General features: G+C 47.6%; 1 protein-coding gene and 2 long non-coding RNA genes across 3 annotated transcripts; 1 reads left to right on the top strand and 2 right to left on the bottom strand.

Moving 5' to 3' along the window:
• Positions 1–37,188: 37,188 nt before the first annotated feature.
• On the bottom strand, positions 37,189–39,251 carry LOC149326253 (uncharacterized). Its single transcript, XM_089564519.1, has 3 exons — positions 39,072–39,251; positions 37,757–37,916; positions 37,189–37,319 (listed from the first exon to the last, which is right to left on the bottom strand). The coding sequence occupies exons 1-3, from the start codon at positions 39,249–39,251 to the stop codon at positions 37,204–37,206; spliced, it is 456 nt and encodes a 151-aa protein (XP_089420645.1). The 3' UTR covers positions 37,189–37,203.
• Positions 39,252–44,862: 5,611 nt separating this feature from the next.
• On the bottom strand, positions 44,863–49,010 carry LOC149326252 (uncharacterized). Its single transcript, XR_016286208.1, has 4 exons — positions 48,828–49,010; positions 48,281–48,381; positions 47,086–47,124; positions 44,863–44,966 (listed from the first exon to the last, which is right to left on the bottom strand). It is a non-coding gene; the product is annotated as an uncharacterized LOC149326252 (long non-coding RNA).
• Positions 49,011–52,538: 3,528 nt separating this feature from the next.
• LOC149326251 (uncharacterized) lies at positions 52,539–54,373 on the top strand. Its single transcript, XR_016286281.1, has 3 exons — positions 52,539–52,896; positions 54,044–54,199; positions 54,262–54,373. It is a non-coding gene; the product is annotated as an uncharacterized LOC149326251 (long non-coding RNA).
• The last annotated feature ends 17,557 nt before the right edge of the window (positions 54,374–71,930 follow it).

Here is a 71,930-nt window from a genome sequence, read left to right as displayed (position 1 = left end):
TACACGACCTCACTGCACGCAGGTGTATATGTTCCGAAGGCCCATAACACTGGCAGCACGTTCGGTGGCAATGGTCTGCACGGCCGGGTCCTCCGAGCGTAGCAGGGTCTCCCAGTCCTCCCAGGTCTTGAGGTTCTCTATGTCCCGCGGGGGAGGGTCCGCCGGGCTGAGGGAAATGATGTGGAGGGAAGAGGCGAATGGTTCTGGGCATAGAGCGCATGCCGGAGTGGGGAAGGAGGGATGATAGTGGGCTAGGTTAAGGGGTGAAGGGAGAGTGTGTGTCTGTAGTCTGCGCCAGAGTGTTGCGTGTTTGTTATCTGGGGACGGGTGGGGCGGGGGTAGAGATGGCGTGAGGCTCTGTATGCTTGGGTCAGCTCACTGAATGAGTGCATGCGCTTCTTCTTGAATCCCCGATCAGAGGCCACCTGATCCCGGTTTAAAGAACCTCGGGCTAAAAGATTGGAGGCCTCGTTTCCGGGATTCCCGAAGTGCGCAGGTACCCATATCAGCTCCACTTGGCGGGGTGGGGGTGCATCGGGCGAGTCTAGTATGTTAAAAGCAGGGACATGAACTCAGCCTTGAACAAAATTTTGTATCGCAGTTTCAAAGTCACTTAAAATATACCGAGCTTCCGTGCGAGTGATAGCAAGTGCAATGGCGGCTTCCTCTGCAGCCTCTGGGGACGTGTCTGGAGGGAGAGGTAGTGTGAGGATGGTGGATGAAGAGGAGTCCACCACAGGTGCTGTCGCTTCATCACCCGTGCAGGCAGCGTCCACCCATACGGCGTACGGCTCGGAGCCGTACGCTCGATGGAATGCCTTCGCTCGGGCTCTGCGGCGCTGCTCATGGTGGGACGGGTGCATATTCCTCGGGAGCGGCCTGATGAGAAGCTCCCAGTGAAGGGGTCGTGGGATGGCGGGAAGGGTTGGGTCGTTGGCCGGTATTCTGATTCCGAGGGAGTCCAGGATATACCGACCTGTGGAAGTTTGTGTGAGCCTGATGTATTGGACCTGTCGGTGGGCCTCCACCAGTTCCCCGATCGTGTTGTGGAGGCCCAGGCCTAGTAATCTGTCAGTGGGTGTGTTGAGGGGAAGATGAAGTGCTACCTTGAATGCCTTGCGAATCAAAGCATCCAAAGCGTTTATGTCATGTTTGGATAGTGGTAAGTATGGGTAGTGTGCAGCACACGGCTGAGGACAAAGGCATGAATGAGGCGACATAGGTCGCGTTCTTTCATGCCTCTATGATGCCCGGAAACCCTGCGGATGAGGTGCGATATTGCGCCTACAACCTGCTTGAGTTTCTTGAGGGTAGTGGTGTTTTTGCCATCGTTCTGGATGTGCAGGCCCAATACACGGAGGGTGCCAACCTCAGGTGCCCGGTCACCATTCAGTTCAATGGCAATGGGGGGGGCGGGAGCAGCAGTGGTTCTTGGGCCGGATGAGGAGCAGTTCGGACTTCTCTGGGGATCAGGACAGTCCGATGGTGCGTGCGTAATTTTGGGCGAGGGTGGCTGCTTCCTGTAAGTTGTATTCTATGTCTCCGTCACTGCCGTGGGTGGTCCACAGGGTGATATCGTCGTCATAAAGAGTGTGCTTCAGGTGGGGAATAGTTGCCAATTTTCGGGCGAGGGGGATGAGGGTAATGTTAAAGAGAAAGGGGGAAAGGACGGACCCTTGAGGGGTGCCGATACTCTGAAGAGTGTGGGAGTGGGAAGACAGAGGGCCGAAGTGTGTCTCAGCTGTGCGGTCAGTGAGGAGTGCCTGAATGTAGGCATACGTGCGCGCACCCACATTCAAGGGGGATAGAGCAGTCATGATCGCCTGATGTTCAATGCGTTCAAAAGCTTTGGAGAGATCCAAAGCTAATACTGCCTTGGTGTGACCTGGAAGAAGCGGGTCGAAAATGTCGTGTGTGAGTTGCAGCGTGGCGTCCTGTACGGATAGATGGGGGCGAAATCCTACCATGCTATGCGGGTAAAGATTGGTGTCCGCCATGTGACTTGTGACTCTCGCTAACACAACATGCTCTAGGAGCTTCCCGAGGAATGAGGTTAGCGAAATCGGGGGAAGGTTTTGAAGTGTAAGTGGTTTGTTGGGTTTAGGTGTGAATATTACCTTCGCGTGGCGCCAGGACTGCGGGAGGTTACCCTCCCTCCAGCTCCAGCACTGGTTGAAGTATTTCGTAATGTGGGTGATAGATTGGCCATCCAGATTACGGAGCATGGAGTTTGTGATTTCGTCTGCACCAGGTGCGGAGTTGGCGCGGAGAGTCAGGAGGGCCGCTCTGACTTCCGTCTCCGTGATGTCGGTGTCGAGTGGTGGATTTGCTTGTCCTGTGTAGTGCGGTGGAGGTATGGGGCCGCCTGGAGATGTGTACACGGTTTGAAGTGTGTCCAGAAGGGTGTCGGGATCGTCAATTTGTTCATGTGTGAGGCTTTTCACGTGGTGCTGTGTTGCTGAATTGCTGCGTGTGGGGTCAATGAGGTGTCGGAGGAGTTGCCATGCGCGTTTGCTGGACAGGTTTCCGGCGATGCCGTCACATCGTTGTGCCAGAAACGCGGCACTGAATGAATAAATAAATAAAACATTTATTGATCCTTCGGGAAAGAACCCCCAGGTCCCCGGTCCGGGCATGCGGGCCTGGGACGCGAGTAGGGATGCTCCGCAGAATAAGACGAGTGAAGTTTGGGGAAAATTGGGGGGTCGCGTTCCGCCCCCGCACAACCGCACTGCGGGTGCAGCGTTCCCGCTCGCCAACGGCGGAGGGGTTCGTGCTCGAGGGACAAAGGGAGGGAGGGAGGACAAACCGTGAACACTCATATTGCCACGTATCATTGTAGTGTCAGTTCGTTCGCGCTCAATGCCGCAGGAAAGAGGTGTATCATTTTTATTCGTGACGCGAGAAGCGACCGAACTAATCTCCATTGATCACAGCCATGAAGAGCTGCATCTACGTTTTCCCAGATTAGTGTACATGATCTTGACCTGTTATCTCGAAGTTTCCTTGGCGGCTTTAAATTGAGCGAAGCCGCGAGCGGCGAGCATTCGTAGTCCCATGACTGAGGAGCAAATTTTTGCTTGCGCCACTGCCGTGCTGTATGCTCTTTTGCGGGCGCAAGTCAGCCCAAATAAAGACCCCAGTAGCACAAGGTGGCGGGCTCATGCGGGTCCGACATGGGCAATGAGCGCTCGTGGCTGCCCGCAGTAAACCCACAGGGGTCCCCCGTGGGTGCAGTGCTGGCACAAAACGCTGGGGCTGCCCACTTCGTGCCGGAATGCGACCCTCCTCGGCTAGGCATAGGCTTAAACAGACTGGGCAGCCCACCTAGGTCCCACCGCAGATACACGCGGGCTAGGATGCGGGCTCTAATATGGTGAAGCGCGGGCAACCCAAAAGGGGCTGCCCGTACACCACCATGAGGGAGCCGCAGTGTTTTTGTGTGGGCAAAGAGCTAGTATTCCCGCCTTCAGCCGACATGGGTCCCGCGTAGGAAATACAGGGGCTAAACTATGGGCTTCACAGTGGCGAAGCGTTTCAGGCATGCAGTTGGGGCTTTCTTAGCAACACCGGCGAAGGTCCCGCGTGGGCAGGGCATGGGCACATTTGCCATTCCGACGTCTTCACCGCTTGTATTATAAATCGGGTATGAAAGAGGTAAGCATGGGCTGCGTGCAGCTCGTGTGCATAAAAGATGGGGCAACATGACGGTGAAGTGCGGGCACACCCAACAGGGGCTGCCCGTGCAGCGCCCTAACGGAACCAATTGGGCTGTAGGCGGGCTAACACGTATTCCCGCCTGTAGCCTAAATTGGTCATGCATGGAAAATATATGGGCTAGGCATGGGCACAATTGCGATTCCAACATCTTCCCCGCCTGTATCGTATATATCTGGTAGAAAAGGCGTAAGCGTGAGCTGCGCAGTAGCAAGACATACAGTGTGTGCGGGCAAACGGCCAGTATTATATCCGCCAGCAGCCTTCGTAAATCCTGCGGAGACTACTCTGGGCTTCACAGTGCAGAAACATCATGCGCCGTTAGCGAGTTGCCGGGCAAAACCTATCGACAGTCACACGTACACTAGTTGTACACGGGAAGAGTTGACATCTTGCGTTTAGTCTGCCTGCATATCCTACATCAGATGTAAAAGGGTTAAGCGTGACCAAATAACAAGACCTTGCACGTTTCACTCTGGCGAAGAGCTGCTCTTTGAACGTCGTAATAAGAAAAGAACCAGCTTCTGAGATTTGTTGGTGCTTCTTTTGCGTTTATCGCATTGTATTTTTTTCTGGTGTGCTGCGGTCGCCGCGGAGAAAGCTGCCAGGATAAGGTTTCTTGCTTGTTTCAACGCACTTCAATTACGCCAGCACTTCAAGCGCTTTCGTCGTCTCCATGCAACATGTGTCGCATGGAATTCATGACTAGTTGAACATAGCTAGCCTCCGGCGACTGCGCCAGAGGCTGCAAAAGGTTTGTTACTGTCGCGTTAATTGCAGCAGCTTTCTTAATGTCCGCTAGCAGCAGTCTGTAGCGACGCATCGATCAAGACACAAAATTCTTTGTTTTTGTGCAGGCATTCTTTGCGTGTCTTCTTCGTCTAGTGATCGCACATTGACAACGCAACTTGGCCAAGCGCCATCGCGAGCTGCCCCACCGTTCACCCTATCAGGAAGAGATACTAATCACAAATCGCCGAGAACATTTCTATCGACGAACAAGAAAAGGTTAGCTCGCGAAAAGGTACAGTGCTAGAGAGAACAAAATAAAAACAAACTCCTGTAGAAACGTCACACGAGTAACCTGTCTGTGCGCACTTTTTTTTCAAGTTTTTTTCTCCTCTCACCACCGCCTTCCCTGCTTTTCCTGGGTCCACTCTCAAAAAAAGAAAAAGCCTGCTCAACCCTGGTTTTTCTGTCTGCCTTCGTTCCTTCCCCGAGGGCTCCTCTGTGTCTGTCGTGTCCCTCCCAGCCCCCTTCCCCGAAATGGCGCGGAGGCACTCACTCTACAGCCCACTACGGAACATTTTAAGCCGCCCTCCCGAACACACTCCCCGCGACGCTCCATGAAGTGGAGAGGGGGCTCCGATTCTGCTTTTTCACTGTGTCCGGTCGCTGCACCCCCCCTTTCCTGCGTTTGTTTGGAACAGGTTTTTCTTTCCTGCGGTTGGGTTGAGTGTCAAGGGATCAAGGTAGCTGCGAAAACACGCTGGCACTCGCTAGTCCTCGTTGAATTTGTGTTATACAGTTTTTTGTGCCTTTCCTCGTGTTGCTTGATCAATCCACGATCGAAGATGACATCGCCTTCCATGCGTACGTCTAGTGCAAGTATGGTGGAACCCTGTCATCTTTGTCTCAGTGTTGAATAACTTCGCTCCGAAATACGTGAATGGTGAACAGTGACAATTACTGACATTTGAGCGGTGGAGGCCACGGCGGAGAAGGCGGATTTTATGACGGCGACATCGTGCTGCTAGGACGTAAGTACGCATTTGAAATCACTCTGTTATCTGAGTACTGCCGCCGTCTCAGTTATATGCTTGGCGTCAACAGAAACTTTCTAGTTGTTCAGTGTCTTTTTTGAACCAGCCAGTTCTGGATTGCACAGCGTAGAGAGACAAAATACCGAAAACTTTTCTCTGTTACATACCGAAATTTCTTGTCCTTCATGGTAAAAAGACTAAAATTAGTTTTGTGGTGTGTATTCTTTCTTTACACAGGCATATGGTGCATACGTGCGAGCGCAATCAGCGACGAGCGTCCTGAGGGGGAGCGGCTCAAGGCCATGAACAAACATCACGCATCGCATCGAAGCTGCGGAATGTGCCGTGAATAAAGGAGGATGACCAAGCAAGCATTGCAATCGTCCGAGCAACCTGTTTACACACCAACAATGTTACGACACACATTTGAAACACAATATTGATTCAAATACGAAAGGCGTGAGGTTCATTCACGATACTGAGCATTGCCAATCGTCAGGGCCAGGCGTCATGAGACGCCTGGCTTGTCCGTGCCTTCTCTTTCGTCCTGTCTTCTTTTGCCGCATTATCTCTATTTAAGTAATGTGACGTACACCTTCAGCTGCGTGAGATTCTCGGTACCTTTTTTTCGTCTTTTTTTCTTTTTCTTATTTCTTAGCGATTACCAATCCACAATCACTTTACCGATAACGATCCTCGATTACAATCCGAATTATTGATTACCCATGATCAATCCTTATCTAGCTTACAGAGCACGGCATACTACGCCACTTTTACACATACACACCATTTGTTCCAGTACACTGAAGCACCATAACACCCCTTTTCATTCCGTCCAATTTCTGACGCGTAATTTGCATATTAATATTTGTCTGGCTCCGCGGTGGCTCAATGGCTACGGCTCTCGGCTGCTGACCCGAAAGACGCGGGTTCGATCCCGGCCGCTTTTTTCGATGAAGGCGAAATTCGATGAAGGCGAAATTCTAGAGGCCCGTGTACTGTGCGATGTCTTTGCACGTTAAAGAACCCCAGGTGGTCGAAATTTCCGAAGCCCTTCACTACATCGTCCCTCATAGCCTGAGTCGCTTTGGGACGTTAAGCCCCACGACACCAATATTTTTTTCACTACTGTCAGACCAGAACACATCCGAAACACAGGTTACTAAGCCATACACCCGACCACGCGTTCAATGGGTGTCGCTCAAACACGCCTGAAGCAATTACCCTTCGTGGAATACGGGAATAAAGAACAAACAAAAACCTTCCTGGCATACGCGTTATTTGCCCACCTGGCGCAGTCGGGCTATTTTCTTTTTCTATTTACAGGAATTTGGGTTTTTTTCCGACGAGCGGAGCCGGGATTTCACCTGAACGAGCTCCTTACACTGTCGCTTAATACCTGCGACTGTCCAATACTAGACCTTTCCCGGAAAGCATCACAGCTCGCGTTTCATGTTCAATGGGAAAAAGATAGCGCGCACCGAAGTGTCTCTAACACGGAGAAGAAATTGGGAGGGGGAGCCATCACCCAAGGAAAACCGGTTGAGAAGCAAAAGTGGACTGTTTTGCCTGCGGATGAGGTCCAGATTGGGCTAATTAGTGTATATTCAGAATGATGGTTCAACAGCGCGAACACACCAAGTCCAAGAAAGAGAGAGGACACACACACCAGCGCTGAATTCAGCGCTGGTGTGTGTCCTGTCTCTTTCTTGGTCTATGTGTGTTTGCTTGTGGGCCGAACTTGGGCTAGCCCACGTGGGCCGGACATGGGCTAGCCCATGTGGGCCGGACTTGGGCTAGCCCACGTTGGCTGGACTTGGGCTTGCCCATGTGGGCCGGACTTTGGCTAGCCCGTGCGGGTCCCCGCTGCACTGCCGCCTAAGCCCCCCTGGAGGTTCCCTCTAAGAAGCCCATTACTGCCCCTATGGGTCCCACACAGGACCGAGGAAAGCCCCCTGCATTGTTTTTATGCATGCAGACCACAGGGGTCCCCTGCTGGTCCTATGTAGCAAGCCCACTGGGCTGCCCCTGTGGGTCCCGCGCGATGCCGAGTTGCAAATCCCGCACATATCCCACATCGGGCCCCCATGGGCTGCCCGTGTGGGGCCCACGAGGGCCCGCAATTCCGAGCCCCGTTTGTGCTACTGGGAGAGCTTCGTTTGCAAGTCCTGCTGCTGTGGTGCTGACCGCTGGACTGCTGTCACTACAACGAGACAATATCCTATTTATTACATTTGAGATTAATATACAGAGCGGGCCCGCTAGCTACATTTGCAATTTTTAATGTCTTGTATAGCCCCTCCTAGATGGGCCAATCCAGTGGCCTGCAGTAATTTGAAAATAAATAAATAACATCAACGAGGCATTCCTCGGAAATAGAAGGCTACGTAAAGAGGGTTTCTGACATACCGGCTGCAGCAGGGTCGCGACTTTGGGGGTATCGGCGGCGAACGTTTGTACGCGCCGACAATGGCCACTGGGTTTTCCCGTGCGTGCTGCATTTTTAGGGGCAAGGCCATCCCAGAGCGTTTGCTGGGGGAGGTAAGGAGAGCGCGCGTTTGCTGCGCTCGCTTCGCTGCCTGGAACCAGAAGTCCAGCGGCAATCCGCGACGGGTCCCCGTGCGCCTGCCGCGGAAAGTGACAAAAGCGTGCGGCTGCAACCGCACACGACGCTGGCCGGATCCCGAAGAGACTATGAATGGCTCTGTGGAGCTCTGCGTGGCCATCGAGGTGGCGCTCCTGACGCTACTTCCGCTTACCCTAAGAGGGACACTTGCCTCCTCGCCCAGCCGGGACTGTCCTGACGCGTACGAGGGTCATCCCAAAATTAAGGTCTCCAGTTCTTTTATAAATTGAAATAAATGTTTATTTTAAGCAATTTACAAATCACTTAAAAGGCAGATCATTCTGCTTTTCCATGTAATCGCCGCAGCGGTCTATGCAATTTTGCAGACGCCGGGGCAGTTTTCGTGTGCCCGTGTCATACCAGCTCGCCGCCATGCCATTGAAGAATCGTTTGACGTGTGACCGGCAGACTGTGTTCGCTTGAATTTTCGCGGCTTGGGCGAAGAGGAGTGCCGCCACTGGCGTGATTCTTGTTTGGTCTCAGGTGTGAAGTCGAATAACCAGGTTTCGTCATCCGTAGCAATTGAATCCAAAAAAGTCTCCTTTTCATCTCCATAAGCCCGAAGAAATTAGCGGGAGGAGTCAACGCGTTGCCGTTGATGGTCGTCTGTGAGCATTCGCGGAACCCATCTTGTGCACGCCTTCCGATATTTCAACTTTGCTGTCAAAATCCTATGAACATTGCTTCTAGAAACGCCAGGAACCAAAATTCAGAGTTCGTCGAGTGGGATTCTTCGATCTTGCCGCATCATTTCTTCGATATCCGCGACTGTCTCTTCAGAAATGGACGGTCTCCCGCTTTTTCTTCCTCGTGAATTTCAGTACGACCAACTGCAAACTCCCTACACCACTTGCGGACGTTTTTAACATCCATGCACGACTCTCCATACATTTCCGTCAGCTGGCGATGATTTTCGATAGGTGGAACGCCTTTTGCGTTCAAAAATCGAATAACTGCGCGAACTTCGCACCTGGCGGTAGCGACCAACGGTAGGTCCATTTCAAATGGCTGCCGAGCTAAGACTGGCAGTGCCTTTCGTGCTGAGTCATGGCTTGTTTGGAAGACGGAGAATGGCTAGCAGTCACGCAAATTGTTTCCCTTCGGCCGCAGTCCTTTAGAGACCTTACTTTTGGGATTACCCTGGTACAATGAAGGTTGTCGCTCGCGTCGAAACGAAGGGGGAGAACAGCCACAAGTTACAATGTCGCTTCTCGGCATTGGCGGGGTCAGTGTCCTCGCTCTGGAGCAAAACTTCCCGGGCTTCTCTACTGTTAGTATTTATGCATGTCCGGGGAATCGGCGCATTCCCAAATTATGCCATTTATGCCACCCTTTTATGCCACCCTTTTACCGCAATTTTTGCATTTCGCGTCGTTTTCCTCCCCGGTCTCTGTCAAGTAGAGCCAGACTGGGCAGATGCAATTTCTAGCTTGTAACTTTCTCCAGATACGCGCCTCACTGTTTGGGTGAGACCGATCTGGGGTTGGAAATGTCCTTCTTTGTGATTTATAATGTTCAGTAAACTCGTTACACATGGCTATGCTATCTTTTAATTCTCTGCATTCGGGTTGCTCTACGGCCGCTCGGTACTCGAGATCTCGAGCGAGCTCGTGCGCAGCCTCGTTCCCAGGAATAGATTCGTGCTCAGGTGTCCATATTATGGATATTATTCTGCTAATCCTGTTCGTTTTCAGGACCCGCTTGACTTCCTGTGAAATTCTACCTTTGGCAAAACTTGGTACGGCTCTTTTGCTGCCGATAATAATTATATGGGCTCGGGTACCGACGCAAGCGAGCGCCATTGCAAGTTCTTCGGCCGTCGTTACGTCTCGGGCGCGCGACGAGGCCTTGATATTGGGTGTGTCTTCTCTAACACTGACGATACTGCCGCTCCATGCTCTGCGCTTGTTGCGTCCACGTAGGCTACAGCCTCGGCTTTCTTTTTTTCATATTTTAGTTGTGGCCTTGGCCCTGTGTTCTTGTGCGTTCTTTGTTTTGTATTGGGTGCATGTTTCTCGGTAATGGTGTGATCAGTAGATTCCTTCTCACGTCTGGCGAGGTCTGCCTGATCGGAGGCCTATCCATCCTAGAATTGTTCTTCCCGTCCTCGTTTCACTCAACGCGGCACTGAAGCAATAGGCCGTCTGCGCTCATTTTGTTATTGCCGTTGGTGCTGGCAACGTTTTAGACTCTTATGATTTTAAGGAAATGAAGTGCGCAAAGGAAGTGCTCCCGAGGTCAGTGGACGCCAGAATCATGCCTATAGGTACGGGGGGTGATGAGAGAGAGATGTGGGCTAGCCGTATGCGTTAGCCCTGAAAACGGTGAGCGAACTTTCGCCAACAACCATTATCTGCCACGTGCCAAGGTGGCAGGGGGGGGGGGGGGGGACTTTAATGTAGATATCAAGACAAACAAACAGGAATCTCTTACCACTCCTCTGGGAGAACATCTCGTTCCTCTCACTCGTAACGCCTCCCACGGCTGTGAAAACCTCGCGAAATATTTGTATAGACCTCTTCCTTGACAACGAGGCATTGGTGCTGCAAGTCAAGCATATATTTATCTATTTCTTCGACCACAAAGCTTCCTTTATGACAATTAATAGCTTCTAGTGTAGTGTTTCTCGAGGAAGGAGTATGTGGGAAAAATAACAAGTAGTCTTCAATTGTACACATGTGTCTTACCCGAATTCTTTGCCTCAATCCATCCAAAAGCTGAAACAGCTGATGTGCTGCGCTCGAATTTCGCTTTAGGAAGTACGTAATAGTCGCCAATTTTTTTTTTACACCAGACCGCAAAGCGGCCATTGGGCGGAGGGCGCCACGCACCACGCCGCAATGCGATCAGCCGTAGGCATAATCCGCCAGCCCCGCAGGCTTTCAAAGTAGCGCATGTTCGGTGTAAGGGATGATGATTTCAGATCTCGCCACCCTGTCGACTTAGTTTCAGTTGTTCTTATGTTTCTTCCTTTAATGCAAGGCGCTCGCTTATACGGGAAGTGGGTGCCCATGGAATCCTGCATGAATCGCGCGCCAAAATACACGCGGCACCACGCAGGTGACTGTAGCTTGGCTATTAGATTACGGCAGCCGGTAATTCGGACAGGTTGTGGAGCGTAACACAACCCACCGCTCTAACCGATCACATGTAGGGAGCAATGCACAGCCAAGTTTCCAGACAAAGTCGCGTGGATGGTCTGGGAGAGGTGTCGACGTTAAGCGCGCCCACTGAGCGCGGCGCTTAGGTGAGCGGCGAGCCGCCGGCACGACAAGCAACAATAGCGAGCCCATAATGTGCACCACACGGTCTGCGACGATGTTGACATGCCTGTAAATGGCCACTGACGAAGGATAGAAAGCGGTAGGTTGCTCTGAATGAGGTCCATGACTAACAGGGGCCACGGGATCCAAGAAGTGTAAAGAAGGGCCTAAAAAGCACTTAGTCAAGGATCGCACCGGAGACGCATTTCATAGCAGGATACGCAAATACCCTTCAAAGCTAACAGCGAAGACGTGACGGACCAATCTGGAAAGGCAAGAACAGCACGCGCCACAAGCTCGGTTCCGCCTGACCAAAAAAAAAAGAAGAAACTGTAGTCTGCACCCACCTTATGACACGGATGGGGGGGCTTAACAATTGAGCAGAGGTATCAAAAGGCATCGATCATGACGGACGGAATCAGATAGCGCCTCTCAAACAGAGGCAGGTCGAATGTTTGCGCCCTTCGTCCACGAGCTGTAATGCGTCCGGCGACCGCAGACCACACACCGTCCCACATTCCAGCACATTTGAGGTCAAACCAAAATGCGCATCTGCACGTACCACTGCAAAGGTATTGCAGATGTATTATCAGTCTGGAGAGAACTCACATAAAAGTAACGACTCTTCGAGTAATTAAGAGCAGTCCCAGACAAGGAGGCGTACTCAGAAAAAAAAAACATTTAAAATTTCAAGCAGGCTGCGTTCATCAGTTAAATACAGAATGATGTCATGTACTATCGCGCTCAATATGAGTTGCAACGCGCGGTCATCCACCGGGGCTCGTTCCGTGGTGTGCCTCCTCCAAACAGTCGCTCGGAATTCTGGGAGAAACTTTTTCCTGAGCGGGGGTGCTGCTGTTTGCTGGAACAGCAGTTTCTCCCAGAATTCCGAGCGACTGTTTGGAGGAGGCACACCACGGAACGAACCCCGGTCGATGACCGCGCGTTGCAACTCATATTGAGCGCGATAGTACGTAAGCAGTGACGGGTACCGCTTCGCTGGCTGGCAAAGCCAGACCACTAATAAGGGAGCGGCGATTGACTGCGAAGAGGAAAGGCTCTAATGCTAAGGCAAACAAAAGGGGGGAGAGCGGACAGCCACGACGAACGCCGCGGCAAACATCAAATGCGGTACTTTCCCGGCCATCGAGGAACAGAGTGTATGAAATATTCCGGTACATGTCTTCAACGAGGAGCACGAAAAAAGATGGGAAACCGAAAGTATCCGGCGTCCCGTAAATATACTCGTGCACTAAAAAGTCGAAGGTCTGATCTTGATCAAGGGAAACAAGACCCTGTGCGCGGCCGTAAAGGAAACGCTAGGATGTCTCTCGTTACAGAAGATATACCATCATCAAATGAACGTTGAAATGAGCATGCCGTTCTCAGCTGTGCAGGCTTCATGCTTTTCTTACGGACAAGCTTACCAAGGCGACTTCTACCCTGATTCCGCAATGCCTGCATGACTGCTGAGGTTTCTATTGAGTCGAATGCTTCCTCGTAATCAAAGAACGCTATATATAGGGGCTATTTATATTATGCACATTTCTCTATCACGTGACTGATAGCGTGAATATGGTCTGTTGTAGAGTATCCTTTACGAAAGGCTGCCTGATCGTTTGGTTGATAGAAGTCTAAGGATGTCCTGACCCTATTAGCGTTTACCTTAGTAAAAATCTTGTACGCAAGAGACAATAGGCTGATCGATCAGCAATTCTTCAAGTCACTGACGTCTCCTTTCTTATGAATCAAGATAACGTTAGCGTTTTCCCAAGCTCTAGGTACGCTCGAAGTCACAAGGCATTGTGTATACAGGTGGCTAGTTTTTCGAGCAGAATCTCTCCTCCATCCTTCAACAAATCTGCTGTTGTCTGATCCTCACCAGCTGCTTTCCCATTCTGCATTGCTCCTAAGGCTTTCTTTACTTCCTCCTTCTTTGACGGCGGGATGTCCCTTTGCTGTGCTCTACTGCCTCTCTCAGTAACATTCTGATTGTGATCGCTACTGTATAGATTTCTGTAAAACTCTTCGGTTACATCAACTATGTTATCCATATTGTTAATGATATTGCTCTCTTTGCTTCTTATCGCATACACCTGGTTTTTACCTATGCCAAAATTTTTTTCACTGCTTTTAGGCTACCTCCGCTCTTTAGAGCATTCTTGATTTTCTCCGTGTTTTCCTGATGTCGGCTATCTTGCGCTTATTTACTAACTTCGACAGCTCTACTAGTTCTATTCTGTCTATGGAGTTAAGCGTTCTCATGCTTTGCCGTTTCTTAATCAAATCTTTAGTCTTCTGAGATAGCTTCCCAGTATCCTGTCGAACCATCCTACCCACTACTTCTACGGCGCACTCCGTAATGATATCTTTGAGACGATCGTTAATTGTTTCAACATTAAGGTCATCGTCTTCGGTTAAAGCGGAAAATCTGTTCTGCAGCAAAATTCTGAGTTCCTATACTTTCCCTCCTAATGCTAACTCGTTAACAGACCTCCGCTTCACTGGTTTTCTCCGTTACCTTATCAAATCTAAGCTAATACGAGACCTTACCATTCTGTGCTCACTACAACGAACCTTTCCGAGGACCTCCATATCCTCTACGATGCCAGGGTGAGCGCACAGTATGAAGTGTATTTCATTTTTGTCTCACCATTGGGGCTCTTCCACGTCCCCTTCTTGATGGCTCGTTTGCGAAAGAAGGTATTCATGAGCAGTAAATTATTTCCATCTTTGAGCTCTACTAATAACTCTCCCCTGTTATTCCTTTAACCTATGCCGTTATTCCTTTAACCTATGCCCCTAGTCACCTACCGCCCAGTCTCCAGCTTGCCTCTTGCCTAGCTTCGGATTGAGGTCGCCCATCAGTACAGTGTACTGTTATTAAGCATGAAATGCTTTTAGGCCCCGTTGTCGGCAGTGTGGTGACGTCACGCCGAGACCGAGAGCCATCATCCGGGAACTGAAATTAACTCATCCGGGCACTGAAATCCACTCATCCGGGCACTGAAATCCACTCATCCGGGCACTGAATTCCAGTCATCCGGGCACTGAATTCCAGTCATCCGGGCTCTGAAACGAGAACATCCGGGCACCTGTACGAGACTTAACGAGATTTAACGAGACTCTCTAAGCCCTCCTACGCGACCGGCATGCAAGCGCCGGTTGGTCTCCAAAGGAGTCACAAAAAATAACTGCTGCCAGTGCCTTCTCAATGTTTATCAAGGTATCAGTCGCTGTGCGTTTGATAATGCACGGAATTATAATTTCCGATTTCTAATAACCCGTGCAAAAAGCACATAAATGCCACGATACACTTCGTTGTCATACGTGATCTCTTAGGGGCTTCGCGCATCGAAGCAAAGCCGCGCCGCAGGTGCACAGGGGCCCGGGGGAGAAGCGCTGCGTTCAAAGGGCAAGACATCGCGCCGAACGGGTGGTGGCGTTCCTCCCTTCCATTACAGTGTGGTTCGGGTGTCCACCGAGATGGCAGAGAATTACTGTGCCATTACCTTTCCTCAAAAAACCTTGCGTTCAAATGGCAAGGCATCGCGCTGAACGGGTGGTGGCGTTCCTCCCTTCCTGTACGGTGCGGTTCGGGTGTCCACCGAGATGACATTAGGCCTGTAAACATTTCATGCTTACTCTACTCTCGGTTACGGGAGAGGCAGACATTTTTTTTTACTTTGGTCAACGCAGATTCCACGTCTTCATAGAAGATTTCAATGATCTGGTCATCATGGCTTGATGTAGGCACTTAAGCCTGCGCCACCTTCAGCTTATACCTCTCAGTAATTACGATAGCTGCCACCCTCTCGTTAATACTATAAAACTCCTCTATGTTGATAGCTATATCCTGGTTGATGAGAAAATCCAAGCCTAGTTTTCGCCTGTGTGCTAATCCACGGTAGCACAGTATGTGCCCACCCTCTAGTACTGTATACACCTCATCTGTCGTCCTAACCTCACTAAGCCCTATGACATCCTGATTAATCCCCGCTGATTCCTCCAACAGCACTGCTAAACTAGCCTCACTGGAGAAGGTTCGTGCGTTAAACGTTGCTGTGTTCAGTTTCCAGTTTCGGCCAGTCCGGAGGCAATGTTTCTTAGTACCCTCCGCTGCGTCACAGGTCTGACTTAACGACCCAAACGACCCAAAGCGACTCGGGATATGACGGACACCTTAGCGAAAGGCTAAGGGTATTTTCGATCACCTGGAGGTCTTTATGGAGAACTGACATCGCACAGTACACAGGCCACTAGAAGTACTTCTCCACTGCCGCGGCCTGAATCCAACCCGCGTCTTTCGTGTCAGCAGCCGAGCGCCTTAACCAGTGAGCCACCACGGCGCCGCGCTACGATATTTTAATGTTTTTTTTTTGCGCACGCTAGAAGCAGCTAGCACTCGGCTTTATCAATTTGTTTGTGACGCGAAATGCAACCAGACTTATTTCGAACGATCGCAGCTACGTGCTGCTACTTCCACATTGCTTGAGATTGTTGTAGCTGTGCATTTATTCTGTAAGCTGTACATTTTAAAATGTCCACTTCGCGTCTTTCTGGTCCTCTGATATTCTTCACAAAGTTATACCCGCGTCATTCAAGCCTCTCCGCAAAGCGACCCGGTCATTGGGTAGAAAGCGACCGCACCTCACCGTTGGCTGCACATCGCAGGCAATGGAAGCCAGTGTGCAGGTTCGGTCCTGCCGTTCACAGAGCACTGTGATGCACTTCACCCGCGGCTGCATATCGAAGTCAATGCCAGCCAATGGTTAGGTCTGGTCGCCAAGCACTCAATGACCAGGTCGCTCTCCACAGACGCTTGAAAGCAGCAAGTATAACTGAGCGACCAATGGCAGAGGATCACGAGGGTCACGGGATCACAGTTTTGAAAGATCATGTAGAAATGTGAGGACTTGCGAAATGGACTGAAATTAAATTGTGGAATGCGCAGTGGCCTGTGGAAAGGAAAATGAGAGGTGTAACTGAGAGACCGGAAGAGAAAAGAGTGGGTCAGCGACTGAACGATATTTGATGATATACTGGCTGAAATTAAGATGAAATGGTCATGGGCACGGGATATTATTCGCGGCGAACATAACAGAGTGTTCGTATAAGTAAAGAAAGTGGGTTTCAAAACGTCGGTGGCCGAAAACCAGGTAGGCGGATGAGAATAGGAAGTTTTCCGGGGGTGGAAAGGTCGCAACTGGAGAAGCACACATTTAACAGAAGGTAAGTCAAAGATACCTTTGTGATGCAGTGGAGGTAGTCAGGCTGAGGACGGTGAAACATAATGATAAATAAAAAAAATTCTTCGTACTAAAAACGTATTGTGTAGAAGTTATCCCCAAGAATATCAGCGTAATCAAAGTTGCCGCAAACTAAAAAAGTGCCTGCGGGAAATCGTGTATTCTTGACAGAAGACAAGTACAGTTGCTCAAAAAAAGTGATAGCCTTGCATTCCTGGGGGCATATGAATGTAACAGAGCTTCTCGAGAACGGTTGGATTGCAGCAAAAAATTTTTCGGTGAAGTGTAATATCCATAATAAAGCAATGCCGCCTCTTGAGAACCCAACTGAGAGGATCTCCTTCCCACCGTACAATTATAACAAGCCTGTGCTCTGCGAATAACTTATTATGAAGAGTTTCTTTCAACGCTTATTTGAGTGTGTTTTATGTGCGACACTTAATTTTAACTGCCATTAAGAGCCATTTTTGTATATTGACGCTTTAAAGATGTACTCGGTATCCGCCGACCTTACAGGGTGCTTTGTTGAGAATCGTGTAACTAAACCATCGAGTAAAACTTTTCGCTTGGCTAATTGGTGCTGCATTCACTTGGGTAAAGAATTAGCGCAACGTAAAGACGGTCACAAGTGAGAAAAACAGGAGAACGCGCTACAGACAACTGATTATTTTATAGGAAGACACAGATTACACAGGCAGGCAGTCACAACGTCAATATGCTGCAGAAAGCGCCGGAAAGGTTTGGAGGACCGTAGAAGCGATAAAAGGAACAAGTTTGGCGTGGAAACGGCATAAAAATGATAAAAGCGAACAAGTCATTTTTATGCCGCCTTAATATTTCACCCAAGAGAAAGAAACTATCAATGCATTGGGGGAACATGTCTAGAAGCGGCCACTGGAAACGCAACGGAATAACGCACGACTCCTCAGACGTTGATGCACGCAGAGGTCGAAATTATACGGCAGTCTTTTTTTACGCTGTTTGTCATAACTAACGTAGAATGTGGCTTTGTAACGTAAAGTCATGGCACATACACATGCGAGATGAAGCTTACAAGGGTAGACGTGCAGGCTAGTTGGTGAACCATGATTATTTAAAACAGCGCAAAATACAGGGACACAGATAGAAAAGACACACACAGCGCTGACTTACAACTCAAGCGCTCAAGTCAGCGCTGTGTGTGTCTTTTCTATCTGTGTCCCTGTCTTTTGCGCTGTTTTAAATAAACATGCGAGATGTTTCCTGAAATTGCTGATGAAATTCATGCTCGACAGGACCGCAGCACCCTTATCGATACTATTAGAAGGTCGCGAGCGAAGAAAACTTTCTCTCAGACGGATGGGGGTACGTGCCGAGCTGCGGAGGTGTTGCTTTCTATGGTCGTGCGCTTTTCTATGCAGAACGCCAGCAACAGCCTGCGCGCAGTGCTATTATCTCCAGGCATAAAGTTCGATACACACGTCGAACACGGTCTTTTCGAAGGCCTTTAAATCAATGGCCTATCGATTCACATAAGGTTTGTCACATAGGCGGCTTATGCAAATATTTCACCGGTAATATGAACATTTAAACTATTAAAGTGAACTAGGTGAAGACTTGTAGGGTCCTCGAGCGGTGGTAGTGCGAACACCCAGAAATCAAACGCGTCTATCTGCACTCTCTAAAAGAATACAGTAGCACTAAATTAATTAATGTACAAATTGACTTATTTTACCGAAATTGAAAAATATGCCGCCCACAAAGATGTTTCACTACATTCCATTGCAGTTCCGTACGCCTTTTTTAGTCTATTCTGCTGTGAACTGCCACATGCTAGCACTGATGAAGAGGAAGCATGTCACAGACGTCCAAGGGGACAACAACGCGCTCTCTTTCTCTGGACTTAGTTGCCCCAACTGGCTTTAGCACCATCACCTCAGCTGTGCACGCGGCTCTTCTGGTGGCCATGGACTCATCGGGCAGCCGGCAGTAACAAGCCGCAGGGGCGGTCGCACGCTCCTCAGTCAGAACCTCACCGAGCAGTGGATCACAGCCCGGGGCGTTCTCACCTGAAGGGCTACGAGTTCTCCTTGCCTGAGTGAGTGATAGCTTAACGTCGCTGACCGCCCTACATCGCCTGACACCCTGGGCTCAGCTGCCGTCTACGAGGAGAGGAACACCGCCAGGTCGCAACACTCTGCACCGGCCTTGCGTTTTAGAAAGTGGACGTCTTAAATCTATCATTTAAGTGCGTAAAAAAACAATCTGATGGCATCCCTTCCCGGTATGGAGCCTCCAATTCCGCGTTCCGAACGTTCTCCATCGACCTCGGCGACCTCAACGCCGAAACTTGGAAGCGAAATTCAGCAGCAAAGCAGCAACGCCGGAAATCCCACAAGCGATCTAGTGTTACCAGAGGCCTCCGAATTATTTTTGCCTCTACTCAGCACCAAGAAAAAACCCCGCGCCAAGCAGAAACCCCAAGGCAAGCGCGAAACACCTTCAGACGGTAACGCTGCAGACTCGCCTATTCCAAGCACTTCATACGAGGCACCGCCACGAAAGCGACTAATAAAGCAGCGATTCCAAGAAAATGAGCTCTTGAGCACAAATTCGTCTGACGAGCAGGACGTCATCGAGAAGAAAAGCCAGAAAATGAAGAAAAAAGGACCTTCGCGTAAAGGTCGCAAGAAGGGTAGGATATTCTCTACTCGGAAGAACAAACCACCAAACGGAAGGCGCTCCCTCACCTGGAACGCTCGCCAAAATCATTTTACCAAGCACAGTGATGTTAAACCGAAGGATGCCAAAAAGCAGACAGTGAATTACCTCGCCAGCCAGAAGGGCACATTAGAGAAAATCAATGGCTGGAAAGTGCTCCATCTGACGACACAGATAGATGAAGTGGTCAACCTGGAGGATACAGTACAGAGCAGGCTGTCGGGGCTACAGAATTGCATTGGGGAAAAGCCTGCTGTAATGCAGATGGAGCCCCTCGACTGCGAAGAGGAACAGATACTAAGCGAGATGAAAGAGCTAAGCAGAAGATGCTCAAGTTTCTTGAACACAAGCCGCGAATAGCGGAGATCATCGAAAGGTACAAGAATAAACGACCGCTCAGGAATCAAAAGTTCCAGCTGAGGAAATAAACAATTCAGGAAAAGCTATCAGAGGAAGGAACACGCTACCTGAGCCAAATACTTTCCGGAATCACTCTTTGTCTGCAATGAAGTAATAAAACTGAAGTAATAATATAACATATGTTGGGCTCAGAGAGCGTATTGCGGACAGCACTCGTCAAGACGATTCACTTGGAATGGAAGGAATGATAAAAAACTAGCGTTCTGTGAGGAAAGCAAATTGCGCCGTAAACTCCTCACTTCTCGGTGGACACCGCAACTCCTCCATGAGGGAAGTGAGGAAGTTGGGATTGAAAGAAGATAAAGAGGTGCAGTAATGGAGGGCCGGGTGTAATGTTGGCCATGTGGGGATCTTTAACACGCTCTGACATCGCACAGTACAGGGAGGCCTTTTGCGTTTTGCCTTCACCGAAACTCGGCCGCCACGGGATAGGGATACGCCATGAGCACAACGCCGGCTGCGCCGCCTGAAGTCGCATTTGCGTATGGGCTGCTCCCGCTCGCTTGCTGCTTGCTGGCGGCCTTTTGCTCACTCGTCTCTCACACAAACTCTTCATGTTTGCATGTGCCGCCAGGCTCGGGCTTTACGGAATGAAGTGATAATCATACAAGCATGTTATTAATCGCAAAGGCAGGTTTAGGCTTGTAAATCACTATTTTCTTTCGGGAGGAATTCAGTAACGTTGCTTTGTTTACGATGCGAATCGCAGCTGACTGCTGGCTAAATATCGTTAAAAGGAAAAAACTGTTGTTTGAGGGTTATAAATGTGTAGTCCTGCCTCGGTTTTGTTTTCCGCACGAAAAGCATTACTCGGCTGAACTCAGCAAAACTCAAAACCGTGCAGTACACTAGTAAGCATGTTTCATTGTTTTCATTGGATTTATTGGTTTCATGTTTCATTGGTGTTTCATGTTTCATATGGGATGTATGCGTTTTGTACTGTCTGTTTACATCTGTCATGCATTGTTCCGTGTCTTGTTGTGCTTCTGGCTCATTTCAGTGTGCTTTATTAAGGGGCTACTTTATGCTTGCAACGTGCGGATGTCCTGTGCACGATTCTGCGAATGATACCGGACGCTTCTGCGCAGCTGATAAAGTAAACTTAAAGAAGCATGAAACTTCATAAGATATGGATTTGCTTACAATAATTTTTGTTGCACAACACTTATAATACTGTCAAAAAATAGTGATCTCGTTTTGTTTAATTTTTCTCGGTGTTCATTTTTTTTATTGGCAGGAGTGGCGTAATTATATATGTGAGGTGTAACATCCCGTAATCGCGCGTGGACGGTGATTGACGCCGCAGAGGAGGCATGCCGATTAAGTTCGATCATCTGGGGTGCTTTTAAGTGCACTGATGGTGCACACCGCGGGAATGCTTTTGTTCTCCGCCGCCTTCGAAATGAGGTCGCCCCAGTCAGGAGCGATTTGATCCCACGACTCTGGACTCAGTAGGCTCCGGTGAGCGGGCGATTGTGGCGCTATGTCCATGGCTCTTTCAGCGCGCACAGTGCCTGTTAGCGTTTCAGGGTGCCTGTCCGCGCGTCGTCCGGTTCAACTGCAGGGGCTTGTCCCAGGACTCTGTTTTGTCACTGTTTCTGTTTAATACGGCCATGTCAGTGGTCGAACGCCAAAGCCGCCAAGCCGTCAAGCCACTAATGTGGGTAATTTTGGCAGGTTTGTCAGCCCTCTCAGAAAAATGCAGTCCCCAAGTGTACGATAAAAAAGATTGATATCTCCAGCTAGAATTTGGTTACTTGGAAGAAATCAAACATCGGCAGCCCATCATGCACACCGACCGAATTTCCGACCCTGTAGACTAGCTCTACCAAATCACAACTGCTGACAGGTTTCAGGAGAAAATGAAGCACTCGGTCTTGTTGCTATTTTTTTTAAGCACGAAGTTCCGAGTGACAAAGCTTGCTACGACAAATATTACGCCGACATTACCAGTAGGGCAGTAATTCGGAGTTCGAAGCGTTACAATCTAAAAGTAAATAATTTAATAGACATATCTTATAACTATGATTTTTTTTTCCATATTGTGTCTCACTCAAAAGTGTGGCGAAACAACGACGCTATATAACTGCTTAGCAAAGTGTGGGACAGTGATGCTATTTTATAAGTTTGGCCCCACTGCCATATCGAAATGCTTTCAAAATGACCACTTCAGTGCTGGATCTGTAAATGCAGCGTAGAAGGCGAACATTATTCCCTCACCCTATTTCGTTCAATGTGTTTTTGCCAGGTTTTAGGGTAGTACCGGGTTTTTGGGTAGTACCACAAAATATAATTTCATTGAGCATCGGACAGTCTTGAGAAAACTATTGAGCAACTGCGCCGAAAGGCTCGGTTTCTGCACCGCCGTGGTAATTTACTTGCAAGGCATTCAACTGCTAGCAGGACCGTGACATGCGGGTATGCATAGCTGTCGCTCCGAGACGCACGGTTGCTGTGCTATACGGAGGGCAAATTATTATTCGACAGTGGCTTGAAGTGTCGGGGTTTCACAGTACATGCAACATGTATGCGCTGTTCAAAAGTTTGAGAACCAAGCAACTGTAATTAACTGTGTTTCGTCGTCGGGTGTCGTTGCTGTCCCCTGAAGCACTTAGCGAACACGCGCAGGCTCTCCAAACTGAGCGGCGTTAAAGATACGACCACTATTGCTGAGCTCCGATCCATCGCTGCCAGTTATCCCTGCAGCTATACAAATATCCCTCCCTAGAAAACTCGAAGAGGAAATCTCAGCCACTAACCTGACCCACTGTGGCGGCGACAAGCTGTCACCGTGGCCGGCAAACGCGTACCAACGCGGGGGAGCGCGGCTAGGAGACGCCGCCGCTGTTTCCATAACCGGCCGCAAGAGGGATTTCAGTGGAACCCCTACAGGCAGCGTTCATGGCGCATATGGGGATGACATTGGTTTGAACGTTGCCACAAGAAAGTGCGCTCCTTAAGTGCACCCCCCCTCCCCGTCCAACGCTTTGACACACGCTGATTTTTAAAAAAAACGCACTTGCTAACGACACGTATATGGCACTGTAATGACTAAAAGCGTGAGCGTACGTCAACAAACAAGGCGATGACCTCAGAGAGCTTAAGCGTTCATCCTCATTACAGTATGGCCCGGACACGCTGAAAGCAGATGGTAAATAAAACTACTCCCTACAACTAATATCCGGAGTGAGTGGTCACCCGTTATTTTTAATTTTATGAAGAAAAAGAAGATCCACCGATATGGAAAACATAAACAGAGCACGCTACTGCGTATGGCCTCTCCTCAATTGCTGGCTAAATAAATGAGACATGCAGACATGTCCGAAATCACTGCGAATAAAGCCGCGTATGGAGGCAGCAAAAATAATCAGCAGTGGCGTAAATCTGGTTACAATAGTGAAACGCGTTTATTTTTCTTGTGCCAGCCCAGTGGCGAATAAAACAGATTTACCCCTCATGGTGGCTCAGTGGTTAGGTCGATCGACTAGGTTCGAAGACTACCGCGGCAGCAGCGTTTCGATGGACGCGAAACGCCAAAGGCGCCCGGGTGCTGTGAGATGTCAGAGCGCGTTAAAGATCCCCAGGTGGTCGAAATTGTTGTGGTGGCCTCTACTGCGGCACCTGCACCTCCCTTTCTTCTCTCAGTCCTTCCTTTATCCCTTCCCCTGCGGTGCGGTGCAGGCGTCCACCGAGATGTGAGACAGATACTGCGTCACTTCCTTTCTGAAAAATCAATTCCATTTAAATTAAACTGCCCACCATCGGATAGGCGGTATATTAATGCATGGCAATGGGGTCAACGAACACGCCGTTGGCAAGAGTGCGAGGCCAGAGAGGTTCAGTTTCTAAAATTGCACTCTAGCACGTTAGGTGTAGAGTGACTTGAGAAGCGGCTTTGCGATCCCAGAGTGTACTCTTGCTGAAAGTGATTTCAATGGCGTAAAATATAATATACGCACTCAGGCGCACTTTCCAGTTATTTGGACGCCATCTAAATCCAATTTTAGTGTGTTATACAGGACGACGTTTCTCCTAGGAGTTGCGTGCCCTAAACATTTATGTCTTGCTGGTTAAGTCTGGGGTACCATCTCTCATAGATGCAGAGAAATGTATTTCGTAAAAACTTAAGACAATATCTGCACATTTTTGGCGGAACGGAAAAGTTTCTATTTCGCACGTTCTCTTTCGAATTGGTCGTTTTATGACACAAACATTCAGTGTCATAGACAAAGAAAAATGGTGCAACGGTCTTCAGGGCCACAAAAGTGGACATCGCGCTTTAATGCCCAAAATCTGTAAGTGTCACTGCCTTCACCTGATGTGCCCGTTTTTTTGAGCAAGTACTGCACTAAATGGCCTTATTAACTGTAGGCGGTGAAGATCGTGCGTCTTTAAGAAGAAACTCGAATCATTTTAGTTCTGTGACATTGTTCATCGAGATCGACAATGTAGATGCATCTACCAGTGACCTTTCCGATTTTGAAACGGGTGACATTTCAAGCGAGTGTCACTATCAGGGCGAATGGCTTGCACTGTTGTTCAATAACAAGTAAAAAAAGGGGTGTAGACAGGAGTAGGAAGGAGCTCTCAGTTTAAGAGGTCTGAACAACTTATACATATCTGTAGCTCAATCAGGACAGAAACACAAAGAAAGAAAGACAAACACGAGCGCTAACTTGCAACTGATTTATTTCGGGAAACACGACGGCATATATATTCACAAGCCTGCGCGGGCACAGCCTAACAAGTCACTTGGAACAGCCAGAAAAAAAAATTCACCGCACTAGACGCGATAGAAAATTCACCTAAGCGTTGTACAAGGCAACAGAAGTGCCACTCACACAATGTAATCCTCCTTTCCTTATAAAAAATGCCTCCAAGATTTCACGAGCGGTTTTGTGATTACTTCTCCCTAGGACTGACACGCTACGGAAACGCGGTACACAAGCTATGTGAGCAATGCAGTGATCACCTAGATTCGTGCGCTCCCTATTAGCCAGGTCTCTTTCATGCAGCCTGAGTCGGTCGTTAACGCCACGCCCCATCTGGCCGATGTACACTTTGCCGCAGGACAGGGGAATCTTATATACAGCGCTTATGACGCATTTAACAAAACATTTTCCGTGGTTCTTTTGGCAGCCCCCTTTTTTTGTCTTTGCGTGTGATGCGACCGCGAAGTTGAGCGAGTTTCCTGGGGGCTGTAAGAACCACGGGCACGCCAAACCGATTTGCCACCTTCTTTAAGTTGTGGCTGACCTTGTGCATGTAGGGTACCACTACCGGTCTCTGTTGTCCGTCCAGGGCCTTCGCAGTAGTCGTGCGTGTTCCGGCCTTCATTTTCTTCAGCAGCGTTTCCGCCACTGATGCCGCGGCTGACCCAGGGTAGCCAGCTGAAACCAGCCTACCCAATTAATGATCGAAACTTGCTTGCATCTCTTGAACGCACGGTCTGCGCAGCGCGGCATCCAGACAAAGAGTTGCAATTTCCCTCTTTACTAATTTCGAATGGGCAGAACTGTATGGCAACCGCTCTTTTTGTGCACGAGGGGAATAATTTGTCACAAATCCAACTAGCCCAACATCTAGGAGTCCTGAAGTTGCAGACCGTGTATTACCAGCTGGCAACTAACTGCACTGCTAACCTGGATGCAACCATCCTGTGCATAGGTGAAGCTGGCACATTTTGAAGCTGTGCGAATCTCCAAAACATCAGACCAACATTGAAAGCCGCCAGTCATAGCCGAATACAAGGTCATGAGGCGTTACGATAGGCTAAATGTTTTATTGTCCCTTTACCCAGTAAGCAGAAGAACAAGAAAATGGCTGCTTCGGTTCGCTTCTCATTTTAATTCAGTTGATCCACACAGCACTTCGTTGAAATACCTCTGAAGAGCCGAGAGGAATTACCGAAAATACAATACTTCAGATTTCCAGGCCTTTCAAATTGATATTGGTAATTTAGAGTAATCGCCTTCAAGAAAGTCTATCTTAAGGAGCTCAGCCAAAAAAGCGGTGAAAACCCACGGACTGTCCCAGAGACGCCTCACAGAAGCTTCGCAGCCCAAAAACCAATGCGGTAAGCTGGGTGCAATCAACGGCCTCAGCATGTGAGCCAGGCAGGCCCAAAAGAGTGGTGAGGTGACGGCTGCACAGCAAAGAGCCGTATTGGATGCAGTAAATGCGGCATCTCTTCCTGTGTAGCCTGTACGAGCAACAGTTTGTCTATTTTAGAAGTAGCCGAATAAAAACAATTCTATGAAGTGATTTCTTTCAAACTGATATTTATCGATGTCTAGCAGTGATTAAGATAGCAGAAAAACATGTTGCATTGCTTTGATCATGCAGCACCTTTGAGGCACGATGTGCGCATATGTGGCGCATGTGCGAAAACAAGAGAAAAACTGAGACATTTTCCGTTCTTCGTTACATTTGGACTCTAATGGGTCCTGTGATCATCATTTATGCAATACAATATTTTTCCCTTGAGTAGATTTTTTTTGCTTCCAGATGAGGAAATAACATTGTGCACATGCAAGTTGATTTCACGTGTTGGGAACCTTGTTTTATTCGTACCATTGTTTTATTATCTGAACAAGAAAACAACACACCACAGAAATCAGAGGGGATGTTGCTCACAATTCACAAAGCGAAGGGTGCTTTATCACTGCGGCGACACCATTTTCTCCTAATTGGCGATTCGCCAAGGCTCTTTGGCCTCAGCACTTCGTGTGTCCACCAAAAGTGTTTTCGTCTAAGTGTTTTTGGTGCGCAAGCAGTATGAGTGTCGTTAGGTGAAAATACCGGCATGTGTCTCTGCACGGTGGTGCGTGCCACCAGCGAGCCAAACGCGATAACCCCCACCCCTCCTGGACGAGAGAAAAGAGGGAAAATCTGAACTGCCGGTAGTGGAGGGCGCAGTGACACCCGCAAGACAGCGGCGAGTGCACAGAAAGGGAAAGAGGTGCCGAAAGCGAGCGCAGGACAGCGGTCACATCAGCGAGCGCGCATCAGGCTGGTCCAACAAGGCGCGTTATGTGAAGCGAAATGTGCATAATGGAGCAGATGTGAAAGATACAAAAAGCATTATCGAAGGAAAATCATGATTAGCTTCTCAGCGGTATGCCGCACGGTGGTGTAGCTAGGCCGAGGAACCGTGTGCGGGCCCGCAGCACACAGAACAAGCAGCGACTTCCTGGAACCAGCGCCCTCCACGCAGCAGGCTCTGCTACTGAACCAGAACCTGCGACAGAAACAGCAGCGCTTGGAGGAACAATAAGGCAGCGGTTGGCGGCTCCTCGAAGTATTTACCTGCGCTGCTAGCTCAAGCAGGAGAAAAAAGAAGCCTTGGAAATGCAGAGGCCACATTTCAAAAGTTTAAAACGTTCTGAAGGTCGTGAGGACAAGGTTCTGTACATTCAGCTCAAACGACGATTTGGTATTTAATGGCGCATTGATAGCTTTGGCAGAGAGCGCCATCGAACAAAGTATTTTGGTCTATTTAAGGTGTCGTCCGTGGCCCATTTGCTGAGTATTTCAATCCACATTAGAAGAGCCCTGGTCAGGGGAAATCTTGTACCGACTGTATATTGGTAGATGCCCTTTAACACTGCGGAAGCCTGCATCTCCCGCAGTGCTCAAACGACTAAGCCACCGCTACGGTCATTCTGCGGAAATAAATGGAACACTGTTCACGCAGGAGCAGAGTTCTTGCGGCCAAGTATGTAACTAGTGCCTGCCCCGATTCTACGTTGTTTGTTGTCCACATTTTCGATGGGCTGGGAGTTTGTGTTGACATGCAGCACTGGTACCACCAGGAAAAAATTATTCCTTACCGTGCACAGATAACGAGCTGCACTCGGGTGATTTTAACTCGTCAGCGTTGAAGGTACCGTCCCGAAGAAAATCCGGCGTTGTCCTTGCGTTGAGCAAAAAATCCACGAAATTTTCAAGAGAAGCAACGAAGGTGCCGGGTGAGACAGCTAGGTCACAAATTTCTGACGTCACCACAACCTACCCGCAGCTTAAGGTGGCAGTTAATGATTCGTCGCGAGAGGTTCCTCGGAAAAAGCAACCTGGTCTCTCAACCCCAACCACTGGAAGCAACTGCCAACGCAATGCAGCGAGACTTCGCTTAACCACTGCACGACTGCGCCAGAAGTGGAATGAGGACTACCAGCGATTCATTATTGCGAAGTAGAGAATGGCCAATTCCAGAAATCGGCACTAACCCATTAAAGCTCTCGAGTCATAGCTTTTTTATGACCAGCCGTCCTTGTAGCGTGTTTCACCAGGCATCGGGTCCAGGAACACCGCCGCTGTGCCGATAGAGGAAGGAACTTGGGCCGGAAGCAGGGAGTAAAAAAAGCCAAGGAAAATTGCATTCGCATGAGTTACAAAGACAAGCAAATTAAAAGCTGAGAAGACTCGGGGAATCGCTGGCCCATGATGTTCTAGGGGCGCTTTCCATAGCCTCTCTCTTCGTCTTCTCTCCTTCTTCATCCAATCGTGGGGATTTCATGTTGGGCGCCACATTTGGGCGGGGTCAACGGCGCTCAGTGGTTGGCTTTTCCAGGTTGCCGAAGTCGGGTATTCATTGATGGCGCTCCCCTCTCCTTCGTCTCCCTCAGTTGAGTCACTGGGATTAATCTCCCCAAATTGTCCTTTCGTCAGGTCATCTCCTCATCGACAAGTGGGCGTGAAGTTAAGGAAACGAAGCTGTTAGTTAATCAGCTGCAGATGGCCCTACAGGAATCCAGCCAGGAGGGGGAGGGGGGGCGGTCATTCTGTGGTGGTAGGGCCGCCCGAAGGCGAACACCTTCAGCGGCGGAACCCGCGGCGTCGACAAAAGAGCGAACCGCGGATGATTGACAGCCTCTCGTCTCCGTGCGTGGCGGCAGGCGTTGAGCGATGCCTCCCTGGCGATGCTACATGGTCGCAGGGTCGCTGCTGCTGCGTTGCCTGCTGCCTATTGGAAACCACTGAAGTCCGGAACACATCTGGTGCAGTTACGCCACAGTGGAGGCACGTGGAAGTAGGGAGTCGGCTAGAGTCAGTGTCCCCGTTCGTCGTGTCGGGCGCCACTTTTCTTTACAGGTGGCGGTATGGGAGCGCGCACTCGGCGAAGCACCACTGTAGGAGGATCCCGCACTGCCTTTGGGAATGGCCTAAAAGGAGACGGCTGAAAGAGGAACGCACAGGGGGGTTGGAGTCACAACACCCTTAAGCCGGAGCTTAACTGTCGGCTCTAATGTTTGCATTTCGTTTCCATCAGAATACAACCACTGCGTATGGATTTTGATGCCTATCCTTGGGGTCACCTGGCGAACGTCATAGCCACAGACCCATCGCTTCGGGCTGGCGATCAATGGGCTGAGGCTTCCCCTCCACTTCGTAGTGGCGAGGAAAAAGACGAAGAAGCTGGCAGGACGGTTACCCGCCATTTTGCTCACTGTGGAGGCCGCAAGCAAGGGGGTGAACACACAGGATGTCAGATTGCGTTTACCGAGAATAATTGCCGTTGACCGCGATATTGTAATATCTGCGCTGCTGCAGGGGCGACAACGATAAGTCAGAGGCCGGCGAAAGCTGAGGAAGGAAGTGAGTAGGGGGCGAACTAGCTGTTCCTGATATTTGCATTACTGTCGGAACTTACAGTCGGAATTTGCATTACAGTCGGAAAAATTGTTTTAGTGTAAAAACATTACATAGGTCTTGAGGCGTAAAATCGGGCGTTATCGTTCTCCACGCCATAGATTAGGAAACTCCACGTGACCTACCTCAGAGGAAATCATCATCATCAGCCTGACTACACCCACTGCAGGGCAAAGGCCTCTCCCATGTCTCTCCAATTAACCCTGTCCTTTGCTAGTTGCCGCCACTGTATCCCCGCAAACTTCTTAATCTCATCCGCCCACCTAACTTTCTGCCGTCCCCTGCTACGTTTGCTTTCTCTTGGAATCCACTCCGTTACCCTTAAGGACCAGCGGTTATCTTGCCTTCGCATTACATGCCCTGCCCAAGCCCACTTCTTCCTCTTGATTTCAACTAGGATGTCATTAACCCGCGTTTGTTCCCTCACCCACTCCGCCCTCTTCCGATCTCTTAACGTTACACCTATCATTTTCCTTTCCATAGCTCGCTGCATTGTTCTTAACTTAAGCTGAACCCTCTTTGTTAGCCTCCACGTTTCTGCCCCGTAGGTGAGTACCGGTAGGATACAGCTGTTATATACTTTTCTCTTCATGGATATTGGTAAGCTACCATTCATGACCTGAGAGAACCTGCCATACGCGCTCCACCCCATTCTTATTCTTCTAGTTATTTCCCTCTCATGATCCGGATCTGCGGTCACTACCTGCCCTAAGTAGACATATTCTCTTACTACTTCTAGCACCTCGCTACCAATTGCGAACTGCTGTTCCCTTGCAAGGGTATTGAACATTACTTTGGTTTTCTGCATGTTAATTCTTAGCCCCACCGTTCTACTCTGTCTGTCTAGCTGATTGATCATGCTTTGCAGTTCTTGTCCTGAGTGGCTTAGCAAGGCAATGTCATCAGCGAATCGCAAATTACTCAGGTATTCTCCATTAACTCTTATCCCCAACTCTTCCGATTCCAGTCCCCGGAATACCTCCTGCAAGCAGGCAGTGAAGAGCATTGGCGAGATAGGTAAACAGAAAAATAGGTAAACAGAGGAAATAGGTAAACATAAATTTCTCCCGAATTAGGTCTCGAATCCACGGCGGTGCGAACAGATTAGCTTCGCTGGCCATCTCATTAGAGCATCGCCACTACCGCATTTTTTTTATCATGGTACTCATTAGATTGGAAACATGCTATAATTATATGAACAATTCTTACAAAAGATTCAGGTAATACCGGGAAACACATTCAATAAAATCAGAGCAACAGAGCGCTAGACGGGATGTAGAGCAGACCATTTCTTCAATAGAGAGTGCCACTCCGGTTCAAATTTGGTTTGTTCGCAGAGTCATTTTGGAGAAACGAGGTTTCATCAAAATAACTGTCTCACAGTTCGGATCCATCATTCTAGTTTTCCATAAGTAGCGCCATCACAAAAAAACTTATCATGAGGTCCATCAACTTTTGCACTGCGGGGATGTACCGAATGGTATGGGAAGGCAAATAAATTCTGTATATCAAAGTGCGCTGCAATATATTCCAGAACAGAATTGCGTCCTTACAATTCATGAAGCAATTTTTGACTTTTTAAGGAATAGTACAGAGGCTACAGTCCATAGATGAAAAGAAAATGCCTTCTTTTTTAGTAATGTTTTGAAGACAATGTTTCCGTATGTAACTTGTAGAAGATAGACTTAGTTCACGGCATAAGTAACATTTTTCGCGACCGCGTAAGCACATCATGTCCTGGCAATCTAAAGTTCAATGAGCAGTAAATAGGAGCAGCAAAAAGCATCAAAATCAAGTCTTTGTACAAATGTTTTTGGACACTAAAAATAAAAACTACTGCAAAACGAACTGCCCGAAAAGGCACAGCAAAATATACGTCATGCATAAACCCCAATAAACAAGGACGGTCGCCGAAGTTAGAGGACATGATAAGCGTCGGCAAAGCATAAACTAAACTTGTCTGCAGTAAAGCTCGAAGTATTGGCTGGAAAGTGTCACGAAAAAACATAACGCGAACAACAGACTGGCGCACAAAGAGGTAGACTAGACCTAGACCGACCATGCTTACATGTCGGGAAAACTAATCATGTCGCATGAGTTCTATAGAAGAACCCATAATTAAAGTTGCAAAACTATCTGAACGCGATGAATAGAAATCCTGACACAGTAAATACTCTGGCAAACAGAGTAAATTTATGTTGCTGGATATAAGTTTCAGGCGGTAGCCTTGCCGACTATTGACAGGTCATGTGCGACAAATGTCTGAGCATAGCGCTGTACAGCTGATACGCGATTTTTCGTATTGTTTTAACTGCACCTGTACGCGTTTAATGGTACGTCAGAATAGGTGCGCAAAACACACGCCGATGGCACGTCAGCGTATTTAGATAATATACGTCCCCATAATCCTAACCACAGACCGGAACTCTAAGAACGGTTCATTTGGGCCCCGGAAACTGGGCCAGACTGCTCAGTTAAGCGAACAACTTCATCCACGCTAAGCTTGTCTGAGCACAAAACGCCAGATTTATCTGCATGAACTAATACCTAGAGTTGACTATTTATGATATCGAAACTTCGAATGGAACTACAGTACAGAATGCTCACACACAGCGGCTTTGAGTAGAGTGCGAACAGAAGTGGCGATAATGGCCATCCATGTTTGACAGACGAGGAGATGGGCACTGGTAGTGAAAGGGAACCACTCACAATCAAGCGGCTGGAGCAATTGGTGTAGCGAAGACGCATTCTCTCGCGGACAACTGAATCAGCATTACCGTGCTCTAAAAGTCAGAATAGAAAATTGTGCCGGACACGATCAAAGGCCTTCTCAAGGACAATTTGAAAAATTGCCGGTTGTTGCTGAGAGTAGCTCCAAAAGTGCAGAACTGTTAAGGCAATATTTAGGTTAATTTGAATCGAACAGCCTCTGAAATAACATCTCTGAGGAGGTGCAATGACTGTCGACATTGGAAACTGTAACCGATGCGCCGAGACTTATGAAAAAATCTCATAGATCGCATTAGATGGAGTAATGGTCATACAGCCCTCTAAAGATAGCAATTTTTTTTATCAGCGCTATTTTGTATCAATACATTGTGACTTTTTTGAACATCTGCGGCACAAATCCAATATTAGGATAACGTTGGAAATCGTAAATAGAATCGGACTCAAAAGGGGCTTAAAAGCCCTGCGAAATTCTCCAGAAAGGCCATCGGCCCATTTGTTTTTAAAAGTGGCAGCTGATGAATGACATCGTCTAGTTGTGCTCAAGTAAAAGAGCCGCTTAGTGTGGAGGATTCATCATCTTAAAGCTGCAAGTAAATGAATTCGCCTTAAAAAACAGATATGGAAAACTAAATTTACGCGTGCTCTATGACCGACATCGCCAGCCAGTGTAGCATTGAACTTCCACAGAACCCAGTGAAGTTGGAACTTAAGTCGACTGCATTCCCCAATACACATAATAGCCATGGTCTGATCAGAGAAGGAGACTGGTTTTACACAAGCCGAGATGTGCAGGGCTGGGAGAGCTTAAGATGCAGTACGTAGATTCGGTCCACACGGGCATGCGAATTTCCTTGGATACGGGAATAGGAGCAGGACGTCGGCCCAGATAGCCCAGTGTCTAGTAAGCCCCCGTTTCCAGTGATGCTAGGCAGCACTGCCGTACTTCCATCGCCGCTACTGTTCGATCCAGAGCAATTATGAAAGTTACACACGCATTTAAAGTCGCCCATGAAAACAACATGACACTCAGATTCAAGATAAGCACCTAGCTTTTCAACAAAAATCTACTCTGTTTGCCTGATGCCTGATAACAGGGAGCGTAAACATTAATCGACCACCGCATCTTGCCATACGCCCGAAAGTCGCCATGTATATACCGCCCTTCCGTACCTACTCGGTACACGAGGTCTGAGTAAGGTGTGCTTTTTTCAGAAACATGAGACAACTCGCCGAAACACCCACAGAGTATGACACACGAACGTTGTAATCTGCTAGAGAAGGCCGGAGGGCTATTACTGTCGCGTCATCAGTCTCTATCTCTGTCTCCTGCACAGCGGCAAAGTCGAGCCGACTGCCCGAAAAGAGGCAACGCAGTTGTACCTGTTTCTGCCGAGTACTGATGCTGCCCTAAAAATTGTAAAATTGTAATTGCGCTCTTTGGAGAAGTGCAAAAGTACCCTGGTCGCAAGAATCAACGCTTCTTCGTGTGTCGAAGCGCGATCGATTCAGGAGTGTCACCTTTTCGCTAGATTCGTTTGAATGAATTCATCGTTCCACATCACCACATCAAGTTTGACGAAGACAATATCAAAAAAGCGGTTATCCGCCGCATTTAAAAATTGCCGACGATTACGTTACTTCCAAATGGATTGGAGCCGGCACAGTCGCCGACATGAGGCTTACAGCGCTTTTGTTACTGCAGGCTTATTTCGCCATGGGAATCGAGCCCTCCTTCGGTCCAGCAGCTCAGGGGGCGGCGGTGACATATTCGCCAGGCCCATCGTCAACAACGGCAACCCCGTGGAAATTGACCGCTATCACCACTAATCACTGATCACCGAACATCAGTATTGTCATGCTCACCGAGGATGACAGCCTCAGCGACCAACCAATCCGCATCGACGAGCAAGAATCATGTGACACCGGAAAAGCTTACATAAGCGAGCAGCACGATCCTTTCGTGGGATTTGGAGCCGGCACACTCGCCGACATAAGGCTTACAACGCTTTTGTTACTGCAGGTTAGTGCTTACATTCCCTTGCATGTTTCCGAACCGATATGTGCGTTTCCGGCTCCTCCCATTATGGCGTGTACTTCTGCTTGCTACCAGAGAGTAACATGTGGCAGATCGCGACCGAAAAGTTTTCATTGGTTTGCGAATCGTGTACTGTATTTAGTTTTATTGTTGTTAATGCGGGTGATGTGGAGGTCAACCCTGGCCCTCCTATAAACCCTAAAATGGAATTACTGAAAGAGGTGCAGAAAGGTCAGGAAACCTTTGTAAATAAATTGAACGCTATTGAAACCAAGTTTTTCACACAAGAGGCTGCGATTAAAGAAGTAAATGACAAACTTACCTTAGCTCAGCAACAGATTGAGGATATTGGCAAAGTAGTAACTCACCAGGCTGATACAATTAACACCTTACTCAACAAGTGAAAGCCTTGCAAAGTAAGACAGTCAACCTTGAAGACCGAAGCCGTAGGCAAAACCTGATCTTCTAAGGGTATAGACGATAATAACCCCTCTGAGACGTGGGAGGAATCGGAGAACCTCCTAAAAGATCTTTGCAAGACTAAGCTACAGATCGAACCAAAATATATCGAAAGAGCCCATCGTGTCGGCCGGTAGAATGAAATGGGAAAACGACCACTTATTGTCAGATTTGCTTCGCAAAAAGAGCAGCTGAACATCATGATAAATGCTAAGAAGTTCAAAAATACTCCGTATAGCGTAGGCCAAGACTATTCACCGGAAACCCGCAAAGTGCGAAAGCAACTATGGGAATGTGGTAAAGCAAAAGCGACTGACAAAAATAAGGTCAAGCTCAACCATGACAAGCTTATAATTAACGACAGGGCTTTTGTATGGGATGCAGAAAAGGAAGAGGTTGTGCCGATCAAAAGAACATGACACCGTAACGAAAACCACAGATGTGTACGCCGGGGCCTTGTTGCGCTAATTGTTAACTGTCGTAGCGTAGTGAACAAGACAGACGAATTGGCTGCACTTATCGACTCCGCAAAGGCTGACATTATTTTTGGGACAGAATCTTGGCTGAAGCCAGATATAGCTGACAGTGAAGTAATCCCGAAGGAATTTGCTGTTTATCGCAAAGATAGGCAAAGCCTGGTCGGAGGTGTTTTCTTGCTTGTTCGCACTGATCTGTCGTCATCAGCGTTAAATCTTGGCCACGACGACATCGAGTCTGTTTGGTGCCGGATAGCCATTCCTGATTCCACTGCGCTAACGGTTGGAGTAGTTTATCGCCCACCAAATTCTGACTTGAAAGCATTACAACACTTTCGTGACAATTTCCGAGGCTTCCGCTCAGACTTTGCTGCTTGGGAGAGACTTCAATCTTCCCGATTTGCTTTGGCACGACGGCTCATGCGCAAGCGGAGAGAGAGAGAAAAGTTTTATTGCTCTTTCAAGAGATTCGCGGAGATGAAGACTTCTTGGTCGTCCTGCTTGGGCGCTGGCGACTTCAGTCTTCGAGCAAGGGTGGGCCCTCAGTCCAGGGCTCCACTGAGTCGTGCCAAGCGGAACTCGCGGTCGTATTAACTTGGAAATGAAAAATATAGCTGATACGTTTGGGCTTCTACAACATGTAGATAGGCCAACTCGCGATAAACATACTTTAGACCTACGGTTTTGCAATTCACCAAATCTTGTGATTTCTGTGAACGTGATTCCGGGCATAAGTGACCACCTTGCTGTCATGGCGAATGTAAACTCAGAAGTGTACCGCCGGAAAGCATGTGCTGAAAGGACGGTATATTTTTTTGAAAAAGGTGACTATCCCAGTATGTCTGAAAAGCTTCTTGATCGCTTGCCTGTATTTGAGTGCTTGGCGAAAGAATGTGATGTGCATGAGTTGTGGTTAATGTTCAAAAATATATTACTCGAGCTCACAGATATGTTTGTACCAAACACCAAATCATCAAGGCTTCAGAAAAGAAGGAAACAATGGGTGACAGGACAAATCATGTCGCTTATTAGGAGCAGAAAGCGTGCACTTCGCGCATTCAAAAAAACTAATCAGTTCTTCACTTTACAAAACTTTCTCAACTAACCAGTGAATACATCTTCTAGCGGAATCGACGGCATTAATAGCAAATTTCTTCGGAATACTGTTGAATATACCTCTATCATTTTGGAAAGCATATTCTCAAAGTCGTACCATGATGGCGTACTACCTGAGGACTGGAAAACTGCTAAGGTCATACCCGTACATAAAGCCGGTGACAAACAGAACCCGTCTAACTATCGACCCATCTCTCTCACATCAATACCGTGCAAAATAATGGAACATATAATTTTCACTCACCTTGTTAATTTTCTTGAATATAATAGCTTCTTTTCTCTGACTCAGCATGGCTTTCGGAAAGGTTTCTCCTGTGAAACTCAATTACTTTCCTTTACTAATAATCTGCACTTCTACTTAGACTCCGCGTTTTCCACAGACTGCATATTCCCAAGTAGCACAATGTGGGCTATCATGTGCGGGCCCTAGTGGGCCCGATGAGGGCAATGTTTGTCGGGCCAACGCAGGCTCTGCAACTCGGGCCCCGGTAGGCTACCAAGCTACCCATTGGTCCCACTTTGGACCGATCGGGGCAGCCCAAGTGAGGCACGTCTGAATCGGTCCAACAGCGAAAGTAGGTGGGCTGCCTACATCGGCAGCCTAAACGGGTTCCCCAACAGATTGACGTGGGCTGCCTATATTGGCAGCCTAAGTCGGTCCTACAGCATGTTGATGTGGGCAGCCTATGCAGGTTTCCTCAATGGGGCCCACAGCAGGTTCAGGTGGGCTGCCTTAAAGGGATCCACAACGGGCTATCTTGGGCAGCCACTACTGCTTCTTAGGTTGGCTTAAGCCCCTGAACAGGGACAGGCAAGTGGCGGCAATGATATTAAGATAAACTGTAATAGTTAACTGGAATGTCAGATTCTGTGAGCAAGTGACGTATTTTGCTATGAAAATTCAGCCCACAGATCAGGTACACAAAGCCATCAAAATGCAAATTAACATATTTTATTTCAAGATGAAAAAAACGCTGTCAGCAGGACATCCTACTGTGCTACTTCATCCTGGCCCTGCGGCCGCCATCCCGGTTCCGGGCCTCTCTCAAATACCCGGCGATGCGGTTATTCATTACTGCCACATCCGCATCCGGAATCCGGCGCTGGACAGCAGCTGAAATCACATAAATCTCATATATGACACAATCGATTCACACAGCTAGAAGAGCACTCATCTTATTAGCATTTGAAAAGAATGCCCCAATGCATCAAAACAGCTATGCAGCTGCCAATAGCAAAATGTACTTTTATTTCAAGGTATAAAACTTCATTGGCACTTAACATCTAAACAAAGAAGGTTATGCCAGAATATTTTTGAATATTTGCGAGATACTAAGACCTACCAAACTAAACATCACACTATAGGTTCGTTCGATTCACCTACTGAACGAACCTAATACATTTATCACACTGTAGCACTACAATTTGCTCTTGATGATGCACTCAAACTGTAGACTGCCAGTACACATGTAAGCATAACGCCTGAAGTCAGGCACAAGGACTAAAAATGTGGTCAGTTACATATAAAATTAGTGTAAAACAGAAACATACCAACAATCACATTGTAGAGCCTTAGGTCCTTGAAGGCTGGCTTGTCTCTTCGCCCCTCCAAGGTGTATTCCAGGGCCACTGGTGTTTTGATGAACGCCTTCAATATGAGGCGTGTAGCTTCATCCGGAGTCGTTCCCCCAATCAAACCGAGCTTTTTCGTCTGAAAGAAAAATTACAACAAAGGCCTTGCTAGCTGCACAATTGATGCAGCAGGAGTCCCTTGTACTTTTTTCGGTTTTGGCATATAGAGATGCTTTGCAATAACAACTCTGCTAACACTAATAATACTCAATGACATTAAGAAATGACAATAGGATATTACTATATTTGCTAGGATGCAATGAGGATGATGATGAAGGCTCCTGGCAACAATAAGGCCAATAAAACTGCTGCTCTCCACTCCACCTTCAGCAAGCATCACTGTATCTAAGTGCAGTTGAAACCTCAGCAATGAAAGCCCTCAAGAATGAAATTCCAGCGGCAACAAAGAATCTGGCAGCCCTGGTGAACGCCCATAGAGATCATTACATCTGCCGCCTCTCAACAGCGAGCGTTCTTTTTGTTCCGCATTAACAAAAACTTCAGAAGCGATCAATATTTTTTTGGCACATGAGCCAGTTGGGAATACAGAAGTACCAGATTTGCACAAGCAAACTAGCCAACAGGCACTGGTGAAGGCATTGTTTTTACATTAAATTGGTAAAATAAAAATGATGCAGACAGCTATGCATTTTGTATGCTGAAAACAGCGTTTTGCTAGCCCATCTGTTGGAAACAATGTAGGCATGATACATCCATCGCGACAGTACCCCAGCTACCGGCTGCAAACAATGCCCGCTGCCACTGAAGGGAGTCTGAGGACGCAAGTTTGTGACCTCACTGTCCACCATATGCATGCTACGACTGACCACGTCTTGCTGACATCAATATATCTGGTATCGTTATAAGTGGACAGCACTGTAATGCAGGTGACAACCCAACATATAAAGCACTGGCTTAATCAAGCTGTATGGCCGTGCCTTCTTAACCTAGGAGTAGTATGGTTGACTCGACATCCTAGAGAACTGGAAGGTTGATTCTTATTCCGATTTTATCATCCCATCTCACATGAACAACCCCAACTGGCAGCTCCTCGCAACTTTCTGATATCATGCGGTCCCGTTAATTTGAACAAACCAGTTGCCCAAAAAAATCATTGGTCAGCCATGCAAGCTACCAGCTTCCAGCACCATGCAAGTGATTTCTAGCTCACAATGCCAACGACGAATTTTGCAACAACGCCAGCTTGTCTTCATGGCTACCACAGGGAGCTTACCAGAAAGGTTCGTTTGTCGGGATCTGCAAGCTCCTCCTCGATTTCTTTGAGTACCTCAACAGAGGTTGCCGGCCCGATTTCTTGGCATGGGTCTTCACTATACGCAGCTGCGTAGTTCCCTTTCAGCTCCTTAATGTGAGCCCGGATTTCCATCAGTAGCTGTACAACCCGGTGGATCATGCCTGGGGAAAATCACATGAAGTGCAAAAATGAAACATTCATCTTTACTAAATATCATCATCAGCCTGACTACCCACTGCAGGGCAAAGGACTCTCCCATATCCTTCCAATTAACCTGGCCATGTGTCAGCTCATCCACTTCGATTCCTACAAACTGCCTAATTCAGCCTAGACACCTGGTTTCCTGCTGTCTCCTACACATGCCTTATCTTGCAACCTACTTCGCTACCTTTAACCGTCAATTACATTCCCTGCCTCTTTCTTTTGACTAGCCTATTATTAACCTGCATTTGTTCACTGACCCGCTCTGCTCTCTTCCTTACTTACGGTACATCTACAGTGAAATCTCGTTACTAGGAACACATTAACAAATTTTTCAAATTAACGAATTTTTTAAGAATCCCCGGCAGATTTGCTATGTTTTCAATGTAAAACTATTTCAGAATTACGAACTTCAAAATAGCGTATATTTCAAAATAACGAACATATTTTATTACTTCTTCTCGAATTTTGGAATATCAGTATTACGAATTCGGCTAAAATTAACAGCGCCGCAGCTTGCAACTCTCGCGTGAAACAGAAACTGCCGTTTCTGTGTGTATGGTCCGTGGGCCGTAGCTATCATCATCAGCACATCTAGTACCAGCTCCTAGCGCCACCATGAAGCTATGGTTTATTACGCAGTAGCCAGCAGGCCTAGCTGCCTGCGTTTTTTTTCCTGTGTTGTGTGTCGTACGCGGGTCGTTCGTTCATGTGTTCGTGCGTGCGGGACGGTATTTTTTTTGCCACAGATTATCTTATGGCGAAGTTTGTGCGATATTGGCGATGATATTAGCCAGCGAAATGCCAAGAAGATATGAACACAGCTGCTTTCCCTGCAAGAAGTCGACGCAGGGAAAAAGCGATTCGGCCTCTACAGACAGCTAGCATTGCCCCATCGAATGCCGCGATGATTATGAAAGACCAAGACAAGATTTTCAAACTTCACGGAGCATTGAAGATGGGGTCATAGAGAACTCTGACGTTTCTGGTTTTTTTTTTGCATATGGACAAAGTCCGTATTTTCATCGCTCAGTGCAAATACGCATGCGATGAGGTGTTCCGGAAAGTGGAAGGTGTATGTGCTGTAGTGGTGTAATGTAGTGCGCGGTCGTGTTTGCTGCACGCGGCAGAAGATGGTTGGTTTGGTTGGTTTATGGGGTTTAACGTCCCAAAGCGATTCAGGCTATGAGGGACGCCGTAGTGGAGGGCTCCGGAAATTTCGACCACCTGGGGCTCTTTAACGTGCACTGACATCGCACAGTACACTGGCCTCTAGAATTTCTCCTCCAAAGAAATTCGACCGCCGCGGCCGGGATCAAACCCGCGTCTTTCGGGTCAGCAGCCGAGCACCATGACCACTGAGCCACCACGGCGGCACACGCGGCAGAGGAAAATAATGGATTTCTTCAAATAAATCAGCTTTGGAGTTAGTGCAACATTTTCACTTCAGGTTTTGCTGGTCTACACACGTGCCCACTGCCAAGGTACGTCATTTTCATACCTACGTTTGACCACTGGCTTATAATCGCAGATTTTTCATTGCAACGATATTTTAAAATAAATAATTTTGTGCGGTCCCACAGGATTCGTTATATCGAGATTTGACTGTACTGTATTTACTCGACTCTAAGTAACCTTTTTCTCGATAGCAGTGATTAAAGTGAGGGAGGAGATAAAAAAATCTACCCCCCCCCCTTTTTGCATCAATATCTTGCCAAGATGGATGCAAGCAGTAACAATTCATTTGGCAAAAAATTTAGCAAACATCTTCCTAAAACGCAATTGCACTGCGCTTGAATTTCAAGCTATGACAGCCCTCTTCAAACTTATCTGACTTTCGTTATGGATGCCGAACAGCTGACATTAAACAAGGCAAATGTGGGCCCACAGCACCTGCAAAGCCTGCTGACATAGCCAAATGGCTGCCATTACGAGGTCCATGTGGCAACACGCTGAAAGAGCATTAGGGGTCATTTTCAGCCGGCTTCTGCCATCCTGCGCCACTAGCTGTCATGTAGTGTCGGAGCGCAGCAACACAAGTGGATACCGCGCCGTGGACACTGCACGAACTCGGGTCTCAGACTCCAGTTCGATTGAGTGAGCAAGCATGCTAAAAGCCTTGTCTACGTTCTTTTCCTCTCAAAAAAGGGGGTGCTTAGATTCACATGCAAACTTTCTGTCCAAATTTTCTTTTGCCAAGTTGGGAGGGGGTGCTTAGAATCGTGAAAGTATGGTATTTACAAAAACACACACAAACTCCTTTTCAAATCATAAACTCAACAGTTTTCAAGGACCCACAAAGTCCAAGGTTATCAAGGATCTCAACAACAGCTTTTTAGTTAAATTCCAAGTATTTCAAGGATGCAAATGAGTGCTGATTAAATCATTGTAAGAGGATATAAGAGTACTTACGTTGGTTTGCGACACACCGTGGGTCTTCACAGTGTCGACGTCCAAAATTGAACCAAACTTTTTTAAAAGTGTCAAGCCATAATTCAGAGAGCTGCCAACTTTAGTTCAGGTTTTCAGTAGTAGAGTAAATGAGATATCAAGGAAGTTTAAAACATTATGGTTGAAGCACAAATCAGAGGTTTTCTAAGTTGCCCTTCCAGCAGTTTCACTGGCCTAGTTGAATGTTACAGGCTTCAGCGGCGTTTACATAGTATACTATTATAGTCGGCTACAGCTCGAAAAAAATGGTGGATTTTACTCCCTAAAGAACCCTTCTGCAACCAATGGCACTGAGAGATTCTAAAGTATAATCCTCTTAGACCTGATAGAGAGACAATGCAGGGTGTGGCAGATGAAGGAAGGTTCACCATGCCTTCATCACCTTCACCTCCATCTGCATCCAAAATATGCGTTCGTCAAATGCTATTGGCGCATTGTTCAGTGCAGCCTCCTCACACCCGATACTGGCACTTGTGAGAGGACACCACCACTAATGTGTCACACCATGAAGGACGCAGGGGTTAAAAATAGGAAACAATTAATGGTCACTGTTCCACGCTTCTTATCAAAAAGCAACCATTGGTCAGCCTTTTACAAAATAAATATATCCTCCGATGTCAAATTAGTGAGCTTTTACTGTATATGGTAATAAAACGGCACTGGCCATCGCTGCTGCTGCTGTGCAAGGTATACCAAGGAATATTTAATATTAGGCACTCTTCACTGCCAAAAATGCACTGTAATTAAGTGAAAAGAGCTTGTCAGCCTTCCAATTTGTTCAATCTATCTGAATGTATATTGTGAATGAATCTCCAGTAAATGAAGCTGTGGGCCGCATGCAGAAGCACACGGGGCAGCACTCGCGGTGAACAGGCAGCGCCACGAATGGGCACCGGAGTTTTTCAAGGATAGACGCGGCCACCTGGGCAGGTCGCGCGCTTGAAAAAGGCGGCTGTAGGAAAGTAATTGGGGTCTGCACAGCGGAACATTGACAATTTGGGCTAGCTGGAGTGACATAGCGAAGCATGAACAATGCAGGCACCACAAGGCACAAGACTGAGAGACACTGACAAGCCCTGTCTGCCTGCTGGGCATTTATATCTAGGCTGAAAACATGAAAATGGAAGAAGACAGAAGGAAAAGCACGCACAGTTTGGAAAGGCCAAGCAAAATAAAAAAGAGGAGGGCATAAAAAACATGATAACAACGTGGGAAATTAAAAAAAAATTGTGAACCCTCCTCCTTCCACGTGCGGTGCAGTTTCACAGAAAGCCAGCCTCAAATTCTTCATGTGGGACTGGCTAAGGAAAAAATAAAAATAAAGGAACACTGCGGGGGATTTAGCGGCGGAGAAGGATGGAAAAAGTGTGGGAAAAGAATAGGAATGAATGAAGTAAGAGCCAAAAAAGGATAAAAAGGCATGAAAAAAGAATAAACAAACATGATCGCAATGCGCAAAGCCTGAAGACCCAAAAAACGATTACTGGGGCTTGGCAAGCCACAGGCAGCTGTTATTAAGCAGAAGACTTTTGATAAGCTTTGGCTATCTCTCTGGTGAGGCAGTTGGCACTTTTCTCGATGATAAAGGAAAGGATGGCAGATTCACACTGATCACTCTGTCCATGCAATGCTCATGCACACGGTCGCTGATACAACAACCCAGCTATGAGCATGGAAAACTTCCATTACAGCACAGCACAAAAAGTGATCTACGGTTTCTAATACACATGCATTTTTCCTTTGTCAGGTAGGTCATAAAGCTCTCAAAGCTTATTGCAGGCCCAAGCTCAATGCTTTTCAAGTGGTGACAAAAGTCATGAAAGGATGTAGCATGCCTACTTTTCCTTTTCATTGAAAGAAAGTCCTACCTCAAATCCCGACTTTAATGCTAGTTCTTTGACTGTACTTCCAAGTCTTCTGCCACCAAATTAAGCTAGGATGGGGGAATGTAACAGGTGGCAGCGAGCCACTCGACCACTTGTTTGGAGTAGGATGGTGTGTAAAGAATGCTGATCTATTCAGAGCACCCACGAATAAGTAAGGACAAAGAAAACTGCCCAGAAGGAAAGCAGCGGCAGCACATGGAAGGAAAAAAGGAGTGAGCTAGAGGGAAGAACAAATATTGAAAGCAAAAAAAAGTAACCAAGACAAATTTGCAAAACTAAGCGCATAAAGCGCAAACAGTAAATATGCAGTAAAAGCGCTACATTTCCATTAGTTCTCTCTGCACTGCACCGGTCCTCATGCAAGCTACAGTAGACAAGGAAATATAGACCACAGGACAGATTAAATAAAGATTACGCAATGATCAACTGTGTCCACGAGCGCGGCCCACAAGGTGCACATGGTGGTCCTAGTTCATGCGCATTCCTTTTGTTGGGCATGGCAATTGGCTCCAGATATTGCAGATGCCTACGAGTTGCCAGATTTCTTTCTTTCTTTTTTTTTGATGTGAGAAAGACTGCGAACGCAGGAAAAGGGAGTGTGCCCTCTATTGGGAAGGACGCCATGTGGAAAATCTGGAAGCAGCAGATCCGGACATGATTGCCAGCTCACTGCTCGTTGGATGGCAGCTATCCAAGCTTCGCGTCACTTTGCTTCATAAATCTTATTTGGGGTGTCAAGTGAAAATGTATGAAACCAAACAACCAAAAAAACTGTAACCCAGGAATTCATTTGCGACCTTATAATGCCACGAATAGAAGGAACGAACGGCGAATATGAACCACGCACAGCAGAACCACAGCGTCTCCAAAGTGCGGCTGGGCGCACCCTTCCCGAACAGACCTCCCTTCCCGCCTCGAGGGGTGCACGCACTGCGGCGCGAGTTGCTCCTGCACAGTGCCCATTAGCAGAGCTAGGAAGATTAAAAAGCATGCCATATTTGAGAGCTACATTCAAATATTCATTGGAAGGGGTTATTACGACATGAGATTATATATATTTCAAATGATAAGTTATTCAGCACCTGTGACAGTTCTCAATCCTGACCAATTAATGTATAATTAAATGACATCAACATCCAGAAACCCAACAGGTCCTGAGTTTCGTCGTGCAGACTGTGTGCGCTGGGGACATCCATAGTCCGCACTACATCCCGGACAGCCTCATGACGGACTTCACTAGTGGTGATGGTTGTCGTAGGCATGGGTGAAGCTCGGTCCCTGGGGCCACCAGCTGAAAGGACCTCTGCACAACTCTCCTGTGCATACTCTGCTAAGTCTGCAAAGAATGGTAGTAAAAAGCAAGAAATGGTTTCACCAGTACAAAAAGCACAGTGCAAGGGTGCTAAAGAGCTTTTTAAAAAAAATGAGGTCAGAACGTAAAGATCATGTACCGTCTTTGCCAATAGTAACCAGGCGGCATGTTTTGCTTCTCGCTTGTATTCTAAAGCCAACATGGATTCCCAGAAGGTAACAACTTGTTTAGAAGTGAGGACAGGATCTCGCCTTTACTTTCCATAGATTTAATGCTTCATAAGTGGTATGAAGTCTGTACCACCCAACTCAGAAGCGAAGCACGCAGCCTGGTTACTTTTGGCAAGGACGGTACAAATCGGCCAAAACTATATGCAATATCATTAAATGGGCCCTAAATCACCTGTGCTTGGGTTATAATATACCTCACTTGCTTAATTGGGTTGTAATAAACACTAGAGCAAAATAATACACCTCTACCCGCAGAACACAGCCCACAATCGCATTCAAAGTTTGAAAGGCTCTCTCCTTTGACTTTTGCATTCACTCTTTCTCTCTGTGCAACACTACTATGTATCAACAGCTTTTAATGGCTACTTGTCAGCTGCAAGCATGCATTACATATCTATTGCACATGAGAAGTAGTGATACTAATTTTCAGTGAGCACAAAAGAAAATTATGGATGTTTAGTACATGAGAATGTTTTTTTAAAGATTTCCGTTTTGCACTTCCGCTCTCGCGCTGGCGGCTCAAGTGGCCTTCGACACTTTTGCATTTCTAACACGAAATCATACACAAGGTTAACACCTGGAATGTTTGCACAGGAATAAGAGCCACAGCCAAGAACTGCATGCACGAAGAAGATGACCACCATGCCTGGCCACGCTAGAACAGAAGTTCCTGTTTGCAGAGACAACTAAAGAAGCAAACGCACAAAACCACCAAAGGTGGGCACGGGACCCAAGGAAGAGCTCCAGCCATTGCGCATGCCAAAAACATCAAAAGGAGGAATGCCACGAAGGCACGGAATTTCAAATTTTGATTGCAAACAACTTCGCTTTTAAACATTGCTTGGAAAAAAAATTTGCTGGAAGATAATTGTATAGTTAAACAGTATAAACTAGCTGTTTAGAGCTCCTTCAACTCTTGAAAAATGTGTGCCCACAGCCCTGCCCACACAGCAGTTGTGGCTGCGGCATGCATTTGGGCATTACAGCCATGACATTAGAACTTCTGTCCAGTGTGCCACTGGTAAAGCTTTTCTCATGGAAGAACATGCTGCTAAAGTGGCCCTTGAGAAAGTGAAGAGCCCCTGCCACCCGTACAGCATAATTCAAGAACACCGCAACTGACACATTACCTGCAAGCTCTGCCATGGAAGTTATATGCGTTGCAAAACAGAATATAAAATAACCCTCTTTCAAAGCCACAAATGAATATGTTACTAGCTTATTCATTGGCGAGTAAATAGTACCGCACAGGGTTGTGCAGGCCACCGGCGTAAGCCCCCCCACATTATTTAGATTCACACGGCTTTTAGTAAGCTTGTTGACCGAGCCGAGAAAAGTGGAAACTGTTGCAGCCTATCGTAGGCTCAGTTGAATGGCAGATGCACAGGAGTGAGTGTGACTGCCAGAGCTGCAGAAACAAGAGACCACAGTGCTGAATTCATGCAACTGGTGTTTGCTGCCCTCTGCTGCCACCGCACATTATGTTTAAACGAGGAAGAGTGACAGTATATTCCTAATCATTGATTTCAATGGTCCTACAAATGTAACTGTCAAGAAATATTTCCATTGATTACATATGGGTCCATTTCCATCCATCAGCAGAATTTTGAACTAGACAGACTCTTTTGTGTCCCTTCAATTAACACATCATTTAGAACCTTTCTTTCAGACATTCAGTGCATGTTAGTGTTTCATATGTTTGTGATGTTATGAGAGTATGAAACGCATTGTGCCTGGCCACAGAGTGAATTTTAGTTTGCTATTTTTGTAGTTTTAAAACAGTCCCACTTTGTATTGTGAAAAACACTTGTGCACATGTAAAGAGACGCCAAAAAATGTGATGTTCATAAAACCCCAGGAGTTGCATATTAATATTGTACTTCACCATGTAAAAGAAAGAGAAGTGCACTTACCGTCCTCAACCCGAGGCATGCGAAGCTGTAAATCTGGAACTGAAACAAATACCCAAATGCACTATTACCTCTCAGCACAATCTTAACCGCGATTAGCTCCTTTCGGAGCCCTGCAAGGCCTGTGAGCAAATCTCAACCCTCACAGTATAATGCAGTACAGTTGAACCTCAATATAATGAAGGCGTACATTCGGGAAAAACTTCGTTAAATCGCAGACGTTGTTGCATCGTTTTTTTGTCTTTCAGTGGTACAAATGGTATTGCACATCTCTAGAAGCTTCCTATTCCACTTTATTTTGCCTACGTGGTTAATACAAGCCATTTTAGAAAAAACACTATGCCAAACGTGTACCGAGAGTAAACGGAGAAAAAACCAGTCACACAAGACGACGGACAGGAAGAGTGTACACACCACAACGACTGGTGTGTGTGTGTACACTGTTGTGTACACGTTGTGGTGTGTACACTCTTCTTGTCCGTCGTCTTGTGTGACTGGTTTTTTCTCCGTTTACAATGTACCAACTGGCCCGCATTTCAACCCTTCTGCATACCGAGAGTAGTTCAGTAAAGCTTTAACTCAAAATCGCTTATCTCAAAATCTCACATTGTTCAGATTTTCTGCAGAGCCGAGCAGCTCCCAACTGGCACTGTTCATTTATATGCAACCCTTGACATACTTTGTGACCAAATTGAAACCATCTCCAAATCTTTATTCATGGATAGAGGTATAAATGTCAGCACCGAAAATTATCACAAGCTGATGCAGTGACTGCCACGGGGCTGGCGCTCTCACCAAATACAAAACCAAGCAGCGCTGCAGCAGACCATTACTTGTGTCACGCAAACCTGAGACATGTCACATGCCCTGGCGGGACAGTGAAAATGAGATGCTCTTACTAACCAATTGCATGCTCTTACTGTAGAAGGCATCCATCCAGACACACAGTGCACCTTTCCTTTCCTAAAAATCGGCCAATTTTCATTTTGGGGAAGACACACTTTGGCCACATCTATGTGTCTCTCAATGCTAAACAGAGAAGCAAACCATGCCAAACCATGACAAACAGTGCTCTCACAGTCTTAATCGGTTTAATTGGAGTTAAAGGCCAATTAATCTTTTTATTTGTGCACTTTCAGGAACAAAGCATTAACTTAACTTCACATAACAACAGTTTAAATCCTAATGGTGAACTCACCGTGCCTTTTTGGTGCCGGAAAATCTTCACATGAGCTGCCAGACTCAATGTGCGAAGTCTGCTCTGCGATTTCCATTTTCTTTTGGCGTCAGCGTAAGTGTCTGTTTTGTAAAAGAATTAAGGTGACTAAACCAGGTGCACAGGGTACTGGGCACAGCTTCGCCAGCTGCATAGACTAGAGCGACATAAGCTATACATGCAAGATAAAACAATATTACAAGACAACATTTACACACAGGTCATCTCTCATATCTGGTCATCTGCAAATTTTAATTTTTGTGCAAGCCTTAACTAGGAGCAAATTTTTAGCAGTACTCAAATCTCACCGAACCTTTAAATGTCCTGCATGTATTTGTGGAGAAATATGTCAACCAGATAAACCAACATTGCAAATTTTATCCTGTGTGCTTTACGATATGCTGCCACCATTTTTTGCTGCTTGTGCTAGTCAGGAAATCAATAAGCTTAGTTTCTTGCCAAAACAGGCAAGTAGCGAGGTTTAGGACAGTAAGTATAAGTATATTGTGAATAAAGTAGCTGCTCATACCTGCATAACCCAGCACCCTGCAGGGACACCGTTGCCAATCAGGGCCAGGCTTCAGCACATTGCGGGCCATCTGGTCCACAGCGTGAGGCCCAGTGCCTTTTGGGGGCCACATGCACCTTGTTGTGCTTTTGCTCAGCCAGCGAACTGGCACTGCCCCGACGGAGTCCTTCTCATTTGTGAACAAAACCACACAGTACACGCGGTCGTGTCGCGCCCGCTTTCTTTTCCTGTGCAGAGAGTAAACAAAGGCATAAAATTTTGCGAGCACTTCATTGTGTCTTGAATGTGATATGCCCATCCTTAACTTAGACCAGCTCTAATATAAATATGCAGACAATTTAAGCCAGACTTCTGCTTAATTTGTGCCATTGCATCAATGAGCAGAGGAAAGTTCAACCCAAAGACCCATTACACCGCATCTGCTACATCTCAAGACACCACGGATACGCTTATGGGAGCTGAAAGTTTAGTGGCTGGCAAAGCACATTTTTACATTCACAGCAGCTTGGGTTCATTACGGCATGCATCACAGTCATTAAAAAAGAAAAAAGAAGTGGTAGCCAGTACCATGCTGACATTCCTAGAACCATAAGTTTAAGGGGGACGCGACCTTTGAAAATCAAAAAATCGTGAAAAAGTCGAATTTTGGAAGATTATATATTCCTGTTGTACGTCTTATAAACTACCCTTCCTGTAATTATCAATGCCCAACTCGGCGCAGAAATACTCGAAATTAATTATATAACAAGCGGCGGCGGCCGCGGAGCAGCGAGCAAGCGCCGAAAATTCCCAAACTTCGCGCGCGCGCCATTCCTCTCCCGCCGAACTGAGCGCCGGCGTCTTGGTCTTGTTTTGTTTGTGAATTCTTGCGCTTTCTTCTGCCATCCTCAGTGGCGGCGAAGGCGTGTACATTTGAAAGATGTGGCCTATAAGACCGTCAAAAACGCGTCAGCCCGCGCAAGTCAAGGGGATTTGACCAATTTGACTACCGATCGAAGAGGCGCGGCACCTATGCGCACTCCTTGGTTTGTTTTCGCTAGGTTCGCATTGTAGTACAGACGCCAAGTAATATTCAACAAAGCGCCCACAAGTCTAAAACGCACCCTACGTAAAGACAGTCGAAGGTTTGATTCAATTCAATTAGCAGCCCTATTTGTAAGCTTAAAGTAGCATCCATGTCTGATCATACCAGCCGAATCACTCAGAGCACCGCTCGTACTACTGCTCATTCTTACAAAAAAATCCGAGCTCGAGCTCAAAATCGGCGAAGCTGCCAAAATCCACCCGGAGAAAACATCAACGCACAAGCCCAGCAGTTGCATTCTGCCAACGTCGAGGCAGCGCGCGAAGTGGTGCTAGTCGTGTGTGCTTGCCCATTTGGCAAGCATCCACTAACTGCAGGCGCATTCCAAATAGATGGCAATTTCAGCTGGGGAAAGCGAAAAAAATGTTTCCAGCCACTACAATGCACATTTTATTTTGTTCGAACCTGTACGTAGCTGCGCAAACAAAGCATTCGCGGCCAGCAGTAACAGCCATTCATTTCAACACGTGGAACGGGTGCCATCGACTTGAACTGCAGAGAAGCTCGTACAAGTAGGACAAGAAGAGTACTTACCGGTCGTTCAAATGGCGATCCATAATGCAGCGCACGTTGGCTGTCGACAGCAAACGCGGGAACGCGTAATGCAACACACGACTGTTTACGACGCAGCGCACGTTGACTCTCGACGGCAAAAAAAGGCGGGAATGCCGCGTTGGCTTTGGTGGCTTTGGCTTTGGCAAGATGAGGGAGGGGATGAGGAGGTGCTGCGAGGGTACAGTCACTGTAGTACAGTTGCGAGGTGATGATGATGATGATGATGATGATCTATTCACCATTCCCTGTATCGGGTGTCGGTATGTGTCGGCGCCCACCCGTTTTTTAGAGCGTAATCCATCGGCCGCAACCGCTGCTGCCGATTCGATTTTGGCTCACTTTTGCTGCTTGTGAGCTTCTCGGAAAAGGGCTAGGTTTTCGATGGTCGATGGGTAACCCAGCGCAGCGCTCCTCTGACATCAATAACCACAAACAAAACAGCAGACGTTGAAGGATGGATGGATAGGAGCGCCCCCTTTGAAACGGGGTGGTGGCAATTGCCACGAAGCTCAACTTTTCTTTCTTTTTTATTCTTTTTTCTTTTAGTGTGTTGGTAATTCTCATTAAGAATCGCCGTCATTTTTACCTACAGTTTCCTACAATTCTAACCTTCTGCTACATCTCTGCTTTTCAGCCACCAATACTCCAATCGCTTTTTGCTAACTTCCACTGCAGATTTATTTACATGACCATTGTTATCTTTAAACCCTCCCAGTCAACCACGGATATCCGTAGTACGTACGATTAAGATCCTAATCTCCAGTGCCAGGTGGGGATGTCCGTAGGGCATGCCTACGGACGTCCATATCCGGACATACGCATCGGAGATTCGGAGTATGTCCGAAGGACGTTCGTTATCGGATATCTGGGGGATACCCGCGGACGGACGTCCGACGGGTATCCGTGAATATGCCTGTAGGGATCTCATCACATACATATTTTGTTTTTCCTCAAAAAAATTAAAAGAAATTCTATTTGCAAACTACAAATTCAGCCGATCAAATTTTTATACCGGCAATTAGTTGCATATTCGGATTAATCAATTAACATCACTCGAATATGGTGCTGATATGAAAGAACCTGAATTAAACTAATTGCGTGACTTTCTGCGATCAATGCCCTTTTCTCTTCCAGCATTCCGCCAGGGTAACCGAGGCAGGCTGCCTTCCATGAAAACTAAACTCCTACCAGAAGCCGCGGCAGTACGACAGGCCTTAAAGTCGATCCAATCCAATCCGTCAGCCACCAGTTTCGTCGCGGGCGGCGCGGTGCCCAACAGCACGATCTTTGCGGTTTGTTTGTTCTGCGGTTGCTTGGCTGTGCTATAAATGTGATCAATCACCTATGCGCTCGTCAAGACGTTCTTCTGGACCCGAAGCTGTCGTGAAATAGCCCGGACGTCGTACTGCACCCGACTCTTTGTTGCCTGGGATGAAAGAAGCGGCGTGTTATAACCTGCAAGTAAGTAACTGTGCTTGAAGATTACTTTGATGATGTTGCCGTGGGATGAGAAAAGTACGATGCGATAGCTGCCGCAAACGTGTTTGCCCGCGTTCGCGAGCCTGTCGCGAAGCTCCGTAAGCCGTGCATCGCGCCTCTCTCGTTCTACACTACGAAAAAAATTGAGACGAGGTGTACACGTGCATGGTGTGAATATTGAGGCAGTTTTACGTAAGTTTTTAATAGCAATAAAACAGAACCCACGAAAAGGATAATGTCGGGGCTGTGTGTGTTTTGAAATGATTCGCGACTGATTTCTTGTTTTCTTACTGTCTTTGTGGTGTGTATGTGGCCCGCGTGCGGAATGTATTGGTGCCTAAGTTATGCCATGCCATGGAAAGTGCTTGGTAGGTTGAAAATAATGTAAAATTCGTCTACCTTCACAGCTTATCGACTTGTTTCAACATTAGGATTGTCAAATGGATGTTTGCAGCCATCTACAGCACAGTAATTTGCGCTGTGCAGTAGCATTGTTTTGAAAAGAAGTGTTCTGTTAAATTTCCGAACTTCAGCCACATGTTATTCACCTATTATCGCTGCGTACTAACTGCAATGAGGCTATGCAATGCATTGGTGTAGCTTTTTCAAACATGTTCATGCTCATAAGGCTCAGTGCTGAGCAAGGTAGCAGGTCCATATATGGCACACCTAGAGATACATATCCCTGGATTGTGAGCACACCTCTCTTCCTTACTCCTGTGGAGCTGTGGATCATCAGATTTGTTGTTAGTGCCGGCTGGGTGCTTCATCAGCGAACCTTGTGAGCGGGCTTGTTTCAACAAAGCCATGTTTTGCTGCATCATGACGTCTACGTTATGTTGACAAAGTGCAGTACAGGTTGCTCTCTCATATTTTGTTTCCTTGGCCATGCAGTATGGATGTGACTGACCTATGACCTATGTTACCTGAGAGTACAGCAGCAGCTTACAGGTAAGTTTAAACTACAGTGCAAATTTCTTCCTTTCATATGATTGATACTTTCTTTTTCTTTGCTCTGTGCAGTACAGGGCATCTGGCTATAGTGCAGTGTAATTGTACAGTGGTGGATAAAAGTTTTCCGGATGCGAGTTCTTGGAAAAAAATTCTGTACTGTGCTGTTAGCCAGAGCAGTTTAATGAGGGGAGATAGATGTTCGAACTTATTCAACAAGTTTCAGTTGACTGCCTAGTGAGGCAATGTAAAAATAAATATATTTCTGAAAATCCACGTCCCACAAACTTTTCACTACTGAGCCTTGTGTTAACCAATAAGTCATCAGGTAGTTCTCAGACGTCGTAGTTATTTGCTTAACGTGACATCCCAGGTGGCTCGCATGTATCTCCATGAAATGTAATTAACCGCCACATCATGAAAACCAGTCGATGGCATTGGCTGGAGGGCTTTTGTTGAGGGGCATTCGCTGCTGCATTCTTGAATTGCATCCTACTATAGTGCCAAAAGTTCATATTAGATGAAGGGAACATACCAGCCTCTGTTATGTTCCACTACTTCTTTACAAGCTTCTTAATGAAATGTTCTTGCTTAATGCGTGCAAAGCTGTTAAACTGTATTTTCAAATTCTTCCAGCCCTAACACTCCTGACTGCAAATTGTCCCATGCCGATTTTCTTCGTGCCTTTAGAAGTCTTTTTTTTTTTACTTCGTAGCCTGTTTGAAAATTTATCTTCATTATTACTATTTCAGTAATATGCAGGGAGACATAAATGTAGTGTAATCTTTTCTCATGCAACCGGTGGGAAAAAAATTACGTGCTCTCGTGTTTTGTGTCTTTTTTTTCAGACCTTTGCAACCCGAAGGTAACATGCCTCTGCAAGCCGTGGTTGGCACGGTGACATTGTAGATTATTAGCTTGATTTTGTTGTGTGTGCTATATGCATTGTAAACTCTTGTGCACCTCTTATCTCATCATAGAGTTGCATTACTATGTGGCAGCAAGGCTGGAGAAACTATAGGTCAAAATTATGCAATTCTCTTGATATTGTCTTTCAGTAATGTTTTTACTTACAGTATCTCGCACTTAAATATTTGCTTAACCTTTCAGTAAAAGTATTCTATTTGTGTTTTGGTTTGTTTTTCAGAGCATCCCTTTTTGGAATACCAAGTTCAACCATGAGAGTACTGCCTGCACGCAGTAACCTTTCCTATTGCATGAAACTTTTGCCGGTATGACGTGAATAACCTGTTGTGCTACTGTTCTGCTATAGCAGGTTGCAATATGGAGCAGCAGTCTACATGTAAGTTCGTAGTGTTAAAATTTCCAACTCCACAAATGCATTTTTCAATTTTTCCTTTGCAGTGTGTCTGTGGATGGCTCGTGAAATTGATTGTTGCAAATGTGCCACATCGTAGTGTGAACAGGTATGTATTAGTTGCAGTGTAAGTGCATGTTGCTCACTCTCACAGCCTGTCGGCTTGTTCCCTCAGTATTGCTGCACGGACGTGGCCAGCCCATTCAGAGCAACTATGTAATAGTTTGCACTACAAAGCAGCAGTCTACTTGTAAGTTCGAAGTATGTTGAAATAATTTTTCATCTTTTTCTTTGCAGCGTGTATGTGGAGAGCTCGTGCAATTGATTGTTGCAAATGTGCCACATCGTAGTGTTAACAGGTATGTATTAGTTCCAGTGTAAGTGCATGTTGCCCACTCACAACCTGTCCACTTGTTCCCTCAGGGTTGCTGCACGGATGTCACCAGCCCATTCAGAGCAACCGTGTTGTAGCTTGCGCTACAGAGCATTGGTCTACATGTAAGTTCGAAGTGTGTTGAAATTATCACCTCTCCTCATGCACTCATCTTTTCCTTTGCAGTACATGTCTGGATGGTTCATGCAATTGATGGTTGCGAATGTGTGACATAGTCAACAGGTATGTTATAGCTATAGTATTTTTTATTATGATCTTCAGTGGCAGTATCTTGAATTGCAAAAATCATGTACCCTTTCAGTGACAGTGTTTTTGCATTTTTGTTTGTTTTCTTGGGAAACACTTTTATACAACAGATTCAACATGAGAATACAACCTGCATACAGTAACCCGTCCTATTGCATGGGACCTCTTCCAGCGTCAAGCATGAAGAATGCCTCTTGAAGGTTGAAAGCATGCATTAAAGCGTTTAATAAAATTGTTTGATTTTACGACAACTTGCTTGATGTTTGGTTGCTTCCTATAAATATATGCATTTGACGCACGATGAGGCCTGTGCCTGATATAGAACACTTTGTGGGCTTGTATATAAACTCATTTAGTATAATGACAGTTATATTAGTGGCTGCAGTCACCAAGGCCTGCAACATGCCAATGTCCTCTTTAGATCCGCGGCAGATATCCGCGGATATCCGTATCGGATGTCCGTGGGAGATCTTTTTAGTGTAATGTGGAAACTCGCACAGTTAGTGTGGTCGGGCACAGTCCTTGTCCACGCAGTGCTGCTCAGCAGGCCGGCGTTCGCAAGCGCGCACCCGAGCTTCGTCAGCTTCGTCTTCTGTCTTCTTCGGTCATCTTCCTCTCCTTCGGCAGCGCTAGCCGCTGAGGCAGCAAACCCCAATTCTCTTTATTACAATACCTCCGGGGTGATAAGGCGCCATCCTGGCGGCCTAAGCGCACGAGACGAGAGCTGGGTTGTAGTAGGGCTTCAGGCGGTCTAAGTGCACGATTTCACGGCCGCGGCGGCGATGGTCCGACGAAGGCGTGATGGGCTCCACAAGATAATTAACTGGCGATGTCTGCTGAACAACGCGATAGGGGCCCTGGTATTTGCTCAGCAGTTTTGTAGACTGTCCTGGGCTGGAGGAGGGCACCCAAAGCCAAACCAAGGAGTCCGGAAGATAATGCGGCGGCAGACCGGGAGAAGCGGCGCGGGAGCTGTTCTGGCGGTGCTGGTCGTGTGAAGTAAAGGAACGCGCGAGTTGACGGCATTCTTCGGCATGCGCAGCGGCCTGAAAGACGGTTGTAAATTCGGACGAATCGGGGCGGTAAGGGAGTATTGTGTCCATGAGGGAGGAAGGCTCGCGTCCGTACAGAAGAAAATACGGGGAAAAACCAGTAGTGGCTTGCGTTGCAGAGTTGTAGGCGTATGTAACGAAAGGTAGAATCCGGTCCCAGTCTGAGTGATCGGCAGAAATGTACTTGGTCATCATGTCTCCGAGGGTCCGGTTAAAGCGCTCGGTCATGCCGTTGGTCTGCCGATGGTACGAAGACGTCGTGCGGTGAACGATATGACACTCCCGAAGGAGGGCTTCCACGACGCCGGACAAGAAGACGCGACCCCGGTCGCTGAGCCATTCCTGAGGCGCACCGTGACGAAGAATGAGGTTCTGAAGTATGAAACCGGCTACGTCAGAGGCCGTCGCAGCTGGCAACGAGGCAGTTTCGGCATAGCGCGTGAGATGATCCATGGCGACGATGATCCAGCGGTGCCCTGCGGCAGTGATGGGAAGAGGACCATAAAGGTCTATTCCAACACGGTCGAATGGCCGGGCGGGACACGGTAAAGGTTGCAGAGGAGCAGGTGAGTGCGGTGGTGGGTTCTTGCGACGCTGACATTCCAGGCAAGAGCGTACGTACTGGCGGACGAAACGGTACATGCCCCGCCAATAATACCGAAGGCGTAGGCGGGTAAAAGTTTTCAGGAGACCGGCATGAGCGCATTGCGGATCATCGTGGTAACTGGCACAAATGGCGGAGCGTAGATGCCTTGGAATCACGAGCAGCCATTTGCGACCATCGGGGAGCTAGTTCCGACGGTACAGCAGCTGGTCGCGCACGGCAAAGTGATGGGCTTGACGTCGGAGCGCTCGAGAAGGGAGGCGCGCTGAGCGGTTAGCTAGGAAATCCAGAAGAGAAGTAATCCAAGGATCCTTGCGCTGCTCAGAAGCCATATCAATAATGTCGAGAGAAGGTGTGAGGCCGGAAATAGATGGTGAGTCAGGCTCAAAGGTCACAGGGGAGCGCGAGAGAGCATCGGCGTCGGAGTGTTTACGACCGGAACGATAAATGACCCGAATGTCGTAATCTTGTAAACGCAGAGCCCAACGAGCGAGGCGGCCAGATGGATCTTTGAGTGACGACAGCCAACAAAGCGCATGGTGATCGGTAATGACATCGAACGGGCGCCCGTATAAGTACGGACGAAATTTTGTGATCGCCCAAATAATCGCCAAACATTCTTTTTCTGTGACGGAATAATTAGTCTCCGCTTTTGTGAGCGCACGGCTGGCGTAAGCAACGACGTACTCATTGAAACCAGGTTTCCGCTGAGCTAGAACGGCCCCGAGACCAATGCCGCTGGCGTCTGTGTGCAGTTCTGTTGGCGCGGAAGGGTCAAAATGGCGCAAGATCGGAGGAGAGCTGAGGAGCTGGCGCAGCGTTCCAAAAGCCTCGTCGCATGCAGGGGACCAAGCCGACAAGTCGTGGCTACCAGCGAGAAGTTGCGTCAGCGGGGCGATAACGGCAGCAAAATTCTTGATGAAACGGCGAAAGTAGGAGCAAAGGCCAAGAAAGCTTTTGAGTTCTTTCAGAGATGTGGGCTTCGGGAAATCAGCAACTGCGCGGAGCTTGGCAGGATCCGGGAGTACACCATCCTTGGACACGACGTGGCCTAGGATAGTCAGCTGTCGAGCGCCGAAGCGACACTTTTTCAAGTTTAGCTGCAGGCCAGCGTCAGTGAGACAGCGAAGAACACTCTCGAGGCGAAGAAGATGAGACGAAAAATTCTGGGAGAAGATGACAACGTCGTCCAAGTAGCAGAGGCATGTCTGCCATTTAAGGCCACGGAGGATGTTGTCCATCATACGATCAAAAGTGGCAGGCGCGTTGCAGAGACCGAAGGGCATCACATTAAATTCATAGAGTCCATCAGGCGTGATGAAAGCTGTTTTCGGGCGATCGACGTCGGCCATCGGCACCTGCCAGTACCCAGAGCGCAGATCCAACGAAGAAAAGTACTCCGCTCCCTGCAGGCAATCCAGCGCGTCGCCTATACGAGGCAGGGGGTAGACGTCCTTCCGAGTAATTTTGTTTAGCCGGCGGTAGTCGACGCAGAATCTAATGGATCCGTCCTTTTTCTTGACGAGCACGACCGGAGAAGCCCACGGGCTGTGAGAGGGCTGGATCACGCCGCGATGTAGCATGTCGTTCACCTGTTCATCAATGATGCGGCGCTCGGCGGAGGAGACGCGGTAAGGGTGTTGGCGCAAGGGCCCATGGGTGCCAGTGTCGATATGGTGGCGAACCGCTGCGGCACGACCTAACGGTGCTTGAGGAGAGTCGAAGGATGCGCGGAAGCGCTGCAGCAAAGCGATGAGCTGGGCGCTTTGGTGAGGTGGTAGAGCGGCATCGACAGAACGGGAAAACATATCCGGGGAGGACGGGTCGGCGACGTCGGCGGGAGGAGTGAGGGCGTTGATGTCATGGGCGTCAGGGTCATCAAGGACAGGAGAAGCGTCGTCGAGATCGATGGCATCAACCGTTCCAAGCGATTCTCCCCGAAGTAAAGTGGTGGGGAAAGGCAACGGGTTCGCGACGTACAGAGCGCCACAACCACCAGCAAGTGTGAGCACGGCATGAGGGAGCAAGACATACTTGCGGTGCGCACAAAGAGGTGAGGGTGAATAAAGGACAGTAGCGTCAGAGAGGGCAGCACAAGTCAGCGGCACGAGAACAGAAGAGAAAGCTGGCACGTCGACGTCGTAAGCGGCGAGAATAGGCGCGGCGGTAACAGGGGAGGCGTCCACAAGAGCATCACACAGCGGCGACGAATCAATTTCCGCACGTGCACAGTCAATGATGGCATGATGCGCGGACAGAAAATCCCACCCGAGGATGATGTCATGAGAGGAGCGGGCGAGAACGAAGAACTCAATTGTGTATGGGAGGCCTTGGATGACGAGGCGGGCAGTGCACGCTGCGATAGGGCGAATGGGGTCAGCGCTGGCGGTGCGAAGCGAAAGGTCAGAAAGCGGCGTCATCACTTTTTTTAATTTGCGGCACAAGTTACGACAAATGATGGACACGGCAGCACCAGTGTCAATAAGCGCGTCAACAGTAACACCTTCAAAGACTGAAGGCACAGCGCGCGGAAGACAGGACTAAGGAAGGGACAAACCGCAGCGCTGTGTTTGTCCCTTCCTTAGTCCTGTCTTCCGCGCGCTGTGCCTTCAGTTTTAACAATGTACCCACTAGCCCAAACAAATACCTTAGTTAGACCTTCAAAGATAACTTCAATAACGTTCATAGGGCTTGAGACGGTTGTTAACGGCGCAGTGCTTGCCTCCGGAACTGCGGCGCCTAGTTTTCGCTTGAAGAGGTGGAGACCGGCGGCGCATAGGAGAGAGCGAACGGCGTCGAGGAGACGGTGACCGATGGCTTCGGTTGTAAGAGTCGGAGCGAGGCGGAGAGGGATATTCGGCGGCGGCAGAGGAGAAGAGACAGGGACGGAGGGAAATGAAGCGTCGTACGTTGGCGAGCGCCCGTAGTCGTAAGGACCGGATCCGTGCGTGCGGCACCAGCGTGCCACATGACCAGCGAGACCGCAGGCATAGCATATGGGGCGGTTGTCAGGGGTGCGCCACGGATTCACAGGGCGGGGCAGGTTGGGCAGGTTGGACCGAGGTGTCGGACGTCGTGGTAGAGCCTGGTATCCTGGGCATCGTGGCGTAGATCCACGGGGAGAACAAGGAGCACCTCCACCAAGTGTAATGTGGAAACTCGCACAGTTAGTGTGGTCGGGCACAGTCCTTGTCCACGCAGTGCTGCTGCGCAGGCCGGCGTTCGCAAGCGCGCACCCGAGCTTCGTCAGCTTCGTCTTCTGTCTTCTTCGGTCATCTTCCTCTCCTTCGGCAGCGCTAGCCGCTGAGGCAGCAAACCCCAATTCTCTTTATTACATTAGTTCTAAATGTACCTCCGTCGGACGTCCCTCGGAGATCCGTCGGAGGTCGGCGGATCTCCCACGGATATCCGTACATCCGTTAAGAGACGTACATCGTACGTCCGCTGGACGTACAGTGGTTGATTGGGCTAGGGCCTACCTAGGGCCCAACGTTTTTAGCAACGTTGCTAGGGCTAGGATTCAACCCTAGGGTTGAAGCCAAACAGTTGAAAGCGTCCTCTTGCGACCGAAACATTCATTACTAGTATTTTTTTAACGTGCAGACGCGTACTGGGAAGACAACGGTCGTATTGTTTTTTAACATGCAACAAGCAAAAAAAAACTAAGCAAACTAGACCCTCCAGGTGCCACCTAAATAGTGTTCTGCAACTTTACCGTAATCGTCTTGGAAAATTTTCCCACCGGTCGAGGCGGGAAAATTTCCCAAGATGGCTACGATAAAGTTGCAGAGCACTGTATGTACAGGGTCAATCACACGTAGCGGGAACACGGCTCTGCGTGGCCACGCACGCGCGGAATGCCACTGCTTCTAACGCGGTCATGAATCAATACAGAGTGGCGCACGAGAAGAGGGACCTTGACGTGGTGCTTCGTGTCATCTGCCCCTTTGCACGAGTTTGCTAGAGGCTTGGCCGTAATGGCGCTCCGCATGCTCACAGCCACGCGAAGCCGTGTTCCCGCTAAGTGTGATTGACCCTGTACATATCGCTTTTCGCCGCACTGCACGCCACGAACAATAGAGAATGGACTCTTTCGTACGATAAATGCCAGCAAATTACGGGACGTTACTCCGTGTGTCGCCTTGGCGCTTTTAGTTGACCGCGAAAACACACTCTTTTTTTTTATTCGGGAACCAAAGCTAGTCATGTCGCGCCGGGACTTTAACCAGTTATTTTGCTCCTGTGTGTAACACTGAGCCAGGATAACACATTAAAAACTACTAGTTGCATTTTTCGTTAAGTTTTGTGTTGATATCTTGCTCCTCCGTGGTCTCTACGGCTACAGTTGCCTGTTACCATCGCCCGGTCTTTTCCACCGCCTGAAATGGTTCTGATGTATCGAAGGCGGCGCAAATTATGGTTGCCGTGCATAGTTCTATTCTCTTTCGGTCCCCTTTCTTTCCTCATCCTCGCATCTCATCCTCTAGCTCTCACATATCTAATCTTTTCCTCACCTCACATCTCACGTACTATACCTTAATTGGGTCCTAGGTCAGGGTCAGCAAACCGTCGTGGCAATTCTTTTTAAGCATGGCTGGGCCACTGCAATGAATGCTTAATCAAACATTATTACTGTTGTTGTTATTATTGTTAATTAAGAGTGATGACGTACGTTCGTCGTTTTAGCGGGCACATACACGCATGTGGACGACTGTGCACAATATACCTCGGCAATGGCGAGAATGCCCGCGCTCGGCTCACTAACAAAATTTTGGTCAGCTTGCCGGCTCCCTCAAATCTAATCTAATATATATTCACACATGCTCGGGATTACCGAAATTGCGAACTCACTCAATTAGACTCACAATTAATTAACTCACTCGATCTGCCTCACGATTCATCCAGTCATCGTTGCGATTCGATTCGATGCCATTATGCTACTTTTTTTGATTGATTCAGGCAAGTAACAGATGTAGCATGAAACAATTCTGCCGACAAAATTCCATTTCTGTGCCAAATTTGAGCTCGAACAATACGCCCGTTTAGCTGGGAGAAGCATTCTACGGCGTGCGTTTATTTCCGCAACACGCCAAAGGGTTATCATTGTGTGAAAGTGCACAAAAATTGTGCGGGTTTGAGCATATGACTTGAACATATAGTGATAGAGCGAAAGCTGTGAGTGCTGATAGCCTCTTTAACACCCGCTTTTCGATATCAGCGTTTTTTTTCGTAATTTCTATTTAAAGTAGCTTTTAGAGAAATGAAGGCCTCATACTTTTGAGTATGAGGTCTTCAATCCAATCCAATTCAATCCAATCCCCAACCGTAGTTTTCATTGTGTTGCTGTTGTTTATCTGTTTTGTCTTTTGCATGGTATCTCATCTCTAGTGTGTGATAAAGTGTTTTCAGTGCGCGGTATAGTGCATTGCCCTGTTTTGTACAGTATTTTAGTGAGTGTTTAGTGTGTGTACTGAGTGCACTGCAGTGCGCCGTGACTGACATCGCAGACGGGTGGTTGTGTTGGTGGCCGGAGTTCACAAGCTGGTTTAAGCCTTTGCGGCTGCAGAGCATGCGGAAATCATGAGTAAGTGGGAAAAATACCGACGATTGCAGCGAGAGGTCAATGACTTTTTTCGTGACATTTCACATGACGAAAATGGATCAGAAACATCCACTATGCGCGAGGCTACCGGGCGTGATATTGAACCGGCTGACCGTTCAGGCGCACGCGTAGACTTCCAGAGAAGTCCATATCTGGCAGAGCAGTCTGCTCAGGAATATGACTGTGAAAGTTCTGGCTCAGTAAGCACCTCTGAGAATTTCTCCGAAGACTCTGACGAAGAACGTGCCTTGGTCGCTGAAGAGCTCAGTGATTCGGATGCTGTCACTGACGCTTCTGGCCCAGAAGCAAGCGGTTCATGTGTTAACGTTCCTGATGAACTGCGGGAAATTGCTCTCAAACACTCGTTGACGCACTCGGCCATCAATGATCTCTGCTCGCTTTTCCAGAGGCTTGGTCATCCAAGGCCAAGTGACGCAAGGACTCTGCTGAAAACAGAGAGAAAAGCAAATGTGCGAAGAAATGTCGTATATTTTGACTTGAAACCACAAATTGAAAATCGCGTGAGATTAGGCCTCCGCCCTCAACAGAGCCCCAGCATTGAACTTCATGTAAATATAGATGGCCTTCCTATCTTCAAAAGTTCTTCTGTGAGCTTTTGGGTTGTGCTTTGTCGTGTATCAAATTGTGTACAGAACAGACCATTTGTCGTTGCTGTTCACTGTGACAAAAAAAACCAACTAACATTGAGGACTTTCTGCAGCCCTTTATTGATGAAATGAAGGACCTAGAGGTGTCAGGGATAGATGTTCATGGAACACATTATAGCATCTCGGTAACTGCCATAATATGCGATGCACCAGCTAGGTCATATGTCAAGTGCATAAAAGGACACATGGGATTTTACGGTTGCGATCGCTGCAGTCAAAAAGGTGAACGAATTGACCATCGGCAGACGTTTCCGATATGCGCTGCCTTTCAGCACAGAACCGATGATTCATTTCGAGCTATGACAGACCCTGGCCACCACCATGGAGTGAGTCCACTTACTGAACTCCGCATTGACATGGTAAAACAGTTTCCTGTTGACTATATGCATTCAGTGTGTTTAGGAGTTGTCCGCAAGCTCTTGCACACATGGATCTCAGGACCATTGCCCCACCGTCTTGGAGCACAACAAAGAAGAATTTTGAGTGGAAAATTGGAGGCGAGTAAGCTGCCTACTTAATTTGCTCGGCAACCAAGGTCTCTCGACGAGCTGGAGAGGTGGAAGGCCGTTGAATTTAGGGCATTCTTGCTTTACACTGGTCCTGTTTTGTTGCGTGACCTGCTGCAAAAAGACTGCTACCAGCACTTCCTCTGTTTACATGTTGCCATGCGCATTTTGCTGCACCAAGTGCTGTGCATTGAAATGAACAACTACGCTTCACGGCTCCTTCAGTACTTTGCTCAGCAAGCGGCCTCACTTTATGGTCCACAGTTCTTAGTTTATAATGTGCATATGATGTGCCACATTGCAGATGATTGCCTTTTGTATGGCCCACTGGACAGAGTGAGTGCATTTCCCTTCGAGAACAGTTTGGGCCAGTTAAAAGCACTTCTAAGAACAAGCAGCAAGCCGCTTGAACAGGTCAGTCGCAGGCTCTCTGAGCTGGCCCATTCCTCAGTAGGAGCCCCACAATGTATGCTGGTAACAGATGTCTCATCACTGAAAACTGGTGTTGAGAAAGACTCATGCTGTCTGCTGAAAAATGATCACATTGTAAGTGTGACAGAAGTAACACCAGATTTCATCTTTGGCCATCAACACATTCAGGTTGGAAGTTTTTACACCATCCCCACACCTTCTGAAAAGCTGCAGATTTTTCGTACTGAAGGAGTGTCGCGTGAACTGAAAAAATGGCCTGCAGAATTTTTCTCTTCTAAATGTGTGAAACTTCCATGGAAATCAGATTTTGTAGTGTTTCCTCTCCTTCACCATGGTTAAAAAATTAGGGGTGCCTAAGTTTGCATGTTATATGGTTCCTCTGAGACAAAAAGTGTTATTGAATAATGATTGGCGTGGGGAATGGTTCTGCCATAATTGCAGCGCATTCAGTGCAACACAGACTAGCTCAGCAGTTAACTCTCTTAGAATGGGTCTGGTTTGGTTTATGGTGTTTAATGTCCCAAAGCGACTCGGGCTGACAGATGCCGTTGTGGAGGTCTACGGAGTAATTTCGACCACCTGGGGTTCTTTAACGTGCACTGACATCGCACAGCACACAGGCGCCTTGCTTTTCACGTTTATCGAAAAGCAACCGCCACAGCCGGGATTCCATCGCACGTCCTCGGGCACAGTAGCCGAGCGGCATAACCACTGCACTACCACGGCGGGGTAAAACTCAGTACTTTTAAATATGCAAAGAACATAAAGCAAGCCTACTAAAGAAAGATATTGTGACGCCCATGACAAGGCCTATTCTACCTATTCCTATTCTACATGGCCGGCGTTGCTGCCTAAGCCGAAGATGAGGAGAAGGAGGTTGGTGGTGTCTCGTGCTCGGCAAGCGGACCCAGCGGCTTTCAGTCCTCCGTCCCGGTCTTAATAAACCCTGGACGTAACATCTTGGTGGAGGTGCTGGGTATACTGGTTCCCCGAAGACGGATCCTCTGCTGCAACCTCGCCGGAGTCGTCGCATTGTTGGTCTGCCGCCTTCTGTGCTCATGATGTCCCTGGACGGCGACGCTCCGAGGTCTGTGCCCAGCAGTTCATGGCAGCATTTCCGGGAGCCACAGCCGTTCGCAGGCTCAACCAGCGAAGACGTGGATGAATGGCTTACCCACTACCAACTGGTGAGCCGCTACAATAAGTGGAACTCTTCTGCCCGGACATGCCAACGTCGTCTTTTCCCTGACCGACATGGCCCTAACGTGGTATGACAACCACGAGGATTCATTTACGACATGGGACCACTTTGTAGAGGAGCTAAAGAAGTGTTTCGGCGACTCTGTCACGAAGAAGAAGCGGCTGAACAAGCGCTTGCGTAAAGGGCTCAGCTTCCCGGAGAGACCTGTACAAAGTACATTGAAGAAATCATAAAGTTATGCAAGGTCGTCTCTCCTGGCATGACAGAGGAGGATAAAGTTGGCCACCTACGTAAAGGGTTTGCAGAAGACATTTACAATTTTCTTATCGGAAAAGCAAGTCTAGATTCCATGTCTGACGTCATCCAGCACTGCCGCACGTTTGAGACATTGAAGATGCGTCGCATCACACCGAAATTCGGACGTTTGGCCGGTGTGACAACGGTGGCAGCCGTAGACACAACATCGTCGTGTGGTCTGGCTTCCACGATCCGCCAGATCGTGCGCGAAGAGTTGACCAGGTCGCTGGAACTCACTCGGAATTCTTCAGTGCTTTCTTCTGAGTATCCCACGCGCCCTCCTCTGCCAACCGCAGTTAACGCAGCAGACTTTGAGTACCACCGGGTGCCCCGACAGCTGCGGCCGAGCAACGTACCGCGATCGCCTCTAGAACACCGGCCCCGCTTTTACCAACATCCGCCGGCCACATACGACGAGAACATTTGGCCCAATACTAGGCACGAAGACTACTTGCCGGCTCAACGTGCTCCTGGTCCCTCTCTTGTGTGTTACCGCTGCGGTCAGCCTGGTCACATCTCACGATTTTGTCCCCGCCGCCAACCATCGCGTTACGGCTCCTCAGGCTATCCTCCGCGGCAAGATTACCAACCTGTACCTTCTCGGCGCCCGTCCTACCCGCCTGATGTCGACAACCGATGGCCTGCACAAATGCGGAATAGTTCACTGGCATCAGACAGAAGCGTGACTCCACCTCCAGCTTCCCCCTACACCACCACGTTTCCGTTCCTATCTGTACGGACGACCGTTCACCGTCGTCACCGACCATCATGCCCTCTGCTGGCTCGTTAACCTTCGTGACCTGTGTGGGCGCCTTGCACGGTGTGCTCTCCGGCTGCAAGAGTTCGATTACACAGTCGTTTACAAGAGTGGTCGCCGTCACGCTGACGCTGACTGTCTTTCGAGGCTGCCCCTTCCCGAGTCTGAGTCTAGCATCGCTACTTTGGACCACTGCGTCACGTCAGTGTCATCTGCTTTTTCTGATGTTGCAACGTTCCAAGCGGAACAGCAGAAAGATTTAACCCTACGGTCTCTCCTTGCGGCAGCTGAAGATCCTTCCAATGTCAGCCACTTTTGTGTACGGGATGGTCTTCTGTGGAAGAAAAACTATTCTTCTACGGGCCACCGCTTCCTGCTGGTAGTTCCGAAGAGCCTGTACAACTCTGTTTTGCAAGCCATGCACGATGACCCTACATCTGGACATCTTGGTTCAGCACGGACGCTGCACCGTACTTAGGCACGCTTCTATTGGCCGAAAATGCGGGCCACGACTGAGCGGTACGTCGCCAGCTGCACTCAGTGTCAACGATACAAGCGACCTACTAGCCTTGCATCTGGTCAGCTTCACCCTGTGACACCGTCTGCAGCACCGTTTGAGCAAGTGGGCATAGATCTCCTTGGCCCGTTTCCGAAATCCTATCATGGGAACCGCTGGATAGTGGTTTGTATTGATTACCTTACTCGTTATTGTGAAACGGCAGCCCTACCCGCAGCTACAGCGTATCATGTGTCCTCTTTTCGGCTACGATTCATAGTTCTACGTCATGGACCTCCAAAAGTTATCATCAGTGACCGTGGTCGGCAGTTAACCGCTGACGTCGTGGAGCAACTTCTCCGTTCCTGCGCATCGCATTTTCCCCATTCCTCGCCTTACCATCCCCAGACGAATGGACTCACTGAGCGCACGAACCGCGCGATCACCAACATGCTGTCAATGTATGTTGATTCAAGGCACAAGAATTGGGACACCGTCCTGCCGTTCATCACGTACGTGTTCAATACCGCGCGCCATGAGACTACTGGCTACAGCCCCTTCTTTTTACTTTATGCTTGGCCCCCATGCTACACCCTGGACACCATACTACCATTTTCTGACGAGCTTCTTGAAGATCCCTCTATCGCTGAGACACTCTGTCTCGCCGAAGAAGCCCGACGCCTTGCTTGCCTTCGTGTTCTCGCCTCCCAAGATCGGTCCAAAGCGCGCTACGATGCCCGCTGCCGTCACATCACTTACAGGCCTGGTGATTTGGTCTTGTTGTGGCGGCCTATCAGAAAGCGAGGATTGTCTCAGAAGCTGCTGTGCCACTACGATGGGCCCTATGTCATTGTTGAGCAATTTAGCGAGCTCAATTACCGTGTAGCTCGTCTCACGGCAAGCGGACGTCGTTCAGGGCGAACTGAAGTCGCTCACGTTGACCGGCTGAAGCCCTACCATTCGCGCGGCGCTTCTTAACTCGCCCAGTGGGCTTGACAATAGGCCATAACAATAGGCCATGACAAGGCCTATTCTACATGGTCGGCGTTGCTGCCTAAGCCGAAGATGAGGAGAAGGAGGTTGGTGGTGTCTCGTGCTCGGCAAGCGGACCCAGCTGCTTTCAGTCCTCTGTCCCGGTCTTAATAAACCCTGGACGTAACAATATAAATGTACTGATGGCTTGTTTTATAGCTCATTGCTGCTTAGCATGTAAAAATGTGATATTTATGTGCAGCGCTGTCCATATGCTAGCATTTGAAGCTAGTGTGACAAATGTGTCGCACTGTCATATAAACTATTAATGCCATTGTAGTTGGCAGTTAACTTTATTTACTTTCCTGCACAATGCCAGCAACTCGACCTTTATTGTAGCACTCTAGAGAATTACTGTATGTACCTTTGAGTGACCAAGATTCTGCATTTTTGTCTTTTATGTTTATAAGACTGGTGCTTTAGTGGATTGATTGCACCACGGTTTGTGTGTTTATTTCAGAGTTGTGTAGACTTTTTGGGCGCACATTGCTTGTTTCTGAATTTGGTGTGACACAAATTTACTGTGTGTTGCTTCCATTTTTGTTTTAATATATATTTTTCTATCTTTTGTGTGATTTGGGTTGTGTGCTTTGTGTCCTGCCTGCTTCTTTCTTTTTGTTTTGGCCAACACAGTTATATCTAACCTAATGGTCCCACCGATTATGTTCTTTATACCTGATGTTAGTTGTGGTCTTTCCGCAGCAAAATAGTCAGACAGATGTGGACTCTGTTTCATTAGAAACAGTCCACCATTAACAGGACTTCGTTTTCAAAAGAGGCTTTATCTTGTAGCCACGTGATCCTTACCCTTACTGTCAACAAGCTGTTTTACAAGCATAGGAAAATTAGAAGCTATCCAAAGAAAGGCAGTAAGATTTATGTTTAACAAATACAGGCCTACTGACTCACCCACCGAACTACTCCAGACAGCCGGTATTCTCACTCTGGAAAATAGAGCTAAACTTGCACGACTAACATTACTTTACCAGTTACTCCATAATCAGCTTAACCTTGATAAAACTAGGTACCTGATGGCCCCAGAGACAAGACCTACACGTCACAGACATTCAGTAACATTAAAAGAGCACACATTTCGTACTGACTGCCTGAAATACTCCTTTTTTCCACTTACAATAAGAGAATGGAACACCCTTGACCACTCCATTACCCGCAGCACATCACTAGATATCTTCACTCAGTCAGTAGAAAATTTTCTTCACTCGTAAACACACTTGAATTCTGAACCTTTGTTGACAACTTCCTTTTTATTGCCTTGCTATTTTTCTTACGAGTGCTTGTTCGTTTCTAATGTCATATATATCTCATGTATTGATTATGTTATCTTGTCTTCAACTAAAATGTACAATCCGACGATCCTATTGCTGTACCCGTTACTTTTATGTATTGAACCTTAATTAAGTGGGACACTGTAGTCGTTTTATATTGCCCTTCAATCCTTCTTCTTGTTCACTCTTTGTGTCCATTATTCATGACGTTGTTGTAGTTTATACTTTGATGTGCCTTGTTCCAGCGCCCTTCCTGTTAAAATACCCTGTGGATTGACAGTATCTCTAAATAAATAAATAAATAACCATGCTTGGAACTCGGCAGCCAGTGATAAACCAGCCTTCTCAACATTGTCTTCATGAGATTCAGCAGGAGCCCATAAAATGCTCATCCTTTGTGTTCGTGAGCGAACGGCTCTAGGTTTGCATCATTGTCCGCGTAGTCTTCTAAGCAATATTTTGTCAAGCCGGCAGTGCATCAATGCTACATTGTCACAATTTCTTCAGTGAGATTATGTGGGCATTCAGCAATACGAGGGGGTACCCAAAAGAAACCGGACTTATTTTTGTTTGAACTTATTTCTTCACATTTTAGGCACAGCCCTTCAATCTCCTTCAAAGTATTCCCCACTTGCAATGATACGCTTGTCGAATCTTTCATTCTATTTTTCAAAACATTGTTTAAATTCATCTTTTGTGATGCTTGACAGTGCCTCCGTCGTTTTTTTCTTCACCTCAGCAACATCAGCGAAACGCTTTCCATTCACCTATTTTTTCATTCAAGGAAACAAAGAAAGTAGCACTGGGCAAGGTCGGGAGAGTATGAGGGTTGAGGAATAGGGGTCATGCCATTTTTGGCCCAAAATTGTCGTAGAGACAGGGCTGTGTGAGCAGGGGCATTGCCATGATGGAAAAACCAGTCACCCAACCGCCACAAATCTGGCCGCTTCCACCGCACACTGTTGCCCAATCTTTTCAAAACATCCAAGTAGAAAGGCTGGCTAAATTCTGACCCTGCGGAACAAATTCTCAATGGACGACTCCTCTCACGTCGAAAAAACAAATCAGCATTGTTTTCAGGTTTGGTTTCACCTGACGAGCTTTCTTGTGGCGAGGTGAATTTGAAGTTTTCCATTGGCATGATTGTTGCTTTGATTCAGGATTCGATTCAGGAACACTTGAGTTGTCCCCATAGCATCGTCCTTGTACGTCTTTCTGAATATTTCAAGAGTTTCCATTCAACTTTTTCCGAGCAAAAATCAGAATTTCACCGGCGCACGCTGTTCACGAAAATCAGCCATTGCAAAAACGACGTTCACACAAAACAGTCGTCACTCTAAAACTCTGCCTAAACTAGTCTGACCTCCTTCAACGACGGCACTCGGCTTACTGACTCTGGAATGTTCGCTCTATGCGCTCCTAGTGGCAAAACGCGATTCCACAGAAGCTTTGCCGACCAAAAAATTTAGTCCGGTTTCTTTTGGGTACCCCCTCGTATTCTCTGTCATTTCCAAGCCTGTAAACAACCTGCTGAGCAGAAGTAGTTTGTGATACACAGTGTAACCAGGTTTGTTTGTACTTCTTGAAAGGCATCTTGCAGATATTGTGGCTGAGACATTGCCACATAGTCTGTCAAATGCTAACTGTATTCACTGACATGTTGCCTACAAGGCACTTTCAGCACATAACTGACTCCCATGTGGGATGATTGATCTTGCATGTTGCAATTCAGTGGAACTAGATCATGGTCACTGATGTCGGGGAATCAAGCAAGTGGTGCACCGTACCGTTGTCAAGTGCAAGTAATTGTGTTGTTCTTTGTGTGGTAGTAGAACTTGGTGAATCACTTGGCAAAAAGTTGCTGGTCATTCCAGTCTTCATTTAAATTTACATTGATACTTGCTGCAGGACTGAGTACAAAAGGTTGCTTACCATCCAAGGCTGCATTGCTTGTAGAGCATAAGGGGCATAACAGCGCCACAAACCACAACTGCTAGTCGCTGCCATGTGTGCTCTTGCATTAGATGGCACTGCAAAGCTTGCTGTGCTTTATAGCATCACGAGCGTCAAATTCACAGGCATACATTTTTGCCTGCCACATATAGTAAAACACCTTAACCTAGACTACATCTGTCCCAAATTTAATATTGCCTCTACGGTCAGCAAAAGTCTGTTTGATTTGACTGCACTCGCACTAGTACCATAAAATTTTTTACTGCTACTTTGGTCCAGGTAGTTCATGTGCTGTGATGGTACTGGCTGCCTCTAAAGCAACTAGTAAAGTGCAGGTCTCGTCATTTGCTATCCTTAGCTTCACCATGCAATTTCAACCAGCTGCATGCAACCCACATTAACAGCCGTGACCATCCCTAACAACTTGAATTCTCGAACATGAAATCACAATCAAGTGTTGTTATGAATGAGCCCCAGAAAGTTATTGTTTTCCTGGAGAAAGTTTCATGTATTGCACTCAAGATTAATAAATATTATTACAGCTGTAGCCAAGATGTTGTAAGATGACAAGTGTGTTTGGATGGTGTGTGGAAGAATGACGATTGGAGCTGGTGTGCAGGGAGGTGTTGCTGACTGCAAAGTGTGGCACTTGGCGCTCGGGAATACCCCGTAAAAGTTTGGTGGAGTGTGCGGGGTAAAACTATCTTGGCCCACAACTCCGGAGTGGCTGCCAGTTTATTTTTCTAACTATGCCACCATGCATCCTCATCCACATCGGTAACAATAACGCCAACTGTTGTCATGGCGCAGCCTCAGGAACCGGGCACATTTTGTGGCACCGATGAAGTCGGTGTCGACGACTGGCTCCCCACGTACTAGCGATAAGCAAACACAACTCCTGGGATGCTACTGTATTTTTTTTATTATTAGAACCTCTAGGGCCCCCAGCTGGGACATTACATGAGGGGTGTGCGCTTGAACGGTGGTTAACGATGGCTGTTGTAAGGTGATTACAAAGATGATGCTTGCCGACATGATTTTCTACCTGGCCAAATAGCAGACATCTGGTTTGAGACCTATGTGGACGACATAACATCCTGGGATATTTTTAAGCAGAAGCTGAAAGACTTATTTGGAAAGCCAATTGGACGCTAGCTCAGTGCAAAAAAAGATTTTCTTGGTCGAACACA

This window comes from Amblyomma mixtum, chromosome 10 (genome assembly GCF_055824585.1).
Source record: "Amblyomma mixtum isolate Tamu chromosome 10, ASM5582458v1, whole genome shotgun sequence".
NCBI classification, from domain to species: domain Eukaryota; kingdom Metazoa; phylum Arthropoda; class Arachnida; order Ixodida; family Ixodidae; genus Amblyomma; species Amblyomma mixtum.
This window is presented reverse-complemented; position numbering and strand designations above follow the sequence as displayed.

Bases quoted from the DNA above. Each gene is read 5' to 3' on its own strand.
- LOC149326253 (XM_089564519.1), bottom strand. From the start codon at position 39,251: ATGATCCACCGGGTTGTACAGCTACTGATGGAAATCCGGGCTCACATT. The intron at 37,917-39,071 runs GTAAGCTCCCTG...TTTTTCTTTCAG, and splicing joins CCGACAAACGAACCTTTCTG to ACGAAAAAGCTCGGTTTGAT. The intron at 37,320-37,756 runs GTATGTTTCTGT...ATGTGATTTCAG, and splicing joins GCTCTACAATGTGATTGTTG to CTGCTGTCCAGCGCCGGATT.